The sequence below is a fragment of the Pristiophorus japonicus genome, unplaced genomic scaffold, assembly GCF_044704955.1.
Source record: "Pristiophorus japonicus isolate sPriJap1 unplaced genomic scaffold, sPriJap1.hap1 HAP1_SCAFFOLD_857, whole genome shotgun sequence".
Classification (NCBI taxonomy): domain Eukaryota; kingdom Metazoa; phylum Chordata; class Chondrichthyes; family Pristiophoridae; genus Pristiophorus; species Pristiophorus japonicus.
In genome coordinates, this window is record NW_027254780.1 from 35,425 (window position 1) to 107,513 (window position 72,089).

Genomic DNA, 72,089 nt, shown 5'->3' on the forward strand with positions numbered 1-72,089 from the left:
CCCCCCCCTCGCTCTCTGTCTCTCCCCCCCCTCGCTCTCTGTCTCTCCCCCCCCCCTCGCACTCTGTCTCTCCCCCCCCCCTCACTCTCTGTCTCTCCCCCCCCCTCGCTCTCTGTCTCACCCCCCCTCGCTCTCTGTCTCTCTCCCCCCCCTCGCTCTCTGTCTCTCCCCCCCTCGCTCTCTGTCTCTCCCCCCCCTCGCTCTCTGTCTCTCCCCCCCCCTCGCACTCTGTCTCTCCCCCCCCTCGCTCTCTGTCTCTCCCCCCCCTCGCTCTCTGTCTCTCTCCCCCCCCCTCGCTCTCTGTCTCTCCCCCCCCTCGCTCTCTGTCTCTCCCCCCCCTCGCTCTCTGTCTCTCCCCCCCTCGCTCTCTGTCTCTCCCCCCCCTCGCTCTCTGTCTCTCCCCCCCTGCTCTCTGTCTCGCCACCCCTCGCACTCTGTCTCTCCCCCCCTCGCTCTCTGTCTCTCCCCCCCCTCGCACTCTGTCTCTCCCCCCCTCGCTCTCTGTCTCTCCCCCCCTCGCTCTCTGTCTCTCCACCCCCTCGCACTCTGTCTCTCCCCCCCCCTCGCTCTCTGTCTCCCCCCCCCCTCGCACTCTGTCTCTCCCCCCCCCCCGCTCTCTGTCTCTCCCCCCCCCTCGCTCTCTGTCTCTCCCCCCCGCTCGCTCTCTGTCTCTATCCCCCCCTCGCTCTCTGTCTCTCCCCCCCTCTCACTCTGCGTGTCTCTCCCCCCCCGCCCCCGACCTCTGTCTCTCCCTTCTCCCTCGCTCTCTGTCTCTGCCCCCCCTCACTCTGCGTGTCTCTCCCTCCCCCTCGCTCTCTGTCTCCCCCTCCCCTCGCTCTCTGTCTCTCCCCCTCCCCTCGCTCTCTGTCTCTCTCCCCCCCCCTCACTCTGGCGTGTCTCTCCCCCCCCTCGCTCTCTGTCTCTCTCCCCCCCCCTCGCTCTCTGTCTCTCCTCCCCCTCGCTCTCTGTCTCTCCTCCCCCTCGCTCTCTGTCTCTCTCCTCCCCCTCGCTCTCTGTCTCTCCTCCCCCTCGCTCTCTGTCTCTCCCCCCCCCGCCTCACTCTGCGTGTCTCTCCCCCCCCCCCTCGCTCTCTGCTCTCTCCCCCCCCCTCGCTCTCTGTCTCTCTCCCCCCCCCTCGCTCTCTGTCTCTCTCCCCCCCCCTCGCTCTCTGTCTCTCCCCCCCTCGCTCTCTGTCTCTCTCCTCCCCCTCGCTCTCTGTCTCTCCTCCCCCTCGCTCTCTGTCTCTCCTCCCCGCCTCACTCTGCGTGTCTCTCCCCCCCCTCGCTCTCTGTCTCTCCCCCCCCCTCGCTCTCTGTCTCTCCACCCCCTCGCTCTCTGTCTCTCCCCCCCCTCGCTCTCTGTCTCTCCCCCCGCCTCACTCTGCGTGTCTCTACCTCCCCTCGCTCTCTGTCTCTCCCCCCCCCTCGCTCTCTGTCTCTATCTCCCCCTCGCTCTCTGTCTCTCCCCCCTCTCACTCTGCGTGTCTCTCCCCCCCCCCCACCCCCCCGCTTTCTGTCTCTCCCCCTCTCCCTCGCTCTCTGTCTCTGCCCCCCCCCCTCACTCTGCGTGTCTCTCCCCCCCCCCTCGCTCTGTCTCTCCCTCCCCTTGCTCTCTGTCTCTCCCCCTCCCCTCGCTCTCTGTCTCTCTCCACCCCCCCCCTCACTCTGCGTGTCTCTCCACCACCTTGCTCTCTGTCTCTCCCCCCCCCCTCGCTCTCTGTCTCTCCCCCCACCCCCTCGCTCTCTGTCTCTCCCCCCCACCCCCTCACTCTCTGTCTCTCCCCCCACCCCCCTCACTCTCTGTCTCTCCCCCCACCCCCCTCACTCTCTGTCTCTCCCCCCCACCTCACTCTGCGTGTCTCCCCCCCCCCCCCTCGCTCTCTGTCTCCCCCCCCCCCGTCACTCTGCATGTCTCTCCCCTCCCAGGAGCTCAGTACGGTACGCTGGAGAAAGCTTGGCACGCCTTCATGACGGCTGCGGAGAGGCTGAGCGAGCTTCACCTCGAGGTACGGAGCCAGTTGTCTGGTGCAGACAGTGCCAAGGTGAAGCAGTGGCAGAAAGAGGTTTTCCACAGGCAGATGATCGGGGGATTCAAGGAGACCAGAGAGGTGGAGGATGAGTTCAGCAAGGCACAGAAACTCTGGGTCAAAAAGCTGAAGGAGGTGAGTTGTGCTGGAAGCTGAGGGCCACACTGTGTCACAGCGTAGGGACAACCGCTGGGGAAATGGGGGGCAACCAGGCATCCTGTGCACATCCCCAGCCCTCATTCCCCCCCCCACACCGGCTGGCTCAGTTTCTATGTCCCCCCTCACTGCGGGAACAAGTTTCAGTTGACTGGGGGAGATCAGTTTGACGGGGCACTGGCACTGCTGAGGGGCTGGACAGGGGGCACTGCCCACTTGTGTGGGTCAGCCCGGTGCCACCCCTGTGTGTGGGTCAGCCCCCGGTGCCACCCCTGTGTGTGGGTCAGCTCCCGGTGCCACCCCTGTGTGGGTCAGCTCCCGGTGCGACCCCTGTGTGTGGGTCAGCCCCCGGTGCCACCCCTGTGTGTGGGTCAGCCCCCGGTGCCACCCCTGTGTGTGGGTCAGCCCCCGGTGCCACCCCTGTGTGTGGGTCAGCCCCCGGTGCCCCCCTGTGTGTGGGTCAGCCCCCGGTGCCACCCCTGTGTGTGGGTCAGCCCCCGGTGCCACCCCTGTGTGTGGGTCAGCCCCCGGTGCCACCCCTGTGTGTGGGTCAGCCCCCGGTGCCACCCCTGTGTGTGGGTCAGCCCCCGGTGCCACCCCTGTGTGTGGGTCAGCCCGGTGCCACCCCCGGTTTGTTCGCAGTTGTAAGGTTCCTTGGTTGCTGCTATGGTTGCTGCTATGGTGTGCTCATGGTGTGTAACCATCACTCCTTCAGGTGGAGGGGGCCAAACGGACTTACCACGGTGCTCGCAAGGAGGAGCGAACGGCACAGACCCGCGAGAGCAATGGCAGAGCCGACCAATCCATGTCCTTGGAGCAGCTCCGTAAGCTGCAGGAGCACGTGGAGACCAGCTCACAGCAAGTGGAGAGGGTCAGTGTGACCTGGGGGGGGGGGGCGGTCAGTGTCACCCAGGGGGAGGGTCAGTGTGACCCGGGAAGGGGTCAGTGTCACCCGGGAGGGGGTCAGTGTGACTCAGGGGTGGAGGGGGTCAGTGTGACCCGGGTGGGAGGGGGTCAGTGTGACCCGGGGGGGAGGGGGTCAGTGTGACCCGGGGGGGAGGGGGTCAGTGTGACCCGGGGGGGGGGAGGGTCAGTGTGACCCCGGGGGGGGGGGGGTCAGTGTCACCCGGGAGGGGATCAGTGTGACCCCGGGGGGAGGGGGTCAGTGTCACCCGGGGGGAGAGTCGGTGTCACCCGGGGGGGAGGGTCGGTGTCATCCGGGGGGGAGGGTCAGTGTCACCCCGGGGGGAGGGTCAGTGTCACCCCGGGGGGAGGGGGTCAGTGTCACTCCGGGGGGAGGGGGTCAGTGTCACCCCAGGGGGAGGGGGTCAGTGTCACCCCGGGGGGAGGGGGTCAGTGTCACCCCGGGGGGAGGGGGTCAGTGTCACCCCGGGGGGAGGGGGTCAGTGTCACCCCGGGGGGAGGGGGTCAGTGTGACCCAGGAGGGGGTCAGTGTCACCCCGGGGGAAGGGAGTCAGTGTCACCCCGGGGGAAGGGTCAGTATCACCCGGGAGGGGGTCAGTGTCACCCCGGGGGGATTGGGTCAGTGTCACCCCGGGGGGAGGGGGTCAGTGTGACCCCGGGGAGAGGGGGTCAGTGTCACCCCGGGGGGGAGGGTCAGTGTCACCCGGGAGGGGGTCAGTGTGACCCCGGGGGGAGGGGGTCAGTGTGACCCGGGGGGAGGGTCAGTGTGACCCAGGGGGAGGGTCAGTGTCACCCGGGAGAGGGTCAGTGTCACCCGGGAGGGGGTCAGTGTGACCCTGAGGGGAGGGTGTCAGTGTGACCCCGGGGGAAGGGGGTCAGTGTCACCCGGGTGGAGGGTCAGTGTCACCCGGGAGGGTTTCAGTGTGACCCCGGGGGGAGGGGGTCAGTGTGACCCGGGGGGGGGGGGTCAGTGTGACCCCGGGGGGAGGGGGTCAGTGTGACCCGGGGGGAGGGTCAGTGTCACCCGGTAGGGGGTCAGTATGACCCGGGGGGAGGGGGTCAGTGTCACCCCAGGGTGGGGTGGGGGTCAGTGTCACCCCGGTGGGGGGGGGGGGATCAGTGTGACCCGGGGGGTGGGGGGGGTGGAGTGGGTCAGTGTCACCCCGGGGGGGGGGGGGGAGATCAGTGTCACCCCGGGGGGGGTCAATATGACCCCAGGCAGGGGGGGGGGGTCAGTGTGATCTCGGCGGGATCGGGGGGGGGGGAGAGGGGACTGTGTGTCGTGATGGGTGTGTCCGTCACTCCCTCAGTACTGCCCCTCCGACAGTGCGGCGCTCCCTCAGTACTGCCCCTCCGACAGTGCGGCACTCCCTCAGTACTGCCCCTCCGACAGTGCAGCACTCCCTCAGTACTGCCCCTCCGACAGTGCAGCACTCCCTCAGTACTGCCCCTCCGACAGTGCAGCACTCCCTCAGTACTGCCCCTTCGGCAGTGCAGTACTCCCTCAGTACTGCCCCTTCGGCAGTGCAGCACTCCCTCAGTACTGCCCCTTCCGACAGTGCAGCACTCCCTCAGTACTGCCCCTTCGGCAGTGCAGTACTCCCTCAGTACTGCCCCTTCGCAGTGCAGTACTCCCTCAGTACCTGCTAATGTGGTACCTTTGTTTAAAAAGGGAGAAAGGAACAGACCAAGTTATTACAGGCCAGTCAGCTAACCTCGGTGTTGCGAAAATTATTGGAGAAAATTCTGAGGGACAGGATAAATCTTCATTTAGAAAGGGACGGTTTAATCATGGATTTGTTAAGGGAAGGTCGTGTCTGACTAACTTGATTGAATTTTTTGAGGAGGTAACCAGGAGGTTCGATGAGGGCAGTGTGTACGATGTAGTGTATATGGATTGTAGCAAAGCTTTTGATAAGGTCCCACATGGCAGACTGGTCACAAAAGTAAAAGCCCATGGGATCCAGGGCAAAGTGGCAAGTTGGATCCAAAATTGGCTCAGAGGCAGGAAGCAAAGGGTAATGGTTGATGGGTGTTTTGTGACTGGAAGGCTGTATCCAGTGGGGTTCCTCAGGGCTCGGTGCTGGGTCCCTTGCTTTTTGTGGTATATATCAATGATCTAGACTTGAATGTTGGGGATATGATTAAGATGTTTGCAGATGACCCTGAAATAGGCCGTGTGGTTGATAATGAAGAAGAAAGCTGCGGACTGCAGGAAGATATCAATGTACTGGTCAGGTGGGCAGAACAGTGGCAAATGGAATTCAATCCGGAGAAGTGTGAGGTAATGTGTTTGGGGAGAGCTAGCAAGGCAAGGGAATACACATTTGGGCAGAAATTCTGGCCTCCCGGGTCTGTACAGGGAGGGTGTGTATGGGGAGGATGTGTATGGGGAGGGTGTGTACGGGGAGTGTGTACGGACCCGGGAAGGCATTGCAAAAGTCAGTTTTCAACGCACAAGGTGCATGCACAGAAAACCGGCTTTTCCGATCTGTCAAGCTGGAGTGTGACTGATCCTCCATAGCACCACAGCCAGGACATTTGCAAGGGCAGGATTGCGGGATCTACCCATATCTTGCCCAGCAAATGTCCTCAAAACTCTCGCGCCTGATAAAAGCAGGCACATAACCTACTGTTACAGGCGTAAGAGTTTTAAAACACACTTAAAGCATAAAAAATAAAATTGAAGAACACATTTTATTTTTAAAACTCTGCCCACTATATTAAATGTATTTTAAAGCATCATTTAAAAAACTTTTTAAAAAAATCATTAAAAAAAATATTTTTTCAATACATAAATAATTTTAATTTACTTTCGTGACCAGTAGTGTATTTTTTCTATTTTTTTAATCAGAGTTTTGTGTTTGGGGGAGGGGGGGGTCTCTCATAATAATGGCTACTCCAACTTACGGAGTTCCCATTATTATGAATGAGAACATACTTTACCCTATTGGCTGCCCAGAACCATGTGACTGCAGCTCCAGGCCTGCGCCTGTCCAGACGTGCACGCACTGCAACGCGCAGTCAGTGGAGGCCTCAGGACCGGGAACTCGAGTGGGTGCAGCAGGAACAGGTAAGTGCGCATTGTTTTAAACATTTTACACGATCGTCCGCGGAAAGCAGCCAACTGGGAATTTCTGGGCCATCGAATGGTAGGACACGGAGAAGTGTCGAGGAACAAAGGGACCTTGGAGTGCAGGTCCACAGATCCCTGAGGGTAGCAGGCCAGGTAGATAAGGTGGTTAAGAAGGCATACGGAATACTTGCCTTTATTAACCAAGGCATACAACACAAGAGCAAGGAGGTTATGCTTGAACTGTATAAAACACGGGTTAGACCACAGCTGGAGTACTGCGTGCAGTTCTGGTCACCACATTACAGGAAGGATGTGATTGCACTGGAAAGGGTGCAGAGGAGATTTACGAGGATGTTGCCTGGACTGGCGAATTTTAGCTATGAGGAAAAATTGGATAGGCTGGGTCTGTTTTCTTTGGAACAGAGGAGGCTGAGGGGAGACCCGATTGAGGTGTATAAAATTATGCAGGGCCTGGATGGAGTGGATAGGAAGGACCTGTTTCCCTTAGCAGAGGGGTCAACAACCAGGGGGCGTAGATTTAAAGTAATTGGTAGAAGGTTTAGCGGGGATATGGGGGGAGGTTTAGAGGGGATTTGAGGGGAAATGTCTTCACCCAGAGGCTGGTGGGGGTCTGGAACTCACTGCCTGAAAGGGTGGTAGAGGCAGAAACCCTCACCACATTTAAAACATATTTGGATGTGCACTTGAAGTGCCGTAACCGACATGGCTATGGACCAAGAGCTGGAAAGTGGGATTAGGCTGGGTAGCTCTTGGTCGGCCGGCGAGGACACGATGGGTTGAAATGGCCTCCTTTTGTGTTGTAAATTTCTATGATTCTATGTTACATCCACTCCAATAGTGCGGCGCTCCCTCAGTACTGCCCCTCCGACAGTGCGGTGCTCCCTCAGTACTGCCCCTCCGACAGTGCGGCACTCCCTCAGTACTGCCCCTCCGACAGTGCGGCACTCCCTCAGTACTGCCCCTCCGACAGTGCAGCACTCCCTCAGTACTGCCCCTCCGACAGTGCAGCACTCCCTCAGTACTGCCCCTCCGACAGTGCAGCGCTCCCTCAGTACTGCCCCTCCGACAGTGCAGCGCTCCCTCAGTACTGCCCCTCCGACAGTGCGGCGCTCCCTCAGTACTGCCCCTCCGACAGTGCGGCGCTCCCTCAGTACTGCCCCTCCGACAGTGCATCACTCCCTCAGTACTGCCCCTCCACCAGTGCGGCGCTCCCTCAGTACTGCCCCTCCGCCAGTGCATCACTCCCTCAGTACTGCCCCTCCGACAGTGCGGCGCTCCCTCAGTACTGCCCTCCGACAGTGCGGCGCTCCCTCCGGAATCTCAGTCTGGATTGTCGTCCCAATTTCTGGAGGCAGACTTGAACCTTTGCCCATCTGGTTGAGAAGCTGACAGTAAGTTGAAGTAAAAACAGAAAATGCTGGACATCTCAACAGGTCAGGGCAGCATCTGGGGAGAGAAACGGAGTTAATGTTTCAGGTCGACGACTCTTTGTCAGAACTCTGCTTTTGTCCACAGATGCATTTTCTGTTTTTATTTCGGATTCCAGCATTTGCAGTATTTTGCTATTTTTGCATTTGCAGTTGAAGTACTTGTTGGTACAGGCTGGGTGTTAGAGGAGAAGGGTCAGAGTGAAGGCTGGGGTTAGAGGTGACGGGGCAGAGCAAGGCCGGGGGTTAGAGGTGAGGGGTCAGAGCAAGGCTGGGGGTTGGAGGTGAGGGGTCAGAGCAAGGCTGGGGGTTGGAGGTGACGGGGCAGAGCAAGGCCGGGGGTTAGAGGTGAGGGGTCAGAGCAAGGCTGGGGGTTGGAGGTGAGGGGTCAGAGCAAGGCTGGGGGTTGGAGGTGAGGGGTCAGTGAAGGCTGGGGGTTAGAGGTGAAGGGTCAGAGTGAGGCTGGGGGTTAGAGGTGAGGGGTCAGAGTGAGGCTGGAGGTTAGAGGTGAGGGGTCAGAGTGAGGCTGGGGGTTAGAGGTGAGGGGTCAGTGAAGCCTGGTGGTTAGAGGTGAGGGGTCAGTGAAGGCTGGGGGTTAGAGGTGAGGGGTCAGAGTGAAGGCTGGGGGTTAGAGGTGAGGGGTGAGAATGAGGCTGGGGGTGGAGGGGAGATTGGACAGTTGATTTGAGCTGTAATGCGGCTGCTGTTTGAACATAAAAAACAGCCGCAAGAGATGGCCTCTCGGCCCCTCGAGCCTGCTCCGCCATTCTCAATGTGATCATGGCTGATCATCGACCTCAACTCCACTTTCCTGCACTGTCCCCATGTCCCTCGATTCCCTTAATACCTAAAGATCTATCGATCTTTGCCTTGAATATACTGAACATTCACAGCTCTCTGGGGAGAAGTGGTTATGTCACTGCCCAGTAATCCCGATGCCTGGATTAATGATCCCAATCCCACCACGGCAGCTGGGGAATTTAAATTCAGTTAATTAAATAAATCTGGAATAAAAAGCAGAAATGGTGACCCGGAAACTACCGGATTGTGGTAAAAATCCATCGGGTTCACCACTGCCCTTACCCGGTCTGGCCGATATGTGACTGAAGACCCACAGCAATGTGGTTGGCTCTTAACTGCCCTCTGAAATAGCTGAGCAAGACATTCCGTTGTATTCAAGAAGGCGGCTCCCCACCATCTCCTCCTCGAGGGCAATTAGCGATGGGCAACAAATGCCAGCCTTGCCAGTGATGCTCAAATCCTGTGAATTAATTTTAAAAAAGAATCCCAAAGATTCACCATCCTCTGAGTGAAGAAATTTCTCCTCATCTCAGTCCAAAATGGCCTTATCCTGAGACTGTGACCCTGGTTCGAGACTCCCCAGCCCGGGGGAAACACCCTCCCTGCATCGATCCTGTCAAGCCCCTGTAAGAATTCTGTAAGTTTCAATGAGATCACCTCTCATACTTCTAAACTCTAGAGAATATCGGCCCAGTCTACTCAATCTCTCCTCAGGACAATCCCCCCATCCCAGGAATCAGTCTGGGGAACCTTCATTGCAAATATATCCTTCCTTAGGTAAGGAGACCCAAACTGTACACAATACTCCAGGTGTGGTCTCTCCAGTGCCCTGTATATTTGTGGTAAGACATCTTTACTCTTATACTCAAACCCTCTTATAATAAAGGCCAACATACCATTTGCTTTCTTAATCACTTGCTGTACCTGCATGTTAACTTTCAGTGATTGGTGTACAAGATCACCCAGGTCCCTCTGAACACCAACATTTCCCAATCTCTCACCGTTTTAAAAAATACTCTGCTTTTCTATTTTTCTGCCAAAGTAAATAACTTTTCTCCACATTATATTCCATTCTTGCCCACTCACTTAGCCTGTCTATATCCCCTTTGAAGCCTCTTTGCATCCTCCTCACAACTTACATTCCCACCTAGCTTTGTATCATCAGCAAACTTGGATATATTACATTTGGTCCCCTCATCCAAATCATTGATATAGATTGTGAATAGCTGGGGCCCCAGCACCCATCCTTGCGGTACCCCATTAGTTATAGCCTGCCAACCCGAAAATTACCCGTTTATTCCTACTCTCTGTCCGTTAACCAATCCTCAATCCCATGAGCCCTAACTTTGTTCAATAACCTGTGTGTGGCACCTTATTGGATGCTTTTAGAAAATCCAAATACACCACATCCACCAGTCTACCCCTTATCCACCCTGCTAGTTACAACCTCAAAAAACTTAGATGTCAAACATGATTTCCCTTTCATAAATCCATGTTGACTCTGCCCAATCCTATTATTATTTTCTAAGTGCCCTGTTACCACGTCCTTAATAATAGACTCCAGCATTTTCCCAACTACTGATGTCAGGCTAACTGGTCTGTAGTTCCCCGTTTTCTCTCTCCCGCCTTTCTTAAATAGTGGGGTTACATTTCCGCGGGAACCGTTCTAGAATCTCGGGAATTCTGGAAGATCAAAGTCAATGCATCAACAATCTCTATAGCCACCTCTTTTCAAACCCTGGGATGTAGGCCATCAGGTCCCGGTAATTTATCGGCTTTCAGTCCCACTCATTTGTCCAATACTATTTCTTTACTGATGCTCATTTCTTTAAGTTGCTCATTGCCGTTGCCCCTTGGTTGCCCGCTGTTTGCTGTGTGTGTGCAGGGCCGAGAGCAATACGAGAAAGCTCTGGAGGAGTTGAACAAGTATAACCCCAAGTACATGGAGGACATGGAGCAAGTGTTCGACAGCTGCCAGGACTTCGAGAGAAAGCGCCTCACATTCTTCAAGGACATCCTATTGGACTTTCACAAACACCTCGACCTCTCCAACTTCGACAGGTGAGAAACACGCCCAGCAGGGGAGAGCGACAGAGTGGGATCGGGGTGAGGGAGGGCAAGGGGACGGGTGTGAGCAATGAAACTGATACGTCCTTACTACACAGTATAAATGCACACAAGGCCCATGCTTGAGAGAAGGTCAGTCTGTGACCTGTCCTTTATTCCTTAGCACTCAAGTCATGAAGGTGGGTGGAGCTTCCCCTTTTATACCTGAAGGTCCAGGTTAGGAGTGTCTCCCACCAAGTGGTCAGTGTTCTCACGCTGTACAACTTAGGTCAGTTTATACATGGGTTACAATGCTGGTTGAATACATGACATCACCTCCCCCCGCAAAGTCTTATTGGGATCACAGGTTGAGTCTCTCTGGTGGTTTACGCTCCCTTGTAGAGCGCCTGAGTTGGGGCTCCGGTTGTTGGGCGCTGGCCTGAGTGTCTGCTGTTTGCAGTGCCTCAGGCCTGTCCGGACTGCCCACAGTGACTGGGCTCTCCTCCCTTTGGTTCCGGTGTTCGGTCACCTGTGGTGGAGTGAACTCTATATCGTGTTCTTCCTCTGCTTCTTTAATGGAGTTGCTGAACCTCCTTTTTGTTTGATCCACATGTTTGCAGCAGATTTGTCCATTGGTAAGTTTAACTACCAGAATCCTATTTCCCTCTTTGGCAACCACAGTGCCTGCGAGCCATTTGGGCCCTGCAGCATAGTTGAGAACAAAAACAGGATCATTTACATCAATACATTGCACCATCGCATTCCTGTCATGGTAGTGATATTGTGACTGGCGCCTGCTCTCGACAATTTATTTCATGGTGGGGTGTATAAGGGATAATCGGGTTTTGAGCGTCCTTTTCATTAGTAGCTCTGCGGGTGGAACCCCTGTGAGCGAGTGTGGTTGGGATCTATAGGCCAACAGGAGGCGTGATAAGCAGCTTTGTAGGGAACCCGCTTGGAATCTGAGCATCCCCTGTTTGATTATCTGCACTGCTCGTTCTGCCTGGCCGTTTGAGGCCGGCTTGAACGGTACCGTTCTAACATGGTTAATTCCATTGCCTGCCATGAAGTCCTGGAATTCAGTGCTTGTGAAGCACGGGCCATTGTCGCTGACCAAGATGTCCGGTAGACCGTGGGCGGTGAACATTGCCCATAGACTTTCTACCGTGGCAGAGGATATGCTTGAATTTGAAATGTCACACTTGATCCATTTGGAGTAGGCATCTACTACAACCAAAAACATTTTCCCCATGAAAGGACCTGCGTAGTCCACATGGATGCGTGACCAAGGCTTGGCGGGCCATGGCCAGGGGCTAAGGGGGGCTTCCCTGGGCGCATGGCCCAGCTGGGCACACGTGTTGCACCTGCGAGCACAAAGTTCCAGATCTGCGTCTATCCCTGGCCACCAAACGTGTGACCTGGCAATTGCCTTCATCGTGACAATGCCCGGGTGCCCATTGTGGAGTTCTCTGATGAACACCTCTCTGCCCATCTGGGGCATGACTACGCGGTTTCCCCACAGTAGGCAATCGAGAGTTCATCCTTGCGCCTGTGAAATGGTTTAAATTTCTCAGGGCATGCCCTGTACGTGACTGCCCAGTCCCCATTCAGGACACATTTCTTGACTAGAGACAATAGTGGGTCTCTATTTGTCCAGACTTTAATCTGACGGGCTGTCATGGGTGAACCTTCGCTTCCGAAAGCTTCAACAGCCATGACCATCTCAGCACAATGCTCGGTAGCCCCCTCAGTGGTGGCTAGTGGGAGCCTGCTGAGTGCATCGGCGCAGTTTTCGGTGCCCGGTCTGTGCCGACTTGTGTAGTCATAGGCAGCTAATGTGAGTGCCCACCTCTGTATGCGGACCGATGCGTTTGCATTTATGGCCTTGTTGTCGGCCAAAAGTGACGTTAGGGGTTTGTGATCTGTCTCCAGCTCAAATTTCCTGCCAAACAGGTACTGGTGCATTTTCTTTACCGCATATACACATGCGAGCGCCTCCTTTTCTACCATCCCGTAGCCCCTTTCTGCCTGGGACAGACTCCTGGAGGCATAAGCTACCGGCTGTAACTGACCCTTGGCATTGACATGCTGCAACACACACCCGACACCATAGGACGACGCATCGCACGTTAACACAAGTTTCTTACATGGGTCATATAGCGTTAACAGATTGTTGGAACATAACAAATTGCGTGCTCTATTAAAAGCCCTTTCCTGGCTGTCCCCCCAGACCCATTCGTGACCTTTGCGTAGGAGCACGTGTAGTGGCTCTAGCAGCGTGCTCAATTTGGGAAGAAAGTTACCAAAATAGTTCAGGAGCCCCAGGAACGAACGCAGCTCCGTCGTGTTACGGGGTCTGGGTGCTCTCTGGATCGCTTCCGTCTTGGATGCAGTAGGGCTGATCCCGTCTGCTACTACCCTCATCCCTAGGAATTCTACCTCTGGAGCTAGGAAGACGCACTTCGCCTTTTTCAGTCGCAGACCTACCCGGTCCAGTCTGCGTAGCACCTCCTCCAGGTTGTGGAGGTGTTCTTCAGTATCGTAACCCGTAATGAGGATGTCGTCCTGAAAAACCACCGTCCCTGGAATCGACTTGAGGAGGCTTTCCATATTTCGTTGGAAGATCGCGGCGGTCGAGCGAATCCCGAACGGACATCTGTTGTACTCAAACAACCCCTTGTGTGTCGTGATGGTGGTCAGCTTCTTCGACTCACTCGCCAGCTCCTGGGTCATGTAAGCTGAGGTCAGGTCCAATTTTGAAAAAAGTTTGCCACCGGATAGCGTCGCAAACAGGTCCTCCGCTCTCGGTAGCGGGTACTGGTTTTGGAGTGACACCCGATTGATGGTGGCCTTGTAATCGCCACATATCCTGACCGACCCATCCGCCTTGAGCACCGGCACAATCGGGCTCGCCCAGTCACTGAATTCGACTGGCGAGATGATGCCTTCCCTCAACAGGTGGTCCAATTCGCCATCTATCTTTTCCCGCATCACATACGGCACCGCTCTGGCCTTGTGGTGCACTGGTCTGGCGTCCTGGTTTATGTGAATCACTACCTTGGCCCCCATGAAAGTGCCAATGCCGGGTTGAAATAATGAGTCAAATTTGTCCAGGACCTGTGAGCATGATACTCGCTCCACAGAGGAAATTGCATTGACATCGCCCCATTTCCAGTTCATGACAGCAAGCCAACTCCTCCCCAGTAGTGCGGGACCGTCCCCTGGGACAATCCAGAGTGGCAACCTGTTCTCCGAATCTTTGTGGGTCACGACTACCGTGGCGCTGTCTAGCACCGGAATGATCTGCTTTGTGTAAGTCCGTAGCTGTGCGTCAATCGCCGATAATTTTGGCCTCCTGGCCATGGATGCCCACAACTTTTCGAACTGTTTGATACCCATCAGGGACTGGCTGGCACCCGTGTCTAACTCCATTGATACTGGGATGCCATTGAGGAGCACTTTAATCATTATCGGTGGCCTCCTGGTGTATGAACTGTATACGTGCTCCACATGAACTCGCTGAACTTCAGCTTCCAGCGATTTCCCCCAGTGTCCATTTCTGCAATTTCTGCAGGTATTTTGCTCATCTCTGCAAACTCCGGCTGAATGTATGCCTCCACGCCTCCAGCATGAGTTGCGGTTTGAAACAAAAGGTCCCTTGCCACGATTGTCCCTGACTGCCCCTGTTATTGTCCTTGAGTGCACCATTAACAGGTGTTGATGGCCCCATTACTGGCCGCATTGTCCATTCAATGGCGTGAATCGCTGTTCAGCTTGCCATTGTCTCTGTCGAACTCCCCCTCTGGGTTCGACTACATGTTGGGGCATGCCTGACTGCCCTTGTCTGCCTGGAGAACTGTGTGCTACTTTAACAATGTTGAATCTCTGTCCCAACCATTCCTTAACACAGTACCTCTCGTCTGTTCTGCTAGTGACCATGCTCGCGTGGTTTAAATCCCAGTTTCTTGTCGCCATTGATATGTCCTTACTACACAGTATAAATGCATACGAGGCCCATGCTTGAGAGAAGGTCAGTCTGTGACCTGTCCTTTATTCCTTAGCACTCAAGTGATGAAGGTGGGTGGAGCTTCCCCTTTTATACCTGAAGGTCCAGGTTAGGAGTGTCTCCCACCTAGTGGTCAGTGTTCTCACGGTGTACAACTTAGGTCAGTTTATACATGGGTTACAATGCTGGTTGCATACATGACAGAAACAGTCAGGAGAGTTGACTGCTCTGTCAAGCCCCTTCAAAAGCTCAGCAGAGGCCTAAGCTCTCTGGTTAAGATGCAGGGTGTCGCAAGGCTCTGGAGTGAGTGTCAGAAGCCAGCTGACAAGGTTCACGATGTAGCCAGGCACTCTGATGGCCTCGTGTGGTGCTGAACCATTATAGAGCACAGGACCCCAGACCCTGTCTGGGCCAGGCCAGGCTAGGCCTGGGGTAGGGGGGCTACAATTGGCCTGTGCTTCTGGGTTGGGGGGTGGGGCAATGAGAATCTAAAATGAGCTGGAGTTCCTGATCACTATCCAGTGACCCCGCTGGAAGGTGTCTGTGTCTCAACTGAAGGGCGGGATGGGGCTGTGATGCTTCCCAGGGTTGAATGTCCTGCCAACATTCAAGTATGGAAAATGGTCTTGGTCGCTCCCTCCTTCTGCAGCTTGGGCCATCACCACTGTAACACTCTGGCAACTCAACAACACAAATATAAATAGTTTGAACTCTGACACACAAACCTGTGATGTTGGGAGGTTAGCCCCTCTCGATACTCGGCCTATTCATTCCAGGATGGGGCCTAGTCCTCAGGCTGTTCCTGTAGGGTAGTATTCTCTAGGATTTAGAAGGTTAAGGGACGATCTGATGGAAGTTTTCAGGATATTATGGGGCACAGAGAGGGTAGATAGAGAGACACTATTGCCGCTGGTTGGGGAGTCTAGCACTGGGGGCATAGTCTCAAAATTAGAGCCACACCTTTCAGGAGTGGAGTTGGGAAACACTTCTACACACAAAGGTTGGGAGAAGATTGGAACTCTCTTCCACAAATGGTAATTGATGTTAGATTAATTGTTAATTTTACATCAGAGATTGATAGTTTTCTGTTAACCAAGGGTATTAAGGGCATTGAGCCAAAGGTGAGTAGACAGAGTTAGGTCGCAGGTCAGCCATGATCTCATCGAATGGCGGAGCAGGCTCGAGGGGCTGAATGGCGACTCCTGCTCCTATGGGATCACGTTTTAACTAATGCTGTCACCTGGTCTTGTTGCAGTTTCCGCACCATTTATAGGGACCTGTACCAGGCCATCACCTCAGCCAATGACCAGGAGGACTTGCGGTGGTGGCAGAACACGTATGGGCCCGGCATGCCAATGAGGTGGCCGCAGTTTGAGGTGAGTGGCTCTGGCACTCCTCCTCTCATTGATCAAGTCTGTCACTTAACCTGTGTGGGTGGTATGAGGAGAGGCACTGGTTGACTCCCACAGTCCTTCCTCCCACTCTGCCGACACTATGACCCCTCCCTATCCGGGGTGGGGGGGGGGGCCAGGTTCTGAGGCCATTTTATTTTCCACCGCTCCCCCAAGCCCTTTCCTTCACACATTGTTACCCTGGGACTGGAAATCCGAATTATGAGGGGACACTCAATTCTGGGACTATTTCCACTGGAGGTGACGAGGCTAAGAGGAGATTTAATCAGAGTTTTTAAATTATAGAGAGAATCGAAAAAATGAATAAGGAATTTTCTGTGGTCAGCAACAATGGTCATCAATTTACAATGGAGTGAGGCTGAAAGAAGTGTCTTTAGTCAGATCATTGTTGGGGCATGGAGTGCTTTGCCACAAGGAGAGGTTCAGGTAGAGGCCATTCAAACTGTTCAGTAGATAAATATTTAAATATCAGAGGACGTGGAATAGGAGGGAGTGGTATTAATTTGGGATTGATACAGGTCTGTGGGGAGAGAGCGGGGCAGTGGGATTAGATTGGGGATTGATACAGATCTGTGGGGAACAAAAGGATAGTATGCAGGTACAGCAAGTGATCAGGAAGGTAAATGGAATCTTGGCCTTTATTGCAAAGGGGCTGGAGTATAAAAGCAAGGAAGTCTTGCTACAGTTATACAGGGTATTGGTGAGGCCACACCTGGAATACTGTATACAGTTTTGGTTTCCATATTTACGAAAGGATATACTTGCTTTGGAGGCAGTTCAGAGAAGGTTCACTAGGTTGATTCCGGAGATGAGGGGGTTGACCTATGAGGAAAGGTTGAGTAGATTAGGCCTCTACTCAGAAGAATGAGAGGTGATCTTATCGAAACGTATAAGATTATGAGGGGGCTTGACAAGGTGGATGCAGAGAGGATGTTTCCACTGATGGGGGAGACTAGAACTAGAGGGCATGATCTTAGAATATGGGGCCGCCAATTTAAAACTGCGATGAGGAGGAATTACTTCTGAGGGTTGTAAATCTGTGGAATTCGCTGCCTCAGAGAGCTGTGGAAGCTGGGACATTGAATAAATTTAAGAGAGAGATAACGTTAGTGCCCATCCTTGGATGTGGGATGAAGCATTGGTGTTAATACCTTTGCTTTCTAAGAACAACGAAATGAGTGGCTTGTGGTCGGTTTCGAGCTCGAACTGGAGCCCAAATAGGTATTGGTGCATTTTCTTAACCCTGAATACGCATGCTAATGCTTCTTTCTCAACCATACTGTAGGCTCTTTCAGCCTTAGATAAACTTCTGGACACATATGCAACTGGTTGCAGTTTGCCTGGCACATTGGCTTGCTGTAACACACAACCGACCCCATACGAAGATGTATCACAAGCTAATACTAAATGTTTACATGGGTCATACAATACAAGTAACTTGTTGGAGCATAGCAGGTTTCTGGCCTTGTTAAAGGCTGTCTCTTGAGATTTACCCCAAACCCAGTCGTCACCCTTGCGCAGCAATAAATGCAATGGTTCCAGCAAAGTGCTCAACCCCAGTAGAAAGTTACCGAAATAGTTGAGTCCCAGGAACAAACGCAGCTCCGTCACATTCTGTGGTCTGGGTGGATTTTTGATGGCCTCCGTCTTAGAGTCCGTGGGTCTGATGCCGTCTGCCGCAATCTTTCTCCCCAGAAATTCGACCTCTGGCACCAGGAAAACACATTTGGAACGTTTCAGCCTGTGTCCCACTCTGTCCAGTCACTTTAGAACCTCTTCCAGGTTGTGCAAGTGTTCGGTGGTGTTGCGACCAGTGATCAAGATGTTGTCTTGAAACACCACGGTGCATGGAACCGATTTCAGCAGACTCTCCATGTTCCTCTGGAAAATGGCCACAGCTGAGCGAATCCCAAAGGGCCATCTGTGGTACACAAACCGTCCTTTGTACGTGTTGATGCACGTCAATTTCTTTGATGGTTCAGCCAGCTCCTGTGTCATGTAAGCAGAGGTTAGATCTAGCTTGGTGAACGACTTCCCCCCCCCCCCTCTCCCCTGCTAGCATTGCAAACAGATCATCCGCTTTGGGTAGTGGGTACTGGTCCTGTAACGAGACTCAGTTGATCGTCACCTTGTAGTCCCCACAGATTCTGGCCATCCCATCGCTCTTCAACACCGGAACAATTGGACTGGCCCACTCATTGAACTCAACTGGCGGTATGATCCCCTCTCGTTGAAGTCTATCTCGACTTTCTCTCGCATCATGTATGGAACCGCTTGGGCCTTGTGATGAATGGGTCGTGCATCAGGGACTAGATGGGTCTGCACTTTGGCACCTGTGAAGTTACCGATGCCTGGCTCAAATAAAGACGGGAATTTGTTTAGCACTTGGGCGCACGAGGCTTCATCCACCGAAGACAGTGCTTTGATGTTGTCCCAGTTCCATCGGATCTTTTCTAGCCAGCTTCTGCTGAACAGCATTGGACCATCGCCTGGTACAATCCATAGTGGTAAATCATGCACAGTTCCATCGTACGATACCTTCACTGCTGCACTGCCAATGACTGGTATGAGTTCTTTGGTGTAAGTGCGCAGTTTGGTGTGGATCGGACTTAGTTTTGGCCTTTGTGCCTTGTTGCCCCACAGTTTCTCAAAAGCTTCCTGGCTCATAATTGACTGACACGCCCCCGTGTCCAATTCCATGGAAACTGGAATGCCGTTTAATTTGACTTTTAACATTATCGGAGGGCTTTTGGTGGTGAAGGTATGTACCCCATACACTTGCTCTTCAGCCTCGGATTGAGTTGCCACTCTTACTCGTTCAGTGTGATCCACGCCGGATCGCTCATCTTCTGCCGACTCTGCCACATGGTGAGTCGCAGCACGTCTGCACATTCGCTGGAGGTGCCCCATTGTTCCACAGCCCTTGCACACGTAGTGCTTGAATCGACATTGATGGGCCCGATGATTACCCTCGCAGCGCCAACATGGTGCTAATGGGTTCGTGTTCATGCCCCACGGCGGACTCTGAGTCATCCTAGGTCTGGCCTCTGCGGGCGTGTAGGCCCTGCCATGTACAGTTCTGCCTGCTGAAGGCATTATTTTATGCACTGTACTTGCTGGTGAGTTCCGATGCTGCAATGATATCTGTTTAGTGTTGTCATTCGTGGACATAAAAGTCTGGACTATCGTGATGGCCTTGCTCAGATCTAGGGATTCGGCAGACCAGTTTGCAAAGAATGACCTCGTGGCCGATTCCAAGCACGAAAAAGTCCCGCAACATTTCCCCCAAAAATCCAGCAAGTACGCACTGTCCCACAAGACGTCTTAGGTCGCCGACATAGCTCACCACGTCCTGGCCCCCGGAGCGGTGGTGCGTATAAAAGGAATGCCTGGCCATCAAGATGCTCTCCTTCGGCTTGAGGTGTTCCCGAACCAGCATGCACAACTCTTCATATGTCTTCTCCGTTGGTTTCGTCGGTGCTCGCAGACTTTTGATGAGGCCATATATCGTGGACCCGCAAGCAGTGAGGAGAATCGCCCTGCGCTTGACTGCGGTTTCTGCCTTTTCCAGCTCGTTGGCCACGAAGTACTGGTCAAGGCGCTCAACGAAGGCTTCCCAATCATCACCCTCAACAAATCTCAAAAATACCAACAGCAGCCATAAATGCGTGAAAGTTCGTGATCTGTTACTCGTCGCCAATTGTTACGTTTAGAATAACTCCACAAGACTGTATATTGTAAGCTCAAACTGTTGTGACCTTGGTCTCTTTATTGTAACTCCAGAGTGAGGAGGCAGCATGGTAGACTGCCTTTTATACCTGCTTGCCTGGGGTGTGCAGGTAACCCTTGGGTCTCCCACAGGTGCGCCCCCTGGTGGCAAGTCTTACACATTTGTAATGTTTACATACATAACACTAAGAGTGGAAGCAAGTCTTCCTCGATTCCGAGGGACTGCTTATGATGACAGCACGGAAGGAGGCCATTTGACCTGTCGTGTCCGTGCTGGCTGAAATAGTGCCATCCAGCCGAATGCCATTATCCAGATTGTGGTGCGTGGCCCTGTAGGTGACGGCATTAACTGCATATCCAAGTGCTAATGCGATGAGGGTTTCTGCCTCTACAACCCTTTCAGACAGTGAATTCCAGACTCCCCAAATTCTCCTCGACTCCCCTCTAATCCTACCAATTATTTTAAATCTATGCCCCTTGGTTGTTGACCCTCTGCTAGGGAATTAGGTCCTCCGATCTACTCTAACCAAGCCCCTCATAATTTTATACACCTCAATTAAGTCTCACCTTTAGCCTCATCTGCTCCAAAGAAAACAGACCCAGCCTTTCCAATCTTTCCTCATCGCTAAAATTTCCCAGTCCAGGCAACATCTTCGTAAATCTCCTCTGCACCCTCTCCAGTGCAATCACATCTTTCCTGTGATGTGGTGACCAGAACTGCACGCAGTACTCTAGCTGTGGCCTAACTAGTGTTTTATACAGTCCAAGCAGAACCTCTTTGCTCGTGTATTCTAAGAACATAAGAACCCTCGAACCTGCTCCGCCATTCAATGAGATGACGGCTGATCTTCTACCTCAACTCCAATTTCCTGCACTATCCCCTTATCCCTCAATTCCCTCAGCTAATAGAACAAACTATCCCGTATACCTTTTTAACCACCTTATCTACCTGGCCTGCTACCTTCAGGGATCTGTGGACGTGCACTCCGAGGTCCCTTTGTTCCTCGACACTTCTCCGTGTCCTACCATTTAACGTATATTCCCTTGCCTTGTTAGCCCTCCTCAAATGCATTACCTCTGGATTAAAATCCATTTGCCACTGTTCTGCCCACCTGACCAGTACATTGATATCTTCCTGCAGTCCGCAGCTTTCTTCTTCATTATCAACCACACAGCCTATTTTAGTGTCATCTGCAGACTTCTTGATCATATCCCCAACATTCAAGTCTAGATCATTGATATATTCCACAAAAAGCTAGAGACCCAGCACTGAGCCCTGAGGAACCCCACTGGAAACATCCTTCCAGTCACAAAACACCCATCAACTATTACCCTTTGCTTACTGCCTCGGAGACAATTTTGGATCCAACTTGCCACTTTGCCCTGGATCCCATGGACTTTTACTTTCGTGACCAGTCTGCCATGTGGGACCTTATCAAAAGCTTTGCTACAATCCATATACACTGCATCGTACACACTGCCCTCATCGACCCTCCTGGTTACCTCCTCAAAAAATGCAATCAAGTTAGTCAGACACAATCTTCCCTGAACAAATCTGTGCTGACTGTACTTGATTAATTTGTGTCTGTCTAAGTGAAGATTTATCCTGTCCCTCAGGATTGTTTCCAATAATTTTCCCACCACTGATGTTAAGCTGACTGGCATGTAATTACTCGGTCTATCCCTTTCTCCCTTTTTAAACACAGGTACAATGTTAACAGTCCTCCAGTCCTCTGGCCCACATCTATAGCCAGAGAGGACTGGAAAATGATGGTCAGAGCCTCTGTTATTTCCTAGCTTGCTTCTCTCAACAGCCTGGGGTACATTTCATCCGGGATTAGTTTGGGATTGATACAGGACTATGGGGAGAGAGCGGGGCAGTGGATTAGTTTGGGATTGATACAGGGTGATGGGGAGAGAGCGGGGCAGTGGGATTAGTTTGGGGATTGATACAGGGCTATAGGGAGAGAGTGGGACAGTGGGATTAAGAACATAAGAAATAGGAGCAGGAGTAGGCCATTTAGCCCCTCGAGCCTGCTCCGCCATTCAATAAGATCTGATCATGGACTCAGCTCCACTTCCCTGCCCGCTCCCCAGAACCCTTCCCTTATCACTCAAAAATCTGTCTATCTCTGCCTTAAATATATTCAATGACCCAGCCTCCACAGCTCTCTGGGACAGAGAATTCCACAGATTTACAACCCTCAGAAGAAATTCCTCCTCATCTCAGTCTTAAATGGAAGGCCGCTTATTCTGAGACGATGTCCCCTAGTTTTAGTTTCCCCTATGAGTGGAAATCTCTTTACATCCACCTTGCCAAGCCCCCTCATTATCTTACACGTTTCGATAAGATCACCTCTCATTTTTCTGAACTCCAATGTGTGTAGGCCAAACCTACTCAACCTATGCTCATAAATCTCTGGAATCAACCTAGTGAACCTTCTCTGAACTACCTCCAATGCAAATATATCTTTCCTTAAATACGGAGACCAAAACTGTACGCAGTACTCCAGGTGTGGCCTCACCAATACCCTGTACAGTTGTAGCAGGACTTCCCTGCTTTTATACTCTATCCCCCTTGCAATAAAGGCCAACATTCCATTTGCCTTCCTGATCACTTGCTGTACCTGCATACTAACTTTTTGTGTTTCATGTACAAGGACCCCAGGTCTCTCTGTACTGCAACACTTTGCAATTTTTCTCCATTTAAATTATAATTTGCTTTTCTATTTTTTCTGCCAAAGTTGATAACCTCATATTTTCCCACATTATACTCCATCTGACAAATTTCTGCCCAATCACTGAGCCTGTCTATATCCTTTCGCAGATTTTTTGTGTCCTCCTCACAATTTGCTTTCCTATCCATCTTTATATCATCAGCAAACTTGGCTACATTACACTCGGTCCCTTCATCCAAGTCATTAATATGGATTGTAAATAGTTCATGCCCCAGCACTGATCCCTGTGGCACCCCACTAGTTACTGAGTGCCAACCTGAAAATGATCCATTTATCCCGACTCTCTGTTTTCTGTTAGTTAGCCAATCCTCTATCCATGCTAATATATTGCCCCCAACCCTGTGAACTTTTATCTTGTGCAGTAATCTTTTATGTTTCACCTTTTCGAATGCCTTCTGGAAATCCAAATACACCACATTCACTGGTTCCCCTTTATTCACCCTGTTCGTTACATCCTCAAAGAACTCCAGCAAATTTGTCAAACATGATTTCTCTTTCATGAAACCATGTTGCCTCTGTTTGATTGAATTATGCTTTTCCAAATGTCCTGCTACTGCTTCCTTAATAATGGACTCCAACATTTTCCCAACGACAGATGTTAGGCTAACTGGTCTATAGTTTCCTGCTTTTTGTCTGCCTCCTTTTTTAAATAGTGGTGTTAGATTTGCGGTTTTCCAATCCGCTGGGACTGCCCCAGAATCCAGGGAATTTTGGTAAATTACAACCAATGCATCCACAATCTCTGCAGCCACTTCTTTTGGGACCCTAGGATGCAGGTCATCAGGTCCAAGGGACTTGACGGCCTTTAGTCCCATTAGTTTACCGAGTACTACTTCTTTAGTGATAGTGATTGTATTAAGTTCCCCCCCTCGTATAGCCCCTTGATTAACCACTATTGGGATGTTTTTAGTGTCTTCTACCGTGAAGACCGACACAAAATATTTATTCAACGTCTCTGACATTTCCCTGTTTGGGATTGATACAAGGCTATGGGGAGAGAGTGGGACAAAGGGATTAGTTTGGGATTGATATCGGGCTATGGGAAGAGAGTGGGGCAGTGGGATTAGTTTGGGATTGATATCGGGCTATGGGAAGAGAGTGGGGCAGTGGGATTAGTTTGGGGATTGATACAGGGCTATGGGGAGAGAGTGGGGCAGTGGGATTAGTTTAGGATTGATACAGGGCTATGGGGAGAGAGCGGGGCAGTGGGATTAGTTTGGATTGCTGTACAAAAAGGCCAGGACTCAAATGGATGGGCCAAATAACCTCCGAGGCAAACTATCCCTCCTCGTCCTTCTCGACCTGTCTGCAGCCTTTGACACGGTTGACCACTTCATCCTCCTCCAACACCTCTCCACCATCGTCCAGCTGGGTGGGACTGCACTCGCCTGGTTCCATTCTTATCCATCTAATCGTAGCTAGAGAATCTCCTGCAACGGCTTCTCTTCCCACTCCTGCATCGTTACCTCAGGTGTCCCCCAAGGATCTGTCCTTGGCCCCTCCTATTTCTCATCTACATGTTGCCCCTTGGCGACATCATCCGGAAACACAGCGTCAGTTTCCACATGTACACTGATAACACCCAGCTCTACCTCACCCCCACTTCTCTCAACCCCTCCACAGTCTCTAAACTGTCAGACTGCTAATCCCACATACAGTACTGTGTGAGCAGAAATTTTCTCCAATTCAATATTGGGAAGACCAAAGCCATTGTCTTTGGTCCCTGCCACAAACTGCGTTCCCTAGACACTGACTCCATCCCTTTCCCTAGTATCTGTCTTTGACCCTGAAATGAGCTTTCGATCACATACCCACAGCATAACTAAGACCACCGACCTCCGTAGCATCGCCCGTCTCTGCCCTTGCATCAGCTGATATGGTACTGAAGCCTGTATCCCTGCCTTTGTTACTTCTAGACTTAACTACTCCAACTCACTCCTGGCTGGTCTCCCACATTCTACCCGACGTAAACCAGAGGTGATCCAAAACTCGATGCCCGTGCCCTAACTCGCGCCAAGTCCCTCTCACCCATCACCCCCTGTGCTCACTGACCTACATTGGCTCCCGGTTAAGCAACACCTTGATTTCAAAATTCTCTTACAAATCCCTCCATGGCCCTCACCCCTCCCAATCTCTGTAATCTCCTCCAGCCCCAGAAACCCCCGAGATGTCTGCGCTCCTCTAATTCTGGCCTCTTGAGCATCCCTGATTATAATCGCTCCACTGTTGGTGGCCGTGCCTTCTGTTGCCTGGGCCCCAAGCTCAGGAACTCCCTCCCTAAACCTCTCCGCCTCTCTACCTCTCTTCCTCCTTTTAAGGGGCTCCTTAAAACCTACCTCTTTGACCAAACTTTTGGTCACCTGCCCTAATTTCTCCTATGTAACTTGGTGTCAAATATTTTTAATTTATAATGCTCCTGTGAAGCGCCTTGGGACGTTTCACGACAATAAATACAAGTAGTTGTTGTTCTGTTCTACAAACACCTCGGGCACTGTCGGCATGGTGATCCATGCCAGTGTTGGGAGATGAACAAACAGCCTGGCTTGTTGTTGGGCAGCTGTTTGCACACAGCCTCGCCCCAGCCACAGCTATGTGGCACTTTATGTAGTGTGTGCTGCAAGGCACCAATAGGTGAGCTGTTCTCCTGTAATCTCTGTGGGTGATTGAGAATTGGAACCCATCATCACCTGGACGGTTAAACATTTTATTGTAATGACTTGTACAATGTGCTGGCCTCCTGCCCTTTGACCCCCCCGGCCCCCTGACCCCCCTGCCCTCTGACCCCCCCCGCCCTCTGACCCCCGGCTCCCTGCCCTCTGATCCCCTTCCCCACCTGCTAAGATTTCTGCCCCCTGAATTCTGACTCCCTTCTGACTTGTTTTTCTGCCTTTGACAGGAATGGGCTCCCGAGGCCACCCGAGCCATTCATCGCAAGGAGAAGTGTGGCCAAGTGAGAGAGGAAGTGACTCTCACCAACATCATCCCGTCCCGTGACACCATGCCTCACTCTCACTCCCCGCTGCGGGACAGGTATGGATCTCTGGGACCAAACTCCGTCCCGTCCCGTCCCGTGACACCGTGTCCCACTCCCCGCGGGACACTATGGAGCTCTGGGACCAAACTCCGTCCCGTCCCATCCCGTCCCGTGACACCGTGTCCCACTCCCCGCTGGACAGTATGGAGCTCTGGGACCAAACTCCGTCCCGTCCCATCCCGTCCCGTGACACCGTGTCCCACTCCCCGCTGGACAGTATGGAGCTCTGGGACCAAACTCCGTCCCGTCCCGTCCCGTGACACCGTGTCCCTCTCCCCGTGGGACAATATGGATCTCTGGGACCAAACTCCGTCCCGTCCCGTGACACCGTGTCCCACTCCCCGCGGGACAGTATGGAGCTCTGGGACCAAACTCTGGCCAGGCGGGTGTGAGTTGCAAGTGCTTCGTCTGCTGGCACTTGGTGACAGCACAGCTGAAATGCTGGAGGGGACCATGAGATCACCTCAGCTCGCCAAATAACAACATAAGACATAGGAGCAGGAGTCGGCCACCTGGCCCCTCGAGCCTACTCTGCCATTCAATACCATCATGGTTGATCTGATCATGGACTCCGCTCCACTTCCCTGTCCGCTCCCCATAACCCTTTACTCCCTTATCGCTCAAAAATCTGTCTATCTCCGCCTTAAATATATTCAATGACCCAGCCTCCACAGCTCTCTCAGGCAATGGATTCCACAGATTTACAGAAATCCCTCCTCATCTCAGTTTTAAATGGGCGGCCCCTTATTCCAAGATCGTACCCTCTAGTTTTAGTCTCCCCCATCAGTGGAAACTTCCTCTCTGCATCCACCTTGTCAAGCCCCCTCATAACCTTATATATTTCGATAAGATCACCTCTCATTCTTCTGAATTCCAATGAGTGGAGGCCCAACCTACTCGATCTTTCCTCATAAGTCAACCCCCGAATCCTCGGAATCAACCGAGTTAACCTTCTCTGAACTGCCTCCAAAGCAAGTATGTCCTTTCGTAAATCTTCTTCCCTCGCTCCCCTGGGTGGTCTCTCTCTAGCCCCCTCACTCCACTCCCAGTGATAGCCAGCTTCACCAAGAAACTATCTCGGGGGTCTGTACCCCCGCCCTCTGCTCCCAGCCTGTCACAGGAGCCTGTCTCCATGTGCTGTCTCTCTGGGACCATTGCTGCCCCTCCCGTACCCCCTGCCCCTCCCGTACCTGTCCCCCTCGACATTTACGACACTGCATTTAGTCTGCACCCCCCCCGAATTTTTCTCTGTTACAAAACTGCTGCTGATACACAATACGGTAATCGGTGGCAAAATATAGTCTGTGGGGGGCGGGGGGGGGGGTCTGCAGGAGGCAGTGTGAGACCCATATCTCACGGTTACAGAGCCACCAGTGCACTGGGTGACTGACCACCCCCGTTACAGCCCGGAGGTGAACATCGCTCCCCACCCCCATTCCCCCACCCCCATTCCCCCACCCTCCCACGTCCCCTCCCACACCCCCCTCCCCCTACGTCCCCCATACCCTCCACCCTCCCCCACCCCCCCCATACCCCCCACTCTCCCTTCCCCCGTCCCCCCACACACCCCTCCCCCACCCCCCCCGTACCCCCCACGGCCACCTATCGCTCCATCCCTCTCTCTCTGTCGTCCTCTCTCTCCCTCCCCTTACCTTTCTCTCATCCTCTCTCCCCCTCCGCCTCTCTGTCTCACTCTCTCTCTACCTCCCTATCTTTTTCTCTGTCTCCTCTCTCTCACTGTCTCCCCCTCTCTTTCTCTCCCTCTCTCTCTCTTTTTCTCTCTCCCTCTCGCTCTCTCTGCCTCCCTCTCTCTCTCTCCGTCACCCCCCTCCCACTAATCTGTCTCTTGTCCCACAGTGAATTTAAAGATTACTCATCTGACTGGTCTGAGGACGACAGCCCCAGGAAGTGTGTGTCTGCGCTGGGCTCTGAGGATGATGGGAAGGTAGCAGCAGTCAGGGTGCGAGCGCTGTATGATTACGCGGGGCAGGAGGCTGACGAGCTAAGCTTTTCTGCAGGTATTGACACACTAACACACATTGGTCTTGTTGCGCAGTGCTGCATGTATGGCTGCAGCTGCTCTGCATGTTCCTGTAGTGTTAGCCTTGCAATCCATCTCCCACAGCTACACACGCTCACCACCAAAACACGCAGCCGCAGATAGCCGTCCAAAATAATGGAAAATCCACACAGCACAGAGCCACCTGACCAGGCCTGCACTGCCCTTGCAGAGAAACAGGCCATTGGGCCCATCAACTGTGTGCCAGAGATTCTCTCCACAGGAGCCACACAATCTAATCCCTCACTCCCCACACCCTGTATTCTCCCCCCCCCCCCATTCTAATCCCACTCTCCCCTCACTCCCTGCACCCTGTAATATCCCCCCATTCTAATCCCACTCTCCCCTCACTCCCCACACCCTGTAATATCCCTCCCCAGTCTAACCCCACTCCCCGCACCCTGTAATAGCCCCCCCATTCTAATCCCACTCTCCTCTCACTCCCCACACCCTGTAATATCCCACCCATTCTAATCCCACTCTCCCCATACCCTGTAATATCCCACCCAGTCTAACCCCACGTGCCAAGCATTGCTTGTGTATATCAATGTCTCTCTCTAGTAGTGCATGTGTCTCCGTGCTCAAAACAGTGAGACACACACACTGCTACAGAGGGGCATCGATATACCAGTAGTGCCTGTGTCTCGCATGTAACATCTTTCTCCACCCGCTGATGGTGCCGCTGGTCCCTGGCGATGCCTGTGCCCGGTGTCCCTGGCAGTACCTCGGGGAGTCGCTGGTCCCTAGTGGTGCCCGTGTCTGGGCTCACTGGCAGTGTCCGTGTCTGGGCTCACTGGCGATGTCCATGTCTGGGCTCACTGGCGATGTCCGTGTCTGGGCTCACTGGCGATGCCCGTGTCTGGGCTCACTGGCAGTGTCCGTGTCTGGGCTCATTGGCAGTGCCTGTGTCTGGGCTCACTGGCAGTGCCCGTGTCTGGGCTCACTGGCGATGTCCGTGTCTGGAGTCGCTGCCGGTGCCCATGGCGGTGCTCGTGTCTGTGCCTTGTGCTGTCGTTCCTTCTTCCACTGGCTCTCAGGCTGAATATAGAAACATAGAAAATAGGTGCAGGAGTAGGCCATTCGGCCCTTCGAGCCTGCACCGCCATTCAATGAGTTCATGGCTGAACATGCAACTTCAGTACCCCATTCCTGCTTTCTCACCATACCCCTTGATCCCCCTAGTAGTAAGGACTACATCTAACTCCTTTTTGAATATATTTAGTGAATTGGCCTCAACAACTTTCTGTGGTAGAGAATTCCACAGGTTCACCACTCTCTGGGTGAAGAAGTTTCTCCTCATCTCGGTCCTAAATGGCTTACCCCTTATCCTTAGACTGTGACCCCTGGTTCTGGACTTCCCCAACATTGGGAACATTCTTCCTGCATCTAACCTGTCCAATCCCATCAGAATTTTAAACGTTTCTATGAGATCCCCTCTCATTCTTCTGAACTCCAGTAAATACAAGCCCAGTGATCCAGTCTTTCTTGATATGTCAGTCCCGCCATCCCGGGAATCAGTCTGGTGAACCTTCGCTGCACTCCCTCAATAGCAAGAATGTCTTTCCTCAAGTTAGGAGACCAAAACTGTACACAATACTCCAGGTGTGGCCTCACCAAGGCCCTGTACAACTGTAGCAATACCTCCCTGCCCCTGTACTCAAATCCCCTCGCTATCAAGGCCAACATGCCATTTGCTTTCTTAACCGCCTGCTGTACCTGCATGCCAACCTTCAATGACTGATGTACCATGACACCCAGGTCTCATTGCACCTCCCCTTTTCCTAATCTGTCACCTTTCAGATAATAATCTGTCTCTCTGTTTTTACCACCAAAGTGGATAACCTCACATTTATCCACATTATACTGCATCTGCCATGCATTTGCCCACTCACCTAACCTATCCAAGTCACTCTGCAGCCTCATAGCATCCTCCTCGCAGCTCACACTGCCACCCAACTTAGTGTCATCCACAAATTTGGAGATACTACATTTAATCCCCTCGTCTAAATCATTAATGTACAATGTAAACAGCTGGGGCCCCAGCACAGAACCTTGCGGTACCCCACTAGTTACTGCCTGCCATTCTGAAAAGTATCCATTTACTCCTACTCTTTGCTTCCTGTCTGCCAACCAGTTCTCAATCCACGCCAGCACACTACCCCCAATCCCATGTGCTTTAACTTTGCACATTAATCTGCTGTGTGGGACCTTGTCGAAAGCCTTCTGAAAGTCCAAATACACCACATCAACTGGTTCTCCCTTGTCCACTCTACTGGAAACATCCTCAAAAAATTCCAAAAGATTTGTCAAGCATGATTTCCCTTTCACAAATCCATGCTGACTTGGACCTATCATGTCACCTCTTTCCAAATGCGCTGCTATGACATCCTTAATAATTGATTCCATCATTTTACCCACTACCGATGTCAGGCTGACAGGTCTATAATTCCCTGTTTTCTCTCCCTCCTTTTTTAAAAAGTGGGGTTACATTGGCTACCCTCCACTCCATAGGAACTGATCCAGAGTCTATGGAATGTTGGAAAATGACTGTCAATGCATCCACTATTTCCAAGGCCACCTCCTTAAGTACTCTGGGATGCGGACCATCAGGCCCTGGGGATTTATCGGCCTTCAATCCCATCAATTTCCCCAACACAATTTCCCGACTAATAAGGATTTCCCTCTGTTCCTCCTTCTTATTAGACCCTCTGACCCCTTTTCTATCCGGAAGGTTGTTTGTGTCCTCCTTAGTGAATACCGAACCAAAGTACTTGTTCAATTGGTCTGCCATTTCTTTGTTCCCTGTTATGACTTCCCCTGATTCTGACTGCAGGGGACCTACGTTTGTCTTTACTAACCTTTTTCTCTTTACATATCTATCGAAGCTTTTGCAGTCCGTCTTAATGTTCCCTGCAAGCTTCCTCTCGTACTCTCTTTTCCCTGTCCTAATCAAACCCTTTGTCCTCCTCTGCCGAGTTCTAAATTTCTCCCAGTCCCCGGGTTCGCTGCTTTTTCTGGCCAATTTGTATGCCACTTCCTTGGCTTTAATACTATCTCTGATTTCCCTTGATAGCCACGGTTGAGCCACCTTCCCTTTTTTATTTTTACGCCAGACAGGGATGTACAATTGTTGTCGTTCATCCATGCGGTCTCTAAATGTCTGCCATTGCCCATCCACAGTCAACCCCTTAAGTATCATTAGCCAATCTATCTTAGCCAATTCATGCCTCATACCTTCAAAGTTACCCTTCTTTAAGTTCTGGACCATGGTCTCTGAATTAACTGTTTCATTCTCCATCCTAATGTAGAATTCCACCATATTATGGTCACTCTTCCCCAAGGGGCCTCGCACAACGAGATTGCTAATTAATCCTCTCTCATTACACAACACCCAGTCTAAGATGGCCTACCCCTAGTTGGTTCCTCGACATATTGGTCTAGAAAACCATCCCTTATGCACTCCAGGAAATCCTCCTCCACTGTATTGCTTCCAGTTTGGTTAGCCCAATCTATATGCATATTAAAGTCACCCATTATAACTGCTGCACCTTTATTGCATGCACCCCTAATTTCCTGTTTGATGCCCTCACCAACATCACTACTACTGTTTGGAGGTCTGTACACAACTCCCACTAACGTTTTTTGCCCTTTGATGTTCTGCAGCTCTACCCATATAGATTCCACATCATCCAAGCTAATGTCCTTCCTAACTATTGCATTAATCTCCTCTTTAACCAGCAATGCTACCCCTCCTTTTCCTTTTATTCTATCCTTCCTGAATGCACCTCAGTGCAGCCAAACCCAGCAGACACTCTGCAATGGCCCACTCCCCCACCTGTTTGAACTGGACTCCCTGCTGTCTGATTGGCCATTCTGGGATCTTCTGAAATGTCGACTGGGACCTCTCCATTTGTTCCCTGTTTGGTGCCTCTTTGATTTGCAAGCATTAATTATTGACATTTTGAAAGCCCTTCACTTTGTTGAGACACAAAGAACGTTGTGAGTCACCTGTGTACAAGCAGCTGACTTGGGCCCAAAGCTAGGCAAGGATACAATCCCTGCACTACAGCACAGGAGAAGGGCATTTGTCCCATCAGACCTGTGATGGTGTTGCTTTCTGACAGGAGCTCTCTAATCCAATCCCGATTGCTTCTTCAAAGATTCCAACACATTGCCTCCAGTCGATGACCCAGGAGTCAATTCCAAGGGTTGCTCACACTCTGTGAGGAAGAATTTCCTGATATCAGTTCTACATTTAGCCCTCACTTGTTTGAACCACTGTCCACTTGTCCTACTCCCAAAGCTTCATTTAAAGTCATATTTCTGATCCCTCTATAACATCACCTCTCAGATATCTTTCCAGCCCCAAGTCTTTCCCCAGCCTCCTGGCTCATCCCTGCACCGCCTCCAGTGGTTGAATATCTCTCGTGTCTGAGACCTGATCCGGAGCCGGTATTCAATGACCAATCCTACCAGAGCCCTGTACAGTTGGACCGGGACTTCCTGACTTGTATTATACTGCTATTGTAGCTCAACGTCCTATTGGCTTGGCTGATCACTGCTGCGTATTGATTGGACGTGTTGAGTTGCTGCGCATCGATTGGCCGTGTTGAGGGAGAGTTTTCGCTTTGGGTGCAATCGGCAGTTTTGACAAGTGTTTTTTTTTATCCCTCTCAAGTTTCTGCTCTCAATTATTTGCATATCGCGAGCATAAAATCTGCCACGACCCAGCGCAATTGAACTCTGAATGGCCTCATTCAGCAGCAGTTAGAATTGGTGGATTTCCCGGGTCACCACCTTCCCTCAGGGAAACAAATACATCACACGCTGTCCCTATAAATCTGTTCCCGCTGACTGCACTGTCAGCGACAGCACAGGAGTGCTAGCTCGATAAAACAATTGCAGTCTCTCGCGGGGGGCGGGGGAGGATTCTGTTCGGATCATCAGTGGTTCACCGTACCATGGTTCGATGGGGAGGTGAGGGTCTGGTTGCATTAGCAGTAAACCATGGAGTGTGCCAGCTTTTCACCATCCTCTGGCACTTTTCATGATCATTTACACTTGCTTGTCAGCTCACAAATCACTGGGTTCATTGAGTTCACTTTGCCATCTGGTCGCGGTGGGGTTTGACCTCCTGGGTTGCTGGGCCACCAGGGGACCGAAGCCTAGTTACCATCTCTTCTCTCGTCTTGTCCCACAGGTGAAGAGTTAATGAAGATCGGTGAAGAGGATGAACAGGGCTGGTGTAAGGGTCAACTGGACAGTGGACAAGCCGGCCTGTACCCTGCCAACTATGCAGTGCTTGTGGACTCCTGACAATCGCTTCCCATGGTCCCCGGCACTGTGCAACCCTCAACCCTTCCCACTCTCGCCATCACTTGCTGATTTCTCTTCTTATTTTTTTCCCCCTCCCTCCGCTTATTTTATCTTTTGAATGAAGGATTAGACAGATACACTACAGTTAAGCACTTGAGTTTGTTAATCACGGGGGCTGGTTTGCTTTACTTGAGTCCCCTTGGTTATTTGTTCTGTCTAACCAGTTGCCTGAGCGAGCAGTATAGAAGCTTCTAGAATGAACTGAGCAGTATTTATAATTAATAAATGTTTCAGGTAGGGACTCTCAGAATCATGACTTTCATTCAGGTTCCCTGGTTATTGACGGGGCCCGAGGCCGTGGTTATTGACGGGGCCCGAGGCCCTGGTTATTGACGGGGCCCGAGGCCCTGGTTATTGACGGGGCCCGAGGCCCTGGTTATTGAAGGACCCTGAGGCCCTGGTTATTGAAGGACCCTGAGGCCCTGGTTATTGAAGGACCCTGAGGCCCTGGTTATTGAAGGACCCTGAGGCCCTACTTATTGAAGGACCCTGAGGCCCTGCTTATTGAAGGACCCTGAGGCCCTGCTTATTGAAGGACCCTGAGGCCCTGCTTATTGAAGGACCCTGAGGCCCTGATTATTGAAGGACCCTGAGGCCCTGGTTATTGAAGGACCCCGAGGCCCTGCTTATTGAAGGACCCCGAGGCCCTGGTTATTGACGGAGCCCGAGGCCCTGGTTATTGACGGAGCCCGAGGCCCTGGTTATTGACGGAGCCCGAGGCCCTGGTTATTGACGGAGCCCGAGACCCTGGTTATTGACGGAGCCCGAGGCCCTGGTTATTGAAGGAGCCCGATGCCCTGGTTATTGAAGGACCCTGAGGCCCTGATTATTGAAGGACCCTGAGGCCCTGGTTATTGACGGGGCCCGAGGCCCTGGTTATTGACGGAGCCCGAGGCCCTGGTTATTGAAGGAGCCCGATGCCCTGGTTATTGAAGGACCCTGAGGCCCTGATTATTGAAGGACCCTGAGGCCCTGGTTATTGACGGGGCCCGAGGCCCTGGTTATTGACGGAGCCCGAGGCCCTGGTTATTGACGGAGCCCGAGGCCCTGGTTATTGAAGGACCCTGAGGCCCTGCTTATTGACGGAGCCTGAGGCCCTGGTTATTGAAGGACCCTGGGGCCCTGGTTATTGACAGGGCCCGAGGCCCTGGTTATTGACGGAGCCCGAGGCTCTGGTTATTGAAGGAGCCCGATGCCCTGGTTATTGACGGAGCCCGAGGCCCTGGTTATTGAAGGACCCCGAGGCCCTGGTTATTGACAGGGCCCGAGGCCCTGGTTATTGACGGAGCCCGATGCCCTGGTTATTGAAGGACCCTGAGGCCCTGGTTATTGAAGGACCCTGAGGCCCTGGTTATTGAAGGACCCTGAGGCCCTGATTATTGAAGGACCCTGAGGCTCTGGTTATTGAAGGAGCCTGAGCCAGTCCTGGGATGAGGTCCTGGTTTTCTGACAGAGTTCTGGGGCTGGTTACCTCCTTGGACTGTACCATGTTCAATCTTTTCTCTGGAGAATGGAGACCAGTCACAGCACAATAGACATCTGGGATAGATGCAGCTCAATTTTGTTCAATGGAGAACAGAAGACGTTTCATGACTGAGATAGGAAAGGCTGCATTTTAATTAACCTTGTATGTATCTGGCAGGAGAATCTGTAAAATAAATTATTAGAGATCGCACGGTGACTTGACTCGATTCATTCTGGCTCCAGGGCCACTGGCTCTGTAGTGTTTATAATTTCACAGGTGTTTAAGATTAGTGTGTGAGGCCTGTGACACTATCAACGACTCAGCCTATATATCTACCCCGTGCTGTACCTGCCCTGGGAGTGTTTGATGGGACAGTGCAGAGGGAGCTTTACTCTGTATCTAATCCCGTGCTGTACCTGCCCTGGTAGTGTTTGATGGGACAGTGCAGAGGGAGCTTTACTCTGTAACTAACCCGTGCTGTACCTGCCCTGGGAGTGTTTGATGGGACAGTGCAGAGGGAGCTTTACTCTGTAACTAACCCATGCTGTACCTGCCCTGGGAGTGTTTGATGGGACAGTGCAGAGGGAGCTTTACTCTGTAACTAACCCATGCTGTACCTGCCCTGGGAGTGTGTGATGGGACAGTGTAGAGGGAGTCGAGGCTCAACCTACTCAACCTTTCCTCATAAGTCACCCCTCATCCCTGGAATCAACCTCATGAACCTTCTCTGATCTGCCTCCAAAGCAAGTATATCCTTTCGTAAATATGGAAACCAAAACTGCACGCAGTATTCCAGGTGTGGCCTCACCAATACCTGTATAGCTGTAGCAAGACTTCCCTACTTTTATACTCCATCCCCTTTGCAATAAAGGCCAAGATGACCTCCCTACTTTTTAATTCTATCCCTGTAGAAATAAACCCTGGTGCTTGGTTAGCTTTTGTTATGGCCTTGTTAACCGGTGTCGCAACATTTAGTGATTGGTGTATTTGTATTCTGAGATCCCTTTGTTCCTCTACCCCACCCAGACTCACACCCTCCAAGTAATAAGTGACCAAAATATAATACCTCACATTTATCTGTGTTGAATATCATTTGCCAATTATATGCCCATCTACAAGTTTATTCATGTCCTCCTTTAATGTGTTGCAGCCCTCCTCAGTATCGACTATCCAGCAGTTTGGTGTCATCCGCAAATTTAGAGATTGTGTTTTTGATTCCAAAGTCTAAATTGTTAAAGTAAATAGTGAACAACAGTAGTCCCAGCACTGATCCTTGAGGAACACCATTACCCACCTTCTGCCCCTGTGAATAGCTGCCCTTTATCCCTACTCTCTGCTTTTTGTCTTGAAGCCAGCTCGCGATCCATTCTATTACTTGTCCCCTGACCTTGTTCATCAGTCTATTGTGGGGAACCTTATCGAAGGCCTTTTGAAAACCTAGATAAATTACATCTACTGCATTACCCTTGTCTACTCTCTCTGTTACCTCATCAAAAAACTCAATTAGTTTGGTCAAGCAAGACTTTCCCCTTTGAAATCCATACTGACTTCATTATTATATTTTTGCTTTCTAGATGTTCTTCTATTTTCTCCTTTAGTAGGGATTCCATTATTTTCCCTACCCCGATGTTAAGCTGACTGGTCTATAATTCCCTGGACATGTCCTATCCCCCTTCTTAATTATAGGTATTACGTTAGCTATCCACCAGTCCTCTGGCACTACACCTTTTTCTAACAAATTATTAAATATGTGTAGTAATGCCTCTGCTATCCCTTCCCTGGATTCTTTTAAAATGTATAGATGCAATCCATCCGGACTAGGCCTTTTATCTTGAGTTTGATTAGTTTATTTAATATATCCCCTTTTTTATTTTAATCATTACTAATCTCATCATCCAATGCAATGTGCACCTGTTCTATCTCCCTGGTAAATACTGAAGCAAAATAATGATTTAATATCCTGCCATCTCTCTATCGTTACCTGTGGTAGTCTCCTGTCGATCCCTTAATGGCCCTATTCCCATCCCAACCTTCCTGTTTATTGATGTGCCTGTAAAATATTTAACTATTTTGCTTTATGTTCCTTGATAATTTAATTTCATTGTTCCTCTTTGTCTTCCTAATTGTTTTTTTGACTTCTCTCAATCTCTTCATGTTCTCCCTTATCATGCACTCCCCTGCTGTCTGTGTATTTAATGTATGCCTCTTTCCTTACCCTCAATTGTTCCCTTACGGCTTGGAATCTCATTAATGTTTAGTTTGTTCTTTCCTTTTAGTGGAATATATTTTTCCTGCACTCTGTTGAACACCGTTTTAAATGTTTCCCATTGCTCTTCTACATCGTGCTTTGACAATATTGTTGCCCATTTTATTTTCCCAAGTTCTATTCTCAGCCCCTCAAAATCAGCTTTTCTCCAATCTATTACCCTGGTTTACATCATACTTGCGTCCTTCTCAATGAAAGCGTATTATGGAAATCCCTGGCCCAAGACCGTTCAAAGTAGAGGGGAAGCATCCGAGAAGGCACCGAACACCTCGGGTCTCTTCGTCGGGAGCAAGCGGAAGCCAAGCGCCAACAGCGGAAGGAGTGCATGGCAACCCAAGCCCCCCACCCGTCCCTTCAACCACCGTCCGCCCCTCCTGTAACAGAGTCTGTAGATCGAGCATCGAACTGTACAGTCATCTGAGAACTCATCAGTGTGGAAGTAAGTCATCCTCGACTCCGAGGGACTGCCTAAGAAGAAGAATATTATGGTCAGTATTGTCTAGATGTTCCCCTACGTTTACTTCTCTTATCTGCTCTGGTTCATTCCCCATTACTAGATCCAATAGTGAATCCTCCCTTGTTGGGCTCTCCACATTAGTGTGATTGATCCTTTATTGTCACATACTGCAGTCCAGACACACATCCTGCCCTATCCATATCGATTCTATTATTGTCTTGCTGATAACTGCTTCACTTGTTTCTACTGCCATTATATTATCCCTAATAAGTACAGCTACTCCACCTCCCTCTCTATTCTAAATATGTTCTACCCTGCAATGTTTAATTCCCGGTCCTGATTTTTCTGTAGCCATGTCTCAGTCATCCCAACTACGTCTGGTTCCTCACAACACATGATTGCCTCCAGCTCCCCTGTTTTATTACGGACACTGTGTGCATTGCTGTACAAACAGTTTCACTCATTTATAATAGGATTTTCTCTCACTTTATGTTTTACCATCTTTTTAGACTCTTGTTCTATAACTCTATTTATTCCCTTACTTTATTCTTCCTATGCTCTGTGGCAACTCATCCTTCGGGATTCTCATTCTTGGCTGAAGAGGACGCTATCAATCCCCCTAATTATAGAGTCCCCTATCACTACCACATTTCTATTCTGCTCTCCCCCTCGCCCCCTTGGACAGCCTGAGCCATGGTGCCTTGGTCCTCCCCACAGTCTTTCTCCTTGTCCTCATGGGGAGCGAGTGCATTGTACCTGTTGGCCAAGACCAGTGTCTGCAGGACCTCCTTTTCAACCTCTCCTAAATCTCTGCTACCTGGCTCCCTAACAGTCACACCTACCCCTTCCTGAACCTGTGCTTTCCTCTGAGATGTGACTGTATTCTGGATGAAACTGTCCAGAAATCCCTCCCCCTCCCTTATGTGTCGGAGTGTCTCTAATTCGCACTCCAGCTCAATGACTCTGAGCCGGAGAGATTGGAGACGGAGATATCTCCTGCAAACGTGTTTGCTCGGGACAGTCTCCTACATACTGCAGTCCAGACACACCACCTGCCCTGCCATATCTTGGTCGAGCCTTATTTTATTTATTAAATTAGTTAAATCTTTATTCAATGATTATTTATAGTTATATTAATTAGTTTAACTAGTTAAGCTATGCGTTTAACACAGCACTTTATAGTTTCCTGCACCTAATTGAAACCACAGTTCCCTGCTGCCTTTGTTACTTATGGAAATTGTCGAAGGTTCTGATACCTCCTCCAATCAGGTCCTTCCCCCTCTTCTCCCAATTCCTAGTCTTTCCAAAGTCCCAAATAAAACCCTCTGGTTAAGTGCATTCCGGTGAAGCCACTCTGCGGTTTATAGTGCAGATTAAGTTGGTGGCTGGGGAACGGGGTTTACAGTGTGGGGGGGTGTTTAGTCAGGGAGCCAGGTCCCAGCCATTCGTTTCTGTTTTTCACTTTTTTTCCCCCCCACTCTTTCCTTTTCTCTCTCTCCCTCCCTGACCACTCTTTCCTATGGCCATGCCTCCTTTAATCTCTCCTCTCGCGGACACTCTGCCCTCCCGAATCCCTACCCCAACCCTCCATTACTCTTCGACCTTCCTACTCTCCTGCCGCTGTCCGAGGCTCGATTCCCTCCTCGATCAGCCTACAGCTTCCCTATGGGTCTCTCTCGGCATCCTCCAAAGGGCCCCCCATGGCACTCGTCACTGTCTCCTCACGAGCAGCAACCCCAAATGTCCCATCCTCCTCTCTCACCGACCTTCCCGCCCAGCGCGCCCTGACAGAAACCTGGCTGAGGGGCAATGACGCCTTGGCCTTAAATAAAGCCTCCCCGTCCGGCTATACCTTCCACCACTTGCCCCGCTCAGACTGCCGTGATGGGGGGTGTGGCTCTCATCCCCAAATCACACCATGGTCTGTCCCCCTACTCCGACACTTTCTCCTCCTTATACCATCTCACCTTATTCCACCTCGCTCTCCTCTCGTTTAAAATTCTCGTTCTGTACCGCCCACCCAAGCACAACAAAAATGTTTATCACCGAGATATCTTCACTGCTTTCCTCCCTCAGTCTCTGCACCGAGCAACTTCTCATCCTCGGTGATTTCAACCTCCATCTCAACTCATCATGCTCTCTCTCCTCTGAGTTCACTAGCCTCCTATCCTCCCTTAATCTCTCCCTCCATGTGAACGCCCCAACCCATATTCACGGCCAGACCCTCCACCTTGCCATCTCTCGTGGCCTCACTATTCCCATCGTGTCATTCACAGGTAAGGCCATCTCTGACCACTTCCTCGTATCGCTCTCCACCCACATCCCCAAACCCCACCTCCTTGTGTGTCCGCCCCGGGGAAAAACTCTCCCCCGACTCTCTTACAACTGCATTTATCAACTCCCAACTGTCCAGCCTTTGGCCCTCCATTCACCGTGACATTTCTGCAGCCACCGATCTGCCCAATCACACCCTCACTACCACCTTTGAAGCCCCAGTTCCTGTTAAAACCATTACTCTCTCTCACCCCGGTACAGTCCTCATCTTCACTCCCTCAAGTCCAAGGGACGCAGACTTGAATGGATATGGTAGACAACTGGTTTAGCCATTCACTGCCAGATCTGGCTGGACCACAGAAAGCATTATCGGGTCCTACTTGTCTACCAAAACTGCTCACTATTCCAGGGTCGTTCTGGAATGTAAAGATAAACCCCGGTTTCTGTTCACCGCTAACCGTTTTTTAAACCCCTCCCCCTGCCTCCTCCACCCTCACCTCCGACAATGTGAGGAGCTCACAAACTTCTTTGTCTCGAAGATTGAGACCATTCTTTCAGTTGCCTCTGCCCCCCACATCGTTACCTCTGGTGTTCCCCAAGGATCTATCCTTGGCCCCGTCCTATTTCTCATCTATGCCGCAGAAACACAGCGTCAGTTACACTGATAACACCCAGCTCTACCTCACCCCCACTTCTCTCAACCCTCCACGGTCTCTAAACTGTCAGACTGCTTGTACAACATCCAGTTCTGGATGAGCAGAAATTTTGAGAACACTGAAGTCACAAACTGTGTTCGCTAGCCACTGACCCCATCCCTCTCCCTAACATCTGTCTGAGACTGAACCAGACTGTTCACAACCTTGGTGTCATACTTGACCCTGAAATGAGCTCCCGGCCACATATCCACAGCGTGACGAAAACCGCCTATTTCCATCTCCGTAACATCACCCGTTCCCGTCCCTGCCTCAGCTCATCCGCTGCTGAAGCCCTCATCCGTGCCTTTGTTACCTCCAGACTTGACTATTCCAACGCACTCCTGGCTGGCCTCCCACATTCTACCCTACGTAAACTAGAGGTGATCCAAAACTCGGCTGCCCGAGTCCTAACTCGCACCAAGTCCCGCTCACCCATCACCCTTGGCTCACTAATTTACATTTGACTCCCGGTTAAGCAACGCCCCAATTTCAAAATTCTCATCTTTGTTTTCAAATCCCTCCATGATCCTCGCCCCTCCCTATCTCTGTAATCTTCTTTAGTCCCATGAACCTCTGTGATGTCTGTGCTCCTCCAATTCTGCCCTCTTGTGCATCCCTGGTTATAATCGCTCCACCATCGGTGGCCGTGCCTTCTGTTGCCCAGGCCCCAAGCTCCCAAAACCTCTCTGCCTCTCTACTTTCCTTCCTTAAGGCGCTCCTTAAAACCACCTCCTTTGTCCAAGCTTTTGGTCATCTGCACAAATTTCTTCTCATGTGTCTCAGGGTCAAGTTTTTTTGTCTCTATGTGCCTGTGAAGCACCTTGGGACATTCTACAATGTTCAAGGCGCTATATAAATACAAGTTGTTGTTGGTGGGGAACAGTATCCAGGGAGAAGGACATGTTTCCCATGTCTACGGGCAGGGAACAAAGAAGGGATGTTTGGTGGTCAGTTTTGTAGGACTGGGCCCAAGGTAGCTGGAGGTGGGTTCTGTGGACAAGGTCAAGGGAGAAGAGAGAAAAATTATAGCAAGTCCTCAATTCAGGAGTATGGGGGCAGGAGTGGGGGTGATGTTTGGTCTGGTGGGAAGGGGCAATTGGTGCAAGCGGCAGAATGATCAATCTTACTGGCAAAGAAGACCTTCATCTCATCTCACTGGTTGGAGGTAAGGGTGTGAGGGGGGCAGGAGAGAGGGGTGTGAGGGGGGCAGGAGAGAGGGGTGTGAGGACACGGTTGGTAGTAGTTAGAAGAAGCCATTGCACTGCAGTACAATCCTGGATGAGGAGATGCTTGTGGCACAGGCCCACAGCCCCAATAGCTTCAGCCAGATCTGGTGATCGATGGCTAAACCAAATATCTGCCGGATAGACTCAGGTCTGCATGGCACGGATCGAGGAGGCTGAAGGTGGGGGGGTTAGCACGGGGAGGGGGGGGTGGCCACACGAGGGGGAGGCATACCCCCCCACACACACCCACACATCACCCCTCCCCACACTCCCTCCCACCCGCAAACTCCCTCCCTCTCCCACACTCCTCTCTCCCCCCCCTGCCCTCCCCCCACACCCCCCTCCACCGCCCACACTCCTCCCCCCCCCACACACCCACACTACTCTCCCCCCCCCACACTCTCCACCCCTACACACCCACACTCCCCTCTCCCCTCCGCCCCACAATCCCCTCCACCCCCCACACTCTCCCACCCCCACACACCCACACTCCTCTCCCCCCCCACACTCTTCCCCCCCACACTCTTCCTCCCCTCCCACCCCCACACTCTTCCTCCCCTCCCACCCCCACACTCTTCCTCCCCTCCCACCCCCACACTCTTCCTCCCACCCCCCCACACTCTTCCTCCCCCCCCACACTCTTCCTACCCCCCCACACTCTTCCTCCCCCCCCACACTCCTCTCCCCCCCGACACTCCTCCCCCCCACACTCTTCCTCCCCCCCACACTCTTCCTCCCCTCCCACCCCCACACTCTTCCTCCCACCCCCCCACACTCTTCCTCCCCCCCCACACTCTTCCTCCCCCCCCACACTCTTCCTCCCCCCCCACACTCTTCCTCCCCCCCCACACTCTTCCTCCCCCCCCACACTCTTCCTCCCCCCCCACACTCTTCCTCCCCCCCCACACTCTTCCTCCCCCCCCACACTCTTCCTCCCCCCCCACACTCTTCCTCCCCCCCCACACTCTTCCTCCCCCCCCACACTCTTCCTCCCCCCCCACACTCTTCCTCCCCCCCCACACTCCCACTCTCCCCCCCCACACTCCCGCTCTCCCCCCCCACACTCCCACTCTCCCCCCCCCCCCACACTCCCACTCTCCCCCCCCCCACACTCCCACTCTCCCCCCCCCCCCACACTCCCACTCTCCCCCCCCCCCACACTCCCACTCTCCCCCCCCCCACACTCCCACTCTCCCCCCCCCCCACACTCCCACTCTCCCCCCCCCACACTCCCACTCTCCCCCCCCACACTCACACTCTCCACCCCCCCCCCCACACTCACACTCTCCACCCCCCCCACACTCCCACTCTCCCCCCCCCCACACTCCCACTCTCCCTCCCCCACACTCTTCCCCCCCCACACTCCCACTCTCCCCCCCACACTCTTCCCCCCCCACACTGTCCCCTACCACCCCCACACTCTCCCCAACCCCCCCCCCACACTCTCCCCCTCCCCCCCCCCCCCCACACTCCCCTACCCCCCTACACTCTCGGTGTGTTTGTGACCTGTATACACACTGCCTCCGTGTGTATGAGTCCTGTATACACACTGACTGTGTGTGTATGTGCCCTGTGTACAGACTGTCTCGGTGTATATGTGCCCTGTGTACACACTGTCTCGGAGTGTATGTGCCCTGTATACACACTGTCTCGGTGTGTACGTGTCCTGTATACACACTGTCTGGGTGTCTGTTCCCTGTATACACGCTGTCTCGGTGTGTATGTGTCCTGTATAAACACTGTCTGGGTGTGTTGGTGTCCTATGTACACACTGTCTCAGATTGTATTTGCACCGTATACACATTGTATCGGTGTGTATGTGCCCTGTCTACACACTGTCTCGGTATATATGTGCCCTGTATACACACTGTCTCGTTGTATATGTGCCCTGAATACACACTGTCTCGGTGTGTATGTGCCCTGTATACACACTGTCTCCGTGTGTATGAGCCCTGTTTACACACTATCTGGGTGTGCATGTGTCCTGCATTCACACTGTCTCGGTGTTTATGTGCTATGTATACACACTGTCTTGGTGTGTGTGTGTCCTGTATACACTTTGTATCGGTGTGTATGTGCCCTCTATACACAATGACTGGGTGCGTATGTGCCCTGTATACACACTGTCCCGGTGCATATGTGCCCTGTATACACATTATCTTGGTGTGTCTGTTCCCTGTATACACGCTGTCTCGGTGTGTATGTGTCCTGTATCCACACAGTGCGGGTGTGTATATGCCCTGTATACACACTGTCTCGTTGTGTATGTGCCCTGAATGCACACTGTCTCGTTGTATATGTGCCCTGAATACACACTGTCTCGGTGTTTATGTGCCATGTATACACACTGTCTCCATGTGTCTGAGCCCTGTATACACACTGTCTCGGTGTGTATGTGCCATGTATACACACTGTCTCCGTGTGTCTGAGCCCTGTATACAATCTGACTGTGTATGTATGTGCCCTGTACACACTGTCTCGGTGTGTATGTGCCCTGTACACACACTGTCTCGGTGTGTATGTGCCCTGTATGCACACTGTCTTGGTGTGAATGTGTCCTGTATACACACTGTCTCGGGGTGAATCTGTCCTGTATACACACTATCTCGGTGTGTATGTGTCCTGGGTACCCACTATCTAGGTGTGTATGTGCCCTGTATACACAGTGGCTCAAGTGTATGTGTCCTGTATAAACATTGTCTGGCTATGTATGTGCCCTGTACACACACTGTGTGGGTGTGTATGTGCCCTGTATACAGACAGTCCAGGTGTGTATGTGCCCTGCATACACACTGTCTCATTGTGTATGTGCCCTGTATACACTCTGTCTTGGTGTGTATGTGCCTTGTATACACACTGTTTTGTTGTGTATGTGCCCTATATACACACTGTCTGGGTGTGTATGTGTCCTATATACAAGCTATCTGGGTGTGCATGTGTCCTGTATACACACTATCTGGGTGGGTATGTACCCTGTATACACACTATCTGGGTGTGTATGTGCGCTGTATAAACACTGTCTGGGGGTGTATGTGTCCTGTATACATACTGTCTGGGTGTGTATGTGCCCTGTATGCACACTGTCTTGGTGTGTATGTGCATTGTATACACACTGTCTCTGTGTATATGTGTCCTTTATACACAGTGCCTCTGTGTGTATGTGCCTTGTATACTCACTGTCTTAGTGTGTATGTGCCCTGTATACACACTGTCTGCGTGTGTATGTGTCCTGTATACACACTGTCTGCGTGTGTATGTGTCCTGTATACACACTGTCTGCGTGTGTATGTGTCCTGTATACACACTGTCTGCGTGTGTATGTATCCTGTATACACACTGTCTGCGTGTGTATGTGTCCTGTATAAACACTGTCTCGGTGTGTATGAATCCTCTTTACAGACTGTCTCGGTGTGTATGTGCGCCGTATGCACATTGTCTTGATGTGTATGTGCCCTGCATACACACTGACAGGGTGTGTATGCACCCTGTGTACACAATGTCTGGGTGCGGATGTGCTCTGTATATACACTGTCTGCGTGTGTATGTGCCCTGTATACACACTTTCTCGGTGTGTATGTGCCGTGTATACACACTGTCTGCATGTTAATGTGTCCTCTATAAACACTTTCTCGGTGTGTATGTGTCCTGTATACACACTGTCTCGGTGTGTATGTGTCCTGCATACATACTGTCTGGGGGTGTATGTGTCCTGTATACATACTGTCTGGGTGTGTATGTGCCCTGTATACACATTGTCTGTGTGTTAATGTGTTCTCTATACACACTGTCTTGGTGTGTATGTGTCCTGCATACATACTGTCTGGGGGTGTATGTGTCCTGTATACATGCTGTCTGGGTGTGTATGTGCCCTGTATGCACACTGTCTTGGTGTGTATGTGTCCTGTATACACAGTGCCTCAGTGTGTATGTGTCCTGTATATACACTGTCCCGGTGTGTATGTGTCCTGTATACACACTGACTGGGTGTGTATGTGCCCTGTATACACATTGTCTGCGTGTTAATGTTTCCTCTATACACACTCTTCCTCCCCCCCACACTCTTCCTCCCCCCCACACTCTTCCTCCCCCCCACACTCATCCTCCCCCCCCACACTCTTCCTCCCCCCCACACTCTTCCTCCCACCCCCACACTCATCCTCCCCCCCCACACTCTTCCTCCCCGCCCCACACTCTTCCTCCCACCCCCACACTCTTCCTCCCCCCCCACACTCTTCCTCCCCCCCCACACTCTTCCTCCCCCCCCACACTCTTCCTCCCCCCCCACACTCTTCCTCCCCCCCCACACTCTTCCTCCCCCCCCACACTCTTCCTCCCCCCCCACACTCTTCCTCCCCCCCCACACTCTTCCTCCCCCCCCACACTCTTCCTCCCCCCCCACACTCTTCCTCCCCCCCCACACTCTTCCTCCCCCCCCACACTCTTCCTCCCCCCCCACACTCTTCCTCCCCCCCCCACACTCATCCTCCCCCCCCACACTCATCCTCCCCCCCCACACTCATCCTCCCCCCCACACTCATCCTCCCCCCCACACTCATCCTCCCCCCCCACACTCATCCTCCCCCCCCACACTCATCCTCCCCCCCCACACTCATCCTCCCCCCCCACACTCATCCTCCCCCCCCACACTCATCCTCCCCCCCCACACTCATCCTCCCCCCCCACACTCATCCTCCCCCCCCACACTCATCCTCCCCCCCCACACTCATCCTCCCCCCCCACACTCATCCTCCCCCCCCACACTCATCCTCCCCCCCCACACTCATCCTCCCCCCCCACACTCATCCTCCCCCCCCCACACTCATCCTCCCCCCCCCACACTCATCCTCCCCCCCCCACACTCATCCTCCCCCCCCACACTCATCCTCCCCCCCCACACTCATCCTCCCCCCCCACACTCATCCTCCCCCCCCACACTCATCCTCCCCCCCCCACACTCATCCTCCCCCCCCACACTCATCCTCCCCCCCCACACTCATCCTCCCCCCCCCACACTCATCCTCCCCCCCCACACTCATCCTCCCCCCCCACACTCATCCTCCCCCCCCACACTCATCCTCCCCCCCCACACTCTTCCTCCCCCCCCACATCCTTCCTCTCCCCCCCCCCCACACTTCCCTCCCCCCGAGAACCCCTTACACACTACGCAGTTACCCCACAACAGGCAGTCTGCCTGAATGGACAGCTCGTCCTTTCGCCGCTGGAATGGCTTGATTGGCTCTTGCATTTCAACGGGGATGCTGGCCCAGCTCCCATGCAGTACACAGTTTTTTACTAGGGACAGCAGCGGATCTTGCCTGGTCCAAGTCCTAATCTGGCGGGCCGTGACAGGTGATTTATCATTTTCAAATGCCTCCATGACCAGCAACTAGTCTGCGGGCTGCGCCACCATCAAGGAGTTTGCAGGCTGCGCCATTTCCACCCCCGTGGTGGGCAATGGTAGCCGACTGAGAGCATCCGCACAGTTCTCGGTGCCTGGCCTGTGATGGATGGGATAGTTATATGCTGATAGCGCGAGTGCCCACCTTTCTATGCGGGCTGAGGCATTAGTATTTATCCCCTTGTTTTCAGTGAACAGGGATATGAGGGGCTTGTGATCGGTTTCTAGCTCAAATTTGAGGCCAAACAGGTACTGATGCATTTTCTTTACCCCGAACACACACGCTAATGCCTCTTTCTCAATCATGCTGTAGGCCCTCTCGGCCTTAGACAAGTTCTGGAAGCATAGGCGACAGGATACAACTTCCCCGCAACGTTAGCTTGTTGTAATACACACCCGACTCCGTACGCCGACGCGTCAAATGCTAGCACAAGTCTTTTACATGTGTTATACAATACAAGCAGCTTGTTGGAGCATAAAATGTTTCTGGCTTTCTCAAAAGCAATTACTTGGTTTTTTCCCCATACCCAGTTCTCACCTCTGTTGCCATGAAGATGCATTTCGACCTCTTCAGCCGCAGCCCTACGCGATCCAGTCGCTGGAGGACCTTCTCCAGGTTTTGTAGGTGCTCGGCAGTGTCCCGACCGTGACCAATATGTCGTCCTGAAAGACCACCGCGTGTGGTACCGATTTGAGTAGACTCTCGATGTTTCTCTGGAAGATCGCTGCAGCCGACCGAATTCCAAACGGGCATCAGTTGTAGATGAACAGACCCTTGTGCGTGTTGATGCAGGTGAGGCCCTTCGAAGACTCCTCCAGCTCCTGCGTCATGTAGGCTGAAGTCAGTTCGAGCTTGGTCAACGTCTTGTCTCCTGCCAGCGTCGCAAATAGGTTGTCTGCCTTAGGTAGCGGGTATTGGTCCTGTAGCGAGAAACAATTAATAGTTACTTTATAATCGCTGCAAATCCTGACTGTGCCATCACTTTTGAGTCCTGGAACAATCGGGCTGGCCCACTCGCTGAATTCCACTGGAGATGATGCCCTCGCGTTGCAGCCTGTCCAGCTCGATTTCCACTCTCTCCCTCATCAAGTGAGGTACCGCTCGCGCCTTGTGGTGAATGGGTCGTGCCTCTGGGACCAAGTAGATCCATACCTTCGCCCCGGAAAAGTTTCTAATGCCTGGCTCAAAAAGGGAAGGAAATTTGTTAAGAACCTGGGAACATGAGGTCTCATCGACATGTGGTAGCGCTCGGATGTCATCCCAGTTCCAGCGGATTTTGTCCAGCCAGCTCCTTCCAAGCAGTGTGGGGCCATCGCCCAGGACAATCCAGAGTGGCAGTTCATGCACCGTGCCCTCGTAAGTGACCTTGACCATGGCCCTGCCCAGGACAGTGATAAGCTCTTTGGTGTACGTTCTCAGTTTCGCGTGGATGGGGCTCAGGGCTGGTCTTAATGCTTTGTTGCAACACAGTCTCTCAAACATCTTTTTACTCATGATGGATTGGCTAGCGCCAGTGTCCAGTTTCATGGCTACAGGTAAGCCCTTCAATTTTACATTTAGCATTACAGGTGGACATTTCGCCAAAAATGTGTGCACCCCATGTACTTCAGCATTTGCCTCCTCTCTCTGAGGCTTGAAATTGCTTTGATCCACCATGGACCGATCTTCCTCTGCCACGTGGTGGTTAGCAGGTTTTGCAGAGCTTGCAGCTCGTCTGCAAGCTCCTTGGAGGTGCCCCATTGTTCCACAACTCTTGCAAACATACCCTTTGAAGCGGCATGAATAGACTGAATGGAAGCCTCCACAATGCCAACAAGGTGTGAATTGCCTTGTATTCATCTTTTGTTGGGGAATCTGGGTCATCTGGGTCACCTGAGGCCTGCTGGCAGTTGCAGACTCGTGGTTTCTGCCCTGTACATTTCTGCTTGCAAACACAGTTCCAGTTAATTTATGAACATTGCTAGCACTTGTGTGCTGAGAGATTTGTTTGGTGTTATCACTGGTGGACATAAACGCCTGTGCTATCGCAATGGCCTTACTGAGGGTCGGTGTCTCCACAGTCAAAAGTTTTCATAAGATGGTCTCATGGCCAATGCCCAGTAAAAAAAAGTCTCTGGCCTTTGCTCCAGGTAGCCATCAAACTGACATTGTCCTGCAAGTCACCTTAGCTCGGCGACGTAGCTCGTCACTTCCTGACCTTCAGATCGCTGGCACGTGTAGAACTGATACCTCGCCATCAGCATGCTCTCCCTCAGGTTAAGATGCCCCCGAACCAGTGTACACAGCTCCTCATACGACTTATCTGTGGGTTTCACCGGAGCCAGAAGATTTTTCATGAGGCTGTAGGTCGGTGCCCCGCAGACTATGAGGAGGACCGCTCTCCTTTTTGCAGCGCTTCCTTCTCCGTCCAGCTCGTTGGCTACAAAGTACTGGTCTAGCCATTCGGCATAGGCTTCCCAGTCCTCACCCTCCTAGAACTTCTCCAGGATACCCACAGTTTGCTGCACCTTTGCGTTGGATTCATATTCTCGTCGCCAGTTATTGTGTTCCTAACACAGATGAGGCTGCATACAGGGAGGTTAAAGTAACAGTGACCTCAGTCTTTAATAAGACACTCCAGAGTGAGGAACAGGCCTTAGGGGCCGGCTTATATACAGTGCTCCCAAAGGATGCTGGGATCCCTTGGGACTTCAGGGGATGAGCTCCCTGGTGGCAGAACATGGATGTGCATGCTTTTCAGATACGCAACAGGCCCCACACCTGGAGTACTGTGAACACCTGGAGTTCTGGGCCCCACACCTGGAGTGCTGTGAGCAGTTCTGGGCCCCACACCGGGAGTACTGTGAGCAGTTCTGGGCCCCACACCGGGAGTACTGTGAGCAGTTCTGGGCCCCACACCTGGAGTACTGTGAACACCTGGAGTTCTGGGCTCCACACCTTAAGGAGAATATATTGGCCTTGGAGGGAGTGCAGTGTGGGTTTACCAGAATGATACCCGGACTCCAAGGGTTAAGTTACGAGGGGAGATTACACAAATTAGTGTAGTATTCTCTAGGATTTAGAAGGTTAAGGGGCGATCTGATGGAAGTTTTCAGGATATTATGGGGCACAGAGAGGGTAGATAGAGAGACACTATTGCCACTGGTTGGGGAGTCTAGCACTTGGGGCATAGTCTCAAAATTAGAGCCAGACCTTTCAGGAGTGGAGCTGGGAAACACTTTTACACACAAAGGGTGGGAGAAGATTGGAACTCTCTTCCACAACCGATAACTGATGCCAGATCAATTGTTAATTTTAAATTTGAGAATGGTGGATGTTTTTAACCATTAAGGGATATGGGCCAAAGGCGGGTAGACGGAGTTAGGTCGCAGATCAGCCATGATCTCATCGAATGGCCTCCTCCTGATCCTATGATCTCACGAGCCTTTCAAGTTGGGTATTGGTGAAACGTATGCAATAGTCGGCAATTGGGCCTGTTGGCAGAATGTCCTTCCCAGGCCCACGGCTCCCTCCATCCTCTGGCTGGCAATGTATGTTCCACACCCCGCCATGGGCCATTTCACTGTCAGTCGGCTGGACCAGTGATAAACACATGGATTGAGCCTGGTTACTGTCGGGGCTAAACCAGTGTTCACAACCTAAGTGTCATATCTGACCCCGAGATATGCTTCCAGCCACATATCCACAGCATAACTAAACCCGCCTATTTCCACCTCCGTAACATCACCCGTCTCCGCCCCATGCCTCCGCTCATCCGCTGCTGAAACCCTCATCCGTGTCTTTGTTACCTCTAGACTTGACTATTCAAACACACGAATGGGCACAGGCTGTGCGGGGGAGGGGGGGGTGGAGGGCACAGGGGGGAATGGGCACAGGGGGGAATGGGCACGGGGGAAGGAATGGGCACGGGGGGAGGGAATGGCCATGGGGGGGATGGGCACAGTGGGAGGGAATATTTTGGTTCTGACTTCACGGAAGAGGACACAAATAATTTCCCAGAAATGCTCGGGAACCAAGGGTCTAGTGAGCAAGAGGAATTAAAGGAAATGATTATTAGTAAGAAAATAGTGCTGGAGAAATTAATGGGACTGAAGGTCGATAAATCCCCAGGGTCTGATGATCTACATCCCAGAGTACTAAAAGAAGTAGCCATGGAAATTGTAGATGCATTGGTTGTCATCTTACAAAATTCTATAGATTATGGAACAATTCCTGCAGATTGGAGGGTGGCAAATGTAACCCCGCTATTTAAAAACAGAGGGAGAGAAAACAGGGAACTACAGACCAGTTAGCCTAACATCAGTAGTAGGGAAAGTGCTCGAGTTTATTAAACGGATGTGATAACAGCACACTTAGACAATATCAATGGGATTAAACATGTCAACATGGATTGATGAAAGGAAAATCATGTTTGGCAAACCTACTGGAGTTTGTTGAGGATGTAACTGATAGAATAGATAAAGGAGAACCAGTGGATGTTGTGTATTTGGATTTTCAGAAGGCCTTTGATAAAGTCCCACATGAGAGGTTAGTATGCAAAATTAAAGCACTTAGTATTGGCATAGATTGAAAATTGGAATAAATGGGTCTTTTTCGGGGTGGCGGGCTGTGACTAGTGGGGAACCACAAGGAGCAGTGCTTGGGCCCCAGCTATTCACAATATATATAAATGGTTTGGATGAGGGAACCAAATGTAATATTTCCAAGTTTGCTGACTGTTACACTCATAATAAAGGATGAAACTGAGTACTGTGTACAATGAGCAAGTGTGACCTTAGCTCCTTTAAGAAGACTCCAGAGTGCAGGTACCTCGTGGGTGGTCTGCTTATATACTGTGCTCCCAAGGGATGCTGGGATCCCTCGGGACTCCAACAGGTAGGTCCTCTGGTGGTGGTGTGATACAGGTTACAAGGGGTTAAAGGCATAACATCGCTCCCCCGTGAAGTCAACAGTACACTTATTTACAGGGTGAGACGATCTGGGGCTTTACACTCCCTTGTCGATCATCTCGGTACAAATACAGGTGTGGGTGGGTTGGTCAGTTCTTCACTGGGCTGTTGGGCAGCCGGCCTTGCTGGACTGCTGCGGATGGTGAGTTCGACTTCGTGGTCAACCATGATGTCAGTTGCCACTTGTGTGTGTGTTGGTGGGTCAAAGTTGGTGGTGTCTTCTTCGGGTTGTTCGTAGCTGTTGGTGAACCGCAATTTGGTTTGGTTCAAATGTTTTCTGCACGTTCGTCCATTGGCCAATTTGACCTGAAACATCCTACTCCCCTCTTTGGCTGTGACCGTGCCAGCGAGCCATTTGGGACCATGTCCATAATTGAACACAAACCCAGGATCATTGATCTCAATATCGCATGACAAATTTGCGCGATCATTGTACGCACTTTGTTGATACCGCTTGCCCTCCACGTGATCATGGAGATCAGGGTGGACAAGAGAGAGCCTTGTTTTAAGTGCCCTTTTCATGAGCAGCTCGGCTGGGGGAACCCTGGTGAGTGAGTGGGGTCTGGTGCGGTAGCTGAGCAGCACTCAGGACAGCTGGGTCTGCAGGGAGCGTTCCGACAAACATTTCAAGCTTTGCTTGATGGTCTGAACTGCCCGTTCTGCCTGGCCATTGGATGCGGGCTTGAACGGGACAGATGTGATGTGCTTGATTCCATTGCGGGTCATGAATTCATTGAATTCAGCACTGGTGAAGCACGGCCCATTGTCGCTGACCAGGACATCAGGCAAGCCCTGTGTGGCAAACATGGCTCGTAGGCTTTCGATGGTGGCCGTGGACGTGCTTACAGACATTATTACACATTCAATCCATTTTGAGTAAGCATCCACGACAACCAAGAACATTTTACCTAGAAATGGGCCCGCATAGTCCACGTGGATCCTCGACCACGGTTTGGAGGGCCACGACCACAAACTTAACAGTGCCTCTCTGGGTGCATTGCTCAGCTGAGAGCAAGTGTTGTACTGGTGCACGTATGACTCTAAATCTCAGTCAATGCCAGGCCACCACACATGGGATCTGGTTCTAGTACTCTGCTAGAACCCCGACATGTACTACTGCGCAAGGGAGGCAACTGGGTATGGGGGAATTCACAAGAGGCTGCCTTTGAGAAAGCCAGAAATCTGTTGTGTTCAAACAAACTGCTTGTCCTGTATAACCCTTGTAAACAATTAGTGTGAGCTTGCGATGCGTCGTCATACGGGATCGGGTGTGTGTTACAACAGGCTAATGAATCTGGGATTTTGCAACCGGTCGCTTATGCATCCAGGAGTTTGTTCAACAGCATGATTGAAAAAGAGGCTCTGGCGTGCATCTACAGGGTAAAAAAAACGCACCAGTACTTGTTTAGCCTCAAGTTTGAGCTTGAAATTGACCACAAGCCGCTGATATCGCTGATCTCTGAGAGCAAAGGGATCAATACCAATGCCTCTGCCCGCATTCAAAAGTGGGCACTCACGCTGTCGGCATACAACTATGTAATCTGCCACAGACTGGGCACAGAGAACTGCGCAGATGCTCTCAGTCGGCCAACATTGCCCACCACCAGGGTGGAAATGGCACAGCCTGCAGACTTGCTCATGGTAATGGATGCATTTGAAAACGAAAAGTCACCCGTTACGGCCCGCCAGATCAGGACCTGGACCAGCCAGGATCCTTTACTGTCCTTGGTAAAAAACTGTGTCCTCCATGGGAGCTGGTCCAGTGTCGCAGTGGAGATGCAAGAGGCAATTAAGCTGTTCCACAGGCGCAAAGACGAAATGTCCTTGCAGGCAGACTGTCTGTTGTGGGGTAATCGCGTGGTATTGCCCAAGAAAGGCAGCAGCTGGCGTGTACGTTCTGCCATGTATATTCCTGCTCAAACGACATTACTTTGTGCACAGTACTGGCCGAAACCTCTTTACTCTATGAAATCTGTTTGGTGTTGTCGCTGGTGGATATAAATGCCTGGGCTATTATTATGGCTTTACTTAGATTCGGAGTTTCAACGGTTTACAGTTTGTGAAGGATTGTCTCATGGCCAATGTCCAGTATAAAAAAGTCTCTTAGCATTTGTTCTCGGAATCCCTCAAATTCGCAATGTCCTGCGAGGCGCCTTAGTTCGGCGACATAGTACGTCACTTCCTGGCCCTCCAATCGTTGACACGTGTAGAACCGATATCTCGCCATCAAAATACTTTCCTTAGGATTTAGGTGCTCCCGGACCAGTGTACACAATTCTTCATAGGATTTAGTTATTGGTTTTAACGGAGCTCAGAGATTCTTAATGAGGCCCAGAGATTGTTGCCCCATAGACAGTAAGGAAGATCGCCCTTCATTTGGCAGCGTTTTCGTCCCCTTCCAGCTCGTTGGACACAAAGTGTTGGTCGAGTCTCTTCACAAAGGCCTCCCAACCGTACCCTTCTGAGAACTTCTCCAGGATACCAACTGTTCTTTACATTTTCACGCGGTTGTTCGTTACCTCGTCGCCAATTGATAAGCTCACAATAAAGGATGAAACTGAGTACAATGAACAATGAGCAAGTGTGACCTTAGCTCCTTTAATGCGACTCAAGAGTGCAGGTACCTCGTAGGTGACCTGCTTATATACTGTGCTCCCAAGGGATGCTGGGATCCCTTGGGACTCCAACAGGTAGTGTGATACAGGTTGCAAGGGGTTAAATACATAACACTGATGACACAAAACTAGGTGGATTGTGAGTTGTGAGGAGGATGCAAATACGCTGCAAGGTGATTTAGATAGGTTGAGTGAGTGGGCAAACACATGGCAGATGCAATATAACGTGGATAAATGTGAAGTTATCCACTTTGGTAGGAAAAACATAAGGACAAAGTATTGTTTAAATGGTGATGGCTTGGGAAGTGGGAAGTGTCGATGTACAGAGGGACCTGGATGTCCTTGTACACCAGTCATTGAAAGCAAACATGCAGATGCAGCAAGCAGTTAAGGAGGCAAATGGTATGTTGGCCTTCATTGCAAGAGGGTTTGAGTACAGGAGCGAGGATGTCTTACTACAGTTATACAGGGCCTTGGTGAGGCCACACCTGGAGTATTGTGTGCAGTTTTGGTCTCCTGACCTAAGAAAGGATATACTTGCCATAGAGGGAGTGCAGTGCAGTCCCAGACTGATTCCTGGGATGGCAGGTCTGTCGTGTGAGGAGAGATTGGTGATAGTGATAGAATAGATAGAATAGATAGAAAATAGGTGCAGGAGTAGGCCATTTGGCCCTTCAAGCCTACACCACCATTCAAAAAGATCATGGCTGATCATTCACTCAGTACCCCTTTCCCGCTTTCTCTCCATACTCCTTCATCACTTTAGCCATAAGGGTCATATCTAACTCCCTCTTGAATATATCTAACGAACTGGCCTCAACAACTTTCTGTGGAAGAGAATTGCACAGGTTAACAACTCTGAGTGAAGAAGTTTCTCCTCATCTCGGTCCTAAATGGGTCACTCCTTACCCTTAGACTGTCCCGTCATTCTGGAACTCCCCAACATTGGGAACATTCTTCCTGCATTTAACCTGTCCAGTCCCATCAGAATTTTATATGTTTCTATGAGATCCCCTCTCATTCTTCTAAACTCTAGTTTGTATGTGCTCAATAAACACACTCTCTCGACTTGTATGTGCCCAATATACACACTGTCTCGACATGTATGTGTCCTGTATATACCCTGTCTCGGTGTGTATATGCCCTGTATGCACACTGTCTCGGTGTGGATGTGCCCTGTATACACACTGTCTGGGTGTGTGTGTGAGCCCTTTATACAGACTGTCGCGGTGTGTATGTGCCCTGTATTCACCCTGTCTCGGTGTGTATGTGCCCTGTATACACACTGTCTTGGTGTGTGTGTGCCCTGTATACACATTGTATCGGTGTGTATGTGCCCTCTATACACAATGACTGGGTGTGTATGTGTCCTGTATACATACTGTCTGGGTGTGTATGTGTCCTGTATACATACTGTCTGCGTGTGTATGTGTCCTGTATACACACTGTCCCGGTGTGTATGTGTCCTCTATACACACTGTCCCGGTGTGTATGTGCCCTGTATACACACTGTCTCGGTGCGTATGTGCCCTGTATACACATTGTCTTGGTGTGTGTGTGCCCTGTATACACACTGTCTGTGTGTGTATGTGCCCTGTATACAGACTGTCTCGTTGTGTATGTGTCCTGTATACACCCTGTCTGGGTGTGTATGTGCCCTCTATACACACTATCTCGGTGTCTATGTGCCCTGTCTACACACTGTCTCAGTGTGTATGTGTCCTGTATACACATTATCTTGGTGTGTCTATTCCCTGTATACACGCTGTCTCGGCGTGTATGTGTCCTGTATACACACTCTCTGGGTGTGTCTGTGCCCTGTATACACACTGTCTGGGTGTGTATGTGTCCTGTATCCACACACTGTGGGTGTGTATATGCCCTCTATACACACTGTCTCGTTGTGTATGTGCCCTGAATACACACTGTCTCGGTGTGTATGTGACCTGTATACACACTGCCTCCGTGTGTATGAGTCCTGTATACACACTGACTCTGTTTGTATGTGCCCTGTGTGCAGTCTGTCTCGGTGTATATGTGCCCTGTGTACACACTGTCTCGGAGTGTATGTGCCCTGTATACAGACTGTCTCGGTGTGTATGTGTCCTGTATACACACTGTCTGGGTGTCTATGTGCCCTGTATACACACTGTCTCGGTGTGTATGTGTCCTGTATACACATTATCTTTGTGTGTCTGTTCCCTGTATACACGCTGTCTCGGTGTGTATGTGTCCTGTATAAACACTGTCTGGGTGTGTTGGTGTCCTATGTACACACTGTCTCAGATTGTATTTGCACCGTATACACATTGTATCGATGTGTATGTGCCCTGTCTACACACTGTCTCGGTATATATGTGCCCTGTATACACACTGTCTCGTTGTATATGTGCCCTGAATACACACTGTCTCGGTGTGTATGTGCCCTGTATACACACTGTCTCCGTGTGCATAAGCCCTGTATACACACTGACCGTGTGTGTATGTGCCCTGTGTACAGACTGTCTGGGTGTGTATGTGCCCTGTATACACACTGTCTGGGTGTGTATGTGCCCTGTATGCACACTGTCTTGGTGTGAATGTGTCCTGTATACACACTGTCTCGGTGTGAATGTGTCCTGTATACACACTGTCTCGGTGTGTATGTGTCCTGGGTACCCACTATCTAGGTGTGTATGTGCCCTGTATACACACTGTCTCTATGTGTATGTGTCCTGTATACACAGAGGCTCAGTGTGTATGTGTCCTGTATACACATTGTCTGGGTATGTATGTGCCCTGTACATACACTGTGTGGGTGTGTATGTGCCCTGTATACAGACAGTCCCAGTGTGTATGTGCCCTGCACACACACTGTCTCATTGTGCATGTGTCCTGTATACACTCTGTCTCGGTGTGTATGTGCCCTGTATACACACTGTCTCGGTGTGTATGTGCCCTGCATACATACTGTCTGGGGGTGTATGTGTCCTGTATACACACTATCTGGGTATGTATGTGCGCTGTATACAGACAAACCCGGTGTGTATGTGCCCTGTACACACTGTCCGGGTGTGCATGTGTCCTGTATACACACTGTCTCGGTGTTTATGTGCTATGTATACACATTGTCTCGGTGTGTATGTGCCCTGTATACACACAATCTGGGTGTGCATGTGTCCTGCATACACACTGTCTCGGTGTTTATGTGCTATGTATACACACTGTCTTGGTGTGTGTGTGCCCTGTATACACTTTGTATCGGTGCGTATGTGTCCTGTATACACACTGTCCCGGTGTGTATGTGTCCTCTATACACACTGTCTGTGTGTGTATGTGCCCTGTATACAGACTGTCTCGGTGTCTATGTGCCCTGTCTACAGACTGTCTGGGTGTGTCTGTGCCCTGTATACACACTGTCTGGGTGTGTATGTGTCCTGTATCCACACAGTGTGGGTGTGTATATGCCCTGTATACACACTGTCTCGGTGTGTATGTGCCCTGTATACACACTGTCTCTGTGTATGTCCCCTCTATACACCCTGTCTCGTTGTGTATGTGCCCTGAATACACACTGTCTCGGTGTGTATGTGACCTGTATACACACTGCCTCCGTGTGTATGAGTCCTGTATACACACTGACTGTGTGTGTATGTGCCCTGTGTACAGACTGTCTCGGTGTATATGTGCCCTGTGTACACACTGTCTCGGAGTGTATGTGCCCTGTATACAGACTGTCTCGGTGTGTATGTGTCCTGTATACACACTGTCTGGGGGTCTATGTGCCCTGTATACACACTGTCTCGGTGTGTATGTGTCCTGTATACACACTGTCTCGGTGTGTATGTGTCCTGGGTACCCACTATATAGGTGTGTATGTGCCCTGTATACACACTGTCTCTATGTGTATGTGTGCTGTATACACAGTAGCTCAGTGTGTATGTGTCCTGTATACACATTGTCTGGGTATGTATGTGCCCTGTACACACATTGTGTGGGTGTGTATGTGCCCTGTATATCTCGTTGTGTATGTGCCTTGTATACACACTGTTTCGTTGTGTATGTGCCCTATATACACACTGTCTGGGTGTGTATGTGTCCTATATACAAGCTATCTGGGTGTGCATGTGTCCTGTATACACACTATCTGGGTGGGTATGTACCCTGTATACACACTATCTGGGTGTGTATGTGTGCTGTATAAACACTGTCTGGGTGTGTATGTGCCCTGTATACACACTGTCTCGGTGTGTATGTGCCCTGCATACATACTGTCTGGGGGTGTATGTGTCCTGTATACACACTGTCTGGGTGTGTATGTGCCCTGTATGCACACTGTCTTGGTGTGTATGTGCACTGTATACATGCTGTCTCTGTGTGTATGTGCCCTGTATATCTCGTTGTGTATGTGCCTTGAATACACACTGTTTCGTTGTGTATGTGCCCTATATACACACTGTTTGGGTGTGTATGTGTCCTATATACAAGCTATCTGGGTGTGCATGTGTCCTGTATACACACTATCTGGGTGTGTATGTGCACTGTATACACGCTGTCTCTGTGTGTATGTGTCCTGTATACACAGTGCCTCAGTGTGTATGTGCCTTGTATACTCACTGTCTTAGTGTGTATGTGCCCTGTATACAGACTGTCTGGGTATGTATGTGCTCTGTACACCCACTGTGTGGGTGTGCATGTGCCCTGTATATACAGTGTCTCGGTATGTACATGCCTTGTATACACATCGTCTTGGTGTGTATGTGTCCTGTATACACACTATCTGGGTATGTATGTGCGCTGTATACAGACAGTCCCGGTGTGTATATGCCCTGTACACACTGTCTCGGTGTGTATGTGCCTTGTATACACGCTGTTTCATTGTGTATGTGCCCTATATGCACACTGCCTGGGTGTGTATGTGTCCTGTATACACATTATCTGGGTGTGTATGTGCCCTGTATAAACACTGTCTGGGTGTGTATGTGTCCTGTATGCACACTATCTGGGTGTGTATGTGCTTTGTATACAGACAGAACCGGTGTGTATGTGCCCTGTACACACTGTGCGGGTGTGTATGTGTCCTGTATACACACTGTCTCGATGTGTCTGTGCTATGTATACAGGCTGTCTCGGTGTGTATGTGCCCTGTATATAGACGGTCTCGGTGTATATGTGCCCTGTATACACACTGTCTGCGTGTGTATGTGTCCTGTATACACACTGTCTGCGTGTGTATGTGTCCTGTAAGCACACTGTCTGCGTGTGTATGTGTCCTGTATACACACTGTCTGCATGTGTATGTGTCCTGTATACACACTGTCTGCGTGTGTATGTGTCCTGTATAAACACTGCCTCGGTGTGTATGAATCATCTTTACACACTGTCTCGGTGTGTATGTGTGCCGTATACACATTGTCTTGATGTGTATGTGCCCTGCATACACACTGACAGGGTGTGTATGCACCCTGTATACATACTGTCTGGGTGTATATGTATCCTGTATACACACTGTCTGGGTGTGTATGTGCCCTATATGCACACTGTCTCGGTCAGTACGTGCCCTGTATACACTTTGTCTGGGTGTGTATGTGTCCTGTATACACACTGTCTAGGTCTGTACGTGCCCTGTATACACACTGTCTGGGTGTGTATGTGCCCTGTATACACTCTGTCTGGGTGTATATGTTTCCTGTATAGACACTGTCTGGGTGTGTATGTGCCCTGTCTACACACTGTCTGCGTGTTAATGTGTCCTCTATACACACTGTCTTGGTGTGTATGTGTCCTGTATACACACTGTCTGAATGTTAATGTGTCCTCTATAAACACTTTCTTGGTGTGTATGTGTCCTGTATACACACTGTCTCGGTGTGTATGTGTCCTGTATAACTACTGACTGGATATGTATGTGCCCTGTACACACACTGTGTGGGTGTGTATGTGCCCTGTATACACAATGTCTCAGTGTCTATATGCCTTGTAAATCACTGTCTTAGTGTGTATGTGCGCTGTATACAGACTGTCTGGGTGTGTATGTGCCCTGTTTTCACACTATCTTGGTGTGTACGTGTCCTGTATATACAGTGTCTCGGTATGTACATGCCTTGTATACACATCGTCTTGGTGTGTATGTGTGCTGTATACACACTATCTGGGTATGTATGTGTGCTGTATACAGACAGTCCCGGTGTGTATATGCCCTGTACACACTGTCTCGGTGTGTATGTGCCTTGTATACACGCTGTTTCATTGTGTATGTGCCCTATATGCACACTGCCTGGGTGTGTATGTGTCCTGTATACACATTATCTGGGTGTGTATGTGCCCTGTATAAACACTGTCTGGGTGTGTATGTGTCCTGTATGCACACTATCTGTGTGTGTATGTGCTTTGTATACAGACAGACCCAGTGTGTATGTGCCCTGTACACACTGTGCGGGTGTGTATGTGCCCTGTATACAGACGGTCTCGGTGTGTATGTGCCCTGTATACACACTGTCTGCGTGTGTATGTGTCCTGTATACACACTGTCTGTGTGTGTATGTGTCCTGTATACACACTGTCAGCGTGTGTATGTGTCCTATATAAACACTGTCTCGGTGTGTATGAATCCTCTTTACACACTGTCTCGGTGTGTATGTGCGCCGTATACACATTGTCTTGATGTGTATGTGCCCTGCATACACACTGACAGGGTGTGTATGCACCCTGTATACATACTGTCTGGGTGTATATGTATCCTGTATACACACTGTCTGGGTGTGTATGTGCCCTATATGCACACTGTCTCGGTCAGTACGTGCCCTGTATACACTTTGTCTGGGTGTGTATGTGTCCTGTATACACACTGTCTGGGTGTGTATGTGTCCTGTATACACTGTCTGCGTGTTAATGTGTCCTCTATACACACTGTCTTGGTGTGTATGTGTCCTGTATACACACTGTCTCGGTGTCTATGTGTCCTGTGTACACAATGTCTGGGTGCGGATGTGCTCTGTATACACAATGTCTGCGTGTGTATGTGCCCTGTATACACACTTTCTCGGTGTCTATGTGCCCTGTATACACACTGTCTGAATGTTAATGTGTCCTCTATAAATACTTTCTTGGTGTGTATGTGTCCTGTATACACACTGTCTCGGTGTGTATGTGTCCTGTATACATACTGGCTGGGTGTGTATGTGCCCTGTATACACATTGTCTGTGTGTTAATGTGTCCTCTATACACACTGTCTTGGTGTGTATGTGCCCTGTATACACACTGTCTCGGTGTGTATCTGTCCTGTATACACACTGTCTTGGTGTGTATGTGCCCTGTATACACACTGTCTCGGGGTGTATGTGTCCTGCATACATACTGTCTGGGGGTGTATGTGTCCTCTGTACATACTGTCTGGTTGTGTATGTGCCCTGTATGCACACTGTCTTGGTGTGTATGTGCACTGTATACATGCTGTCTTAGTGTGTATGTGCCCTGTATACAGACTGTCTGGGTGTGTATGTGCCCTGTATGCACACTGTCTGGGTGTGCATGTGCCCTATATATACAGTGTCTCGGTATGTACATGCCTTGTATACACATCGTCTTGCTGTGTATGTGTCCTGTATACACACTATCTGGGTATGTATGTGCGCTGTATACAGACAGTCCCGGTGTGTATGTGCCCTGTACACACTGTCTCGGTGTGTATGTGCCTTGTATACACGTTGTTTCATTGTGTAGGTGCCATATATGCACACTGTCTGGGTGTGTATGTGTCCTGTATACACATTATCTGGGTGTGTATGTGCCCTGTATAAACACTGTCTGGGTGTGTATGTGTCTTGTATGCACACTATCTGGGTGTGTATGTGCTTTGTATACAGACAGACCCGGTGTGTATGTGCCCTGTACACACTGTGCGGGTGTGTATGTGTCCTGTATACACACTGTCTCGATGTGTCTGTGCTATGTATACAGGCTGTCTCGGTGTGTATGTGCCCTGTATACAGACGGTCTCGGTGTGTATGTGCCCTGTATACACACTGTCTGCGTGTGTATGTGTCCTGTATACACACTGTCTGTGTGTGTATGTGTCCTGTATACACACTGTCTGCGTGTGTATGTGTCCTGTAAGCACACTGTCTGCGTGTGTATGTGTCCTGTATAGAAACTGTCTGCGTGTGTATGTGTCCAGTATACACACTGTCTGCGTGTGTATGTGTCCTGTATAAGCACTGTCTCGGTGTGTATGAATCCTCTTTACACACTGTCTCAGTGTGTATGTGCGCCGTATACACATTGTCTTGATGTGTATGTGCCCTGCATACACACTGACAGGGTGTGTATGCACCCTGTATACATACTGTCTGGCAGTGTATCTATCCTGTATACACACTGTCTGGGTGTGTATGTGCCCTATATGCACACTGTCTCGGTCAGTACGTGCCCTGTATACACTTTGTCTGGGTGTGTATGTGTCCTGTATACACACTGTCTGGGTGTGTATGTGTCCTGTATACACACTGTCTAGGTCTGTACGTGCCCTGTATAAACACTGTCTGGGTGTGTATGTGCCCTGTATACACTCTGTCTGGGTGTATATGTTTCCTGTATCGACACTGTCTGGGTGTGTATGTGCCCTGTCTGCACACTGTCTGCGTGTTAATGTGTCTTCTATACACACTGTCTTGGTGTGTATGTGTCCTGTATACACACTGTCTCGGTGTCTATGTGTCCTGTGTACACAATGTCTGGGTGCAGATGTGCTCTGTATACACACTGTCTGCGTGTGTATGTGCCCTGTATACACACTTTCTCGGTGTGTATGTGCCCTGTATACACACTGTCTCGGTGTGTATGTGTCCTGTATACCTACTGACTGGATATGTATGTGCCCTGTACACACACTGTGTGGATGTGTATTTGCCCTGTATACACAATGTCTCAGTGTCTATATGCCTTGTAAATCACTGTCTTAGTGTGTATGTGCGCTGTATACAGACTGTCTGGGTGTGTATGTGCCCTGTTTTCACACTGTCTTGGTGTGTATGTGCCCTGTATATACAGTGTCTCGGTATGTACATGCCTTGTATACACATCGTCTTGGTGTGTATGTGTGCTGTATACACACTATCTGGGTATGTATGTGCGCTGTATACAGACAGTCCCGGTATGTATGTGCCCTGTACACACTGTCTCGGTGTGTATGTGCCTTGTATACACACTGTCTGGGTGTGTATGTGTCCTGTATGCACACTATCTGGGTGTGTATGTGCTTTGTATACAGACAGACCCGGTGTGTATGTGCCCTGTACACACTGTGCGGGTGTGTATGTGTCCTGTATACACACTGTCTCGATGTGTCTGTGCTATGCATACAGGCTGTCTCGGTGCGTATGTGCCCTGTATACAGACGGTCTCGGTGTGTATGTGCCCTGTATACACACTGTCAGCGTATGTATGTGTCCTGTATACACACTGTCTGTGTGTGTATGTGTCCTGTATATACACTGTCTGCGTGTGTATGTGTCCTGTATAAACACTGTCTCGGTGTGTATGAATCCTCTTTACACACTGTCTCGGTGTGTATGTGCGCCATATACACATTGTCTTGATGTGTATGTGCCCTGCATACACACTGACAGGGTGTGTATGCACCCTGTATACATACTGTCTGGGTGTATATGTATCCTGTATACACACTGTCTGGGTGTGTATGTGCCCTATATGCACACTGTCTCGGTCAGTACGTGCCCTGTATACACTTTGTCTGGGTGTGTATGTGTTCTGTATACACACTGTCTGGGTGTGTATGTGTCCTGTATACACTGTCTGCGTGTTAATGTGTCCTCTATACACACTGTCTAGGTCTGTACGTGCCCTGTATACACACTGTCTTGGTGTGTATGTGTCCTGTATACACACTGTCTCGGTGTCTATGTGTCCTGTGTACACAATGTCTGGGTGCAGATGTGCTCTGTATACACAATGTCTGCATGTGTATGTGCCCTGTATACACACTGTCTCGGTGTGTATCTGTCCTGTATACACACTGTCTTGGTGTGTATGTGCCCTGTATACACACTGTCTCGGGGTGTATGTGTCCTGCATACATACTGTCTGGGGGTGTATGTGTCCTGTGTACATACTGTCTGGGTGTGTATGTGCCCTGTATGCACACTGTCTTGGTGTGTATGTGCACTGTATACATGCTGTCTCTGTGTGTATGTGTCCTGTATACACAGTGCCTCAGTGTGTATGTGCCTTGTATACAGACTGTCTGGGTGTGTATGTGCCCTGTATACAGACTGTCTGGGTGTGTATGTGCCCTGTATGCATACTGTCTGGGTCTGTATGTGCCCTGTATATACACTGTCTCGGTATGTACATGCCCTGTATACACGCTGTTTCATTATTTATGTGCCCTATATGCACACTGTCTGGGTGTGTATGTGTCCTGTATACACATTATCTGGGTGTGTATGTGCCCTGTATAAACACTGTCTGGGTGTGTATATGTCCTGTATACACACTATCTGGGTGTGTATGTGCTTTGTATACAGACAGATCCGGTGTGTATGTGCCCTGTACACACTGTGCGGGTGTGTATGTGTCCTGTATACACACTGTTTCATTATTTATGTGCCCTATATGCACACTGTCTGGGTGTGTATGTGCCCTGTTTTCACACTGTCTTGGTGTGTATGTGCCCTGTATACACACTGTCTCGGTATGTACATGCCTTGTATACACATTGTCTTGCTGTGTATGTGTCCTGTATACACACTATCTGGGTATGTATGTGCGCTGTATACAGACAGTCCCGGTGTGTATGTGCCCTGTACACACTGTCTCGGTGTGTATGTGCCTTGTATACACGCTGTTTCATTGTGTATGTGCCCTATATGCACACTGTCTGGGTGTGTATGTGTCCTGTATACACATTATCTGGGTGTGTATGTGCTATGTATACAGGCTGTCTCGGTGTGTATGTGCCCTGTATACAGACGGTCTGGGTGTGTATGTGCCCTGTAAACTCTCTGTCTCAGTGTGTAAGTGCACTGTATACACACTACCTTGGTGTGTATATGCCCTGTATACACTGCCTTCGTGTGTATGTGCCCTGTATACACACTGCCTTGGTGTGTAAGTTCCCTGTATACACACTGCCTCCTTGTGTATGTGACCAGTATAGACACTGTCTCGGTGTGTACGTTCCCTGTAGACACACTGTCTTGATGTGTCTGTGCCCTCTATGCACATTGTCTGGGTGTCTATGTGTCCTGTATACACAATGTCTCTGTGTGTATGTGTCCTGTATACACAGTGTCACAGTGTGTATGTGTCCTGTATACACATTGTCTGGGTATGTATGTGCCCTGTACACACACTGTGTGGGTGTGTATGTGCCCTGTATACACAATGTCTTGGTGTGTATGTGCCCTGTATACACTGTCTCGGTGTGTACATGCCTTGTATACACATCGTCTTGATGTGTATGTGTCCTGTATACACACTGTCTTAGTGTGTAAGTGCACTGTATACACACTGCCTTGGTGTCTATGTGCCCTGTCTACACACTGTCTCGGTATATATGTGCCCTGTATACACACTGTCTCGTTGTATATGTGCCCTGAATACACACTGTCTCCATGTGTATAAGCCCTGTATACACACTGACTGTGTGTGTATGTGGCCTGTGTACAGACTGTCTGGGTGTGTATGTGCCCTGTATACACACTGTCTGGGTGTGTATGTGTCCTGTATGCACACTGTCTCGGTGTGAATGTGTCTTGTATACACACTGTCTCGGTGTGAATGTGTCCTGTATACACACTGTCTCGGTGTGTATGTGTCCTGGGTACCCACTATCTAGGTGTGTATGTGCCCTGTATACACACTGTCTCTCTGTGTATGTGTCCTGTATACACAGTGGCTCAGTGTGTATGTGTCCTGTATACACATTGTCTGGGTATGTATGTGCCCTGTACATACACTGTGTGGGTGTATATGTGCCCTGTATACAGACAGTCCCAGTGTGTATGTGCCCTGCACACACACTGTCTCATTGTGCATGTGTCCTGTATACACTCTGTCTCGGTGTGTATGTGCCTTGTATACACATTGTTTCGTTGTGTATGTGCCCAAAATACACATTGTCTGGGTGTGTATGTGTCATGTATAAACACTGTCTGGGTGTGTATGTGTCCTGTATACACACTATCTGGGTATGTATGTGCGCTGTATACAGACAAACCCGGTGTGTATGTGTCCTGTACACACTGTCCGGGTGTGCATGTGTCCTGTATACACACTGTCTCGGTGTTTATGTGCTATGTATACACATTGTCTCGGTGTGTATGTGCCCTGAATACACACTGTCCCGGTGTGTATGTGTCCTCTCCACACTGTCTCGGTGCGTATGTGCCCTGTATACACATTGTCTTGGTGTGTATGTGCCCTGTATACAGACTGTCTCGTTGTGTATGTGTCATGTATACACACTGCCTTGGTGTGTATGTGCCCTCTATACACACTATCTCGGTGTCTATGTGCCCTGTCTACACACTGTCTCGGTGTGTATGTGTCCTGTATAAACATTATCTTGGTGTGTCTGTGTCCTGTATACACACTGTCTGGGTGTGTATGTGTCCTGTATCCACACAGTGTGGGTGTGTATATGCCCTGTATACACACTGTCTCGGTGTGTATGTGCCCTGTATACACACTGTCTCGGTGTGTATGTGCCCTGTATACACACTGTCTCTGTGTATGTGCCCTGTGTACATACTGTCTCGGTGTATATTTGCCCTGTGTACACACTGTCTCGGAGTGTATGTGCCCTGTATACAGACTGTCTCGGTGTGTATGTGTCCTGTATACACACTGTCTGGGGGTCTATGTGCCCTGTATACACACTGTCTCGGTGTGTATGTGTCCTGTATACACATTATCTTTGTGTGTCTGTTCCCTGTATACACGCTGTCTCGGTGTCTATGTGTCCCATATAAACACTGTCTGGGTGTGATGGTGTCCTATATACACACTGTCTCAGATTGTATTTGCACCGTATACACATTGTATCGGTGTGTATGTGCCCTGTCTACACACTGTCTCGGTGTGTATGTGCCCTGTATGCACACTGTCTTGGTGTGAATGTGTCCTGTATACACACTGTCTCGGTGTGAATGTGTCCTGCATACACACTGTCTCGGTGTGTATGTGTCCTGGGTACCCACTATCTAGGTGTGTATGTGCCCTGTATACACACTGTCTCTATGTGTATGTGTGCTGTATACACAGTAGCTCAGTGTGTATGTGTCCTGTATACACATTGTCTGGGTATGTATGTGCCCTGTACACACACTGTGTGGGTGTGTATGTGCCCTGTATATCTCGTTGTGTATGTGCCTTGTATACACACTGTTTCGTTGTGTATGTGCCTTATATACACACTGTCTGGGTGTGTATGTGTCCTATATACAAGCTATCTGGGTGTGCATGTGTCCTGTATACACACTATCTGTGTGGGTATGTACCCTGTATACACACTATCTGGGTGTGTATGTGTGCTGTATAAACACTGTCTCGGTGTGTATGTGCCCTGTATACACACTGTCTCGGTGTGTATGTGCCCTGCATACATACTGTCTGGGGGTGTATGTGTCCTGTATACACACTGGGTGTGTATGTGCTCTGTATGCACACTGTCTTGGTGTGTATGTGCACTGTATACATGCTGTCTCTGTGTGTATGTGTCCTGTATACACAGTGCCTCAGTGTGTATGTGCCTTGTATACTCACTGTCTTAGTGTGTATGTGCCCTGTATACAGACTGTCTGGGTATGTATGTGCCCTGTACACCCACTGTGTGGGTGTGCATGTGCCCTGTATATACAGTGTCTCGGTATGTACATGCCTTGTATACACATCGTCTTGGTGTGTATGTGTCCTGTATACACACTATCTGGGTATGTATGTGCGCTGTATACAGACAGTCCCGGTGTGTATGTGCCCTGCACACACTGTCTCGGTGTGTATGTGCCTTGTATACACGTTGTTTCATTGTGTATGTGCCATATATGCACACTGTCTGGGTGTGTATGTGTCCTGTATACACATTATCTGGGTGTGTATGTGCCCTGTATAAACACTGTCTGGGTGTGTATGTGTCCTGTATGCACACTATCTGGGTGTGTATGTGCTTTGTATACAGACAGAACCGGTGTGTATGTGCCCTGTACACACTGTGCGGGTGTGTATGTGTCCTGTATACACACTGTCTCGGTGTGTATGTGTCCCGTATAAACACTGTCTGGGTGTGTTGGTGTCCTATACACACTGTCTCAGATTGTATTTGCACCGTATACACATTGTATCGGTGTGTATGTGCCCTGTCTACACACTGTCTCGGTGTGTATGTGCCCTATATACACACTGTCTCGGTGTGTATGTGCCCTATATGCACACTGTCTTGGTGTGAATGTGTCCTATATACACACTGTCTCGGTGTGAAAGTGTCCTGCATACACACTGTCTCGGTGTGTATGTGTCCTGGGTACCCACTATCTAGGTGTGTATGTGCCCTGTATACACACTGTCTCTATGTGTATGTGTCCTGTATACACATTGTCTGGGTATGTATGTGCCCTGTACACACACTGTGTGAGTGTGTATGTGCCCTGTATACAAACAGTCCCGGTGTGTATGTGCCCCGCATACACACTGTCTCGTTGTGTATGTGCCTTGTATACACACTGTTTCGTTGTGTATGTGCCCTCATACACACTGTCTGGGTGTGTATGTGTCCTATATACAAGCTATCTGGGTGTGTATGTGTCCTGTATACACACTATCTGGGTGGGTATGTACCCTGTATATACACTATCTGGGTGTGTATGTGTGCTGTATAAACACTGTCTGGGTGTGTATGTGCCCTGTATACACACTGTCTCGGTGTGTATGTGCCCTGTATGCACACTGTCTTGGTGTGTATGTGCACTGTATACACGCTGTCCCTGTGTGTATGTGTCCTGTATACACAGTGCCTCAGTGTGTATGTGCCTTGTATACTCACTGTCTTAGTGTGTATGTGCCCTGTATACAGACTGTCTGCGTATGTATGTGCCCTGTACACCCACTGTGTGGGTGTGCATGTGCCCTGTATATACAGTGTCTCGGTATGTACATGCCTTGTATACACATCGTCTTGGTGTGTATGTGTCCTGTATACACACTGTCTGGGTGTGTATGTGCCCTGTATAAACACTGTCTGGGTATGTATGTGTCCTGTATACACATTATCTGGCTGTGTATGTGCCCTGTATAAACACTGTCTGGGTGTGTATGTGTCCTGTATGCACACTATCTGGGTGTGTATGTGCTTTGTATACAGACAGACCCGGTGTGTATGTGTCCTGTATACACACTGTCTCGATGTGTCTGTGCTATGTATACAGGCTGTCTCGGTGTGTATGTGCCCTGTATACAGACTATCTCGGTGTGTATGTGCCCTGTATACACACTGTCTGCGTGTGTATGTGTCCTGTAAGCACACTGTCTGCGTGTGTATGTGTCCTGTATACACACTGTCTGCGTGTGTATGTGTCCTGTAAGTACACTGTCTGCGTGTGTATGTGTCCTGTATACACACTGTCTGCGTGTGTATGTGTCCTGTATACACACTGTCTGCATGTGTATGTGTCCTGTATACACACTGTCTGCGTGTGTATGTGTCCTGTAAGCACACTGTCTGCGTGTGTATGTGTCCTGTATATACACTGTCTGCGTGTGTATGTGTCCTGTATAAACACTGTCTCGGTGTGTATGAATCCTCTTTACACACTGTCTCGGTGTGTATGTGCGCCGTATACACATTGTCTTGATGTGTATGTGCCCTGCATACACACTGACAGGGTGTGTATGCACCCTGTATACATTATGTCTGGGTGTATATGTATCCTGTATACACACTGTCTGGGTGTGTATGTGCCCTATATGCACACTGTCTCGGTCAGTACGTGCCCTGTATACACTTTGTCTGGGTGTGTATGTGTCCTATATACACACTGTCTAGGTCTGTACGTGCCCTGTATACACACTGTCTGGGTGTGTATGTGCCCTGTATACACTCTGTCTGGGTGTATATGTTTCCTGTATCGACACTGTCTGTGTGTGTATGTGCCCTGTCTGCACACTGTCTGCGTGTTAATGTGTCCTCTATACACACTGTCTTGGTGTGTATGTGCCCTGTATACACACTGTCTCGGTGTGTATGTGCCCTGCATACATACTGTCTGGGGGTGTATGTGTCCTGTATACATACTGTCTGGGTGTGTATGTGCCCTGTATGCACACTGTCTTGGTGTGTATGTGCACTGTATACACGCTATTTCTGTGTGTATGTGTCCTGTATACACAGTGCCTCAGTGTGTATGTGTCCTGTATAAACATTATCTTGGTGTGTCTGTGTCCTGTATACACACTGTCTGGGTGTGTCTGTGCCTTGTATACACACTGTCTGGGTGTGTATGTGTCCTGTATCCACACAGTGTGGGTGTGTATATGCCCTGTATACACACTGTCTCGGTGTGTATGTGCCCTGTATACACACTGTCTCTGTGTATGTGCCCTCTATACACCCTGTCTCATTGTGTATGTGCCCTGTATACACAGTGCCTCAGTGTGTATGTGCCTTGTATACTCACTGTCTTAGTGTGTATGTGTCGTGTATACACACTATCTGGGTATGTATGTACGCTGTATACAGACAGTCCCGGTGTGTATGTGCCCTGTACACACTGTCTCGGTGTGAATGTGCCTTGTATACACGTTGTTTCATTGTGTATGTGCCATATATGCACACTGTCTGGGTGTGTATGTGTCCTATATACACATTATCTGGGTGTGTATGTGCCCTGTATAAACACTGTCTGGGTGTGTATGTGTCCTGTATGCACACTATCTGGGTGTGTATGTGCTTTGTATACAGACAGACCCGGTGTGTATGTGCCCTGTACACACTGTGCGGGTGTGTATGTGTCCTGTATACACACTGTCTCGATGTGTCTGTGTCCTGTATACACACTGTCTAGGTCTGTACGTGCCCTGTATACACTCTGTCTGGGTGTATATGTTTCCTGTATCGACACTGTCTGGGTGTGTATGTGCCCTGTCTACACACTGTCTGCGTATTAATGTGTCCTCTATACACACTGTCTAGGTCTGTACGTGCCCTGTATACACACTGTCTGGGTGTGTATGTGCCCTGTATACATACTGTCTGGGTGTATATGTATCATGTATACACACTGTCTGGGTGTGTATGTGCCCTATATGCACACTGTCTCGGTCAGTACTTGCCCTGTATACACTTTGTCTGGGTGTGTATGTGTCCTGTATACCTACTGACTGGGTATGTATGTGCGCTGTATACAGACTGTCTGCGTGTGTATGTGTCCTGTATACACACTGTCTGTGTGTGTATGTGTCCTGTATACACACTGTCTTCGTGTGTATGTGTCCTGTATAAACACTGTCTCGGTGTGTATGAATCCTCTTTACACACTGTCTCGGTGTGTATGTGCGCCATATACACATTGTCTTGATGTGTATGTGCCCTGCATACACACTGACAGGGTGTGTATGCACCCTGTATACATACTGTCTGGGTGTATATGTATCCTGTATACACACTGTCTGGGTGTGTATGTGCCCTATATGCACACTGTCTCGGTCAGTACGTGCCCTGTATACACTTTGTCTGGGTGTGTATGTGTCCTGTATACACACTGTCTGGGTGTGTATGTGTCCTGTATACACACTGTCTAGGTCTGTACGTGCCCTGTATACACACTGTCTGGGTGTGTATGTGTCATGTATACACTCTGTCTGCGTGTTAATGTGTCCTCTCTACACACTGTCTCGGTGTGTATGTGTCCTGTATACATAC

The 72,089-nt window shown here is 50.5% G+C and overlaps 1 protein-coding gene across 1 annotated transcript; it reads left to right on the forward strand.

The window, feature by feature from the left end:
* Positions 1 to 1,929: 1,929 nt before the first annotated feature.
* On the forward strand, positions 1,930 to 34,506 carry LOC139257513 (protein kinase C and casein kinase II substrate protein 3-like). The gene is made up of 7 exons (XM_070874511.1): positions 1,930 to 2,161; positions 2,898 to 3,053; positions 10,317 to 10,492; positions 15,739 to 15,859; positions 25,259 to 25,392; positions 27,254 to 27,414; positions 32,656 to 34,506. The coding sequence occupies exons 1-7, from the start codon at positions 1,967 to 1,969 to the stop codon at positions 32,769 to 32,771; spliced, it is 1,059 nt and encodes a 352-aa protein (XP_070730612.1). The 5' UTR covers positions 1,930 to 1,966; the 3' UTR covers positions 32,772 to 34,506.
* The last annotated feature ends 37,583 nt before the right edge of the window (positions 34,507 to 72,089 follow it).

Bases quoted from the DNA above. Each gene is read 5' to 3' on its own strand.
- LOC139257513 (XM_070874511.1), top strand. From the start codon at position 1,967: ATGACGGCTGCGGAGAGGCTGAGCGAGCTTCACCTCGAGGTACGGAGC. The intron at 3,054-10,316 runs GTCAGTGTGACC...GTGTGTGTGCAG, and splicing joins GCTCACAGCAAGTGGAGAGG to GGCCGAGAGCAATACGAGAA. The intron at 10,493-15,738 runs GTGAGAAACACG...GTCTTGTTGCAG, and splicing joins GACCTCTCCAACTTCGACAG to TTTCCGCACCATTTATAGGG.